We start from the raw sequence: 51,709 nt of genomic DNA on the forward strand, positions 1-51,709 counted from the left end.
ACAACAGAAAGTGTTATTCACATTAGAGCTGAGAAAAAATTCAAGCCTTGTGACCAATCATCTTGGTGCTGTGAACTTAGTGAGTCTGAGGGCAGTTTTAGGATCTCCCTAGCAACTACAGAAGAGTTTAGATTCCCTTTTATTATTATTATTATTACCACTATTTATTTGTTTATTTCTTTTACTATTATTTTTTATATTTTTTTATTTGTTGTAGATTTTTTATACAATTTAGGTTATCCTTTTTATCCAGTATGCCTTGTTTGCATGTTGACAGGTGTTATTGTTAGGTTTTCTATGCCTTGATATTATTTATTCAATAATAAAAAAATAATATTATTATTATAATTAAGAAATTAGAAAAAATGGCTCCTTGAAATAAGAATCAAACAAATCTAAAAATGATAACACAATAAATAAATAAACCTTTAAAACTGCAGTGGTCATGAAAGTGTTGGCTGTCTATGGTGTTATACGCGTGCACGTAGCCCCCTCTAGCGGTAAATAATGCTCGAGACGGACTTCCGCTATTGCTGACGCAAGATCCGGTTGTGCAGCAGCCATTTTGTCTGTTCGGGCAAGTCCACCCTGACGGTTACGAACTGCAGTTCCACCTTTGGAAACAATTTGAAATGTTGTTGTGGCATTTCTATTTCACGTTATCTACTACCTGAGCTCAGTATAAAATTTAATTAAGACATTTACAGGCCGGGGAGGGCCCTCCTCCTCCACAGAAGTCCTTATTCGGCGTGTAAAGCGCGGGTGATCTGAGACATGTCGTCTGAAGAAAGCTACTTGGCCATCATACGGTATCTGACGGATGAACGGGAGCCGTATGCGCCGGGTACGCCTGGGAACACTAAGAGGAAAATACGCAAAGCGGCCACCTGCTACGTGGTGAGAAACGGGACTTTGTTTTATCAGCGTCGACTGAAGGGCCAGAATGAGTTCACAGAGCTGGAGGTGGTGCTGCAGGACGGCCGGAGGAGGGAACTCATCAACGAGGCGCACATTATTATGGAAGGAGGGGAGCATCTGAACCAGCAGCTCACCTGGGAGAGAATCTCTCAGAAGTACTGGTGGAGAGGTGAGCGATGCTGCAGCCACAGCAGCGGGGTGGATGTGGTCACTGTGAGGAGGTTATGTCAGGCGGACAACCCGTGCAAACATGAGCTTGGACAAATATAAATGCGCCACCCGTCACAGTCATACACAGTTACTCTGTCTCTACGCTCTGTCTCCACCTGGTGGTTAGTTAAAGTGCTATGTTTTTTTAGTTTTTACCCGCTATTCCTTTAACGGTATTACCATAATATATATGATAACTAATTAACTGAATGTACGTGAACGTACCCATCAGGCTTTTCCACCAGCACACATTTCTACCTATAATTTTTTACACATTTTTTCTGTTTGTAACCGTTTGATCTTGATTCTGTCATCTTTTATTTCTTGGCTTAAGTGATTTCTTGTTTATCTTTTTTAAACTTTTATTTATTTTTTACATTTTATATATATATATATTTTATTATATTATATATTTTACCTCACCTTTTATCCTATGCGATTCTGCATATTTGATTGTGTTTTTACTGCGTGTTTTATTTTTTTACTTTTAAACTCATCGTCACTGGAAATGAGGGTAAACTCAGTGTCCTACCAGTATAAATTAAGATTGACTGATTGATTGATTGATTATTTATTTATTTAATTAAAAGTGCTTAACATTCACTGGTTGCAATGTCTCAAACGTCATTATTTTCACGTTTGTGTACGATGTGTCCGTTGTCGCCCTCAGGTATCCTGAAAAATGTCAAAGACCACATCAGAGAGTGTGCTCACTGTCAGAGCAGGCGCAGTGCTGATGACGGCTCTGGACCTCGACTGTTCTCACGGCCGGGGAAACGCAAGGCGACTGCCAGCGTGAATGATGAGGAGGATGAGGAAGAGGAGGAGGAAGAAGAGGGAGATGATAGTTTAGTCTTCACTGCCGATTCATCTTGTCAACTGAGATCCAAGTTGGCCAAGATGATGACCAAGCACGAGCTGGTCTTTGTATGTTTTACTGATTATTTGTTGTTTTTGTGTCAGTCCTGATAATATTGTCCTGTGATATCGTTTGCCTGGTAATTGAGTCTTTTGTTAATCAAATTTGTGTTTATGCTATTTTCAGGTGGACAGCAAGGGTGAGGTGAATCAGTTCCTGCCCAAACACAGCCAAACAATGTTGGACAAACTCAACCAGCAGCGCCTCAGCAATCAGTTCTGTGACATTACCTTGCTGATCGAAGGAGAGGAGTACCGTGCACACAAAGCTGTACTGGCAGCATGCAGTGAATACTTCAATGAGCTCTTTTTTGAGAAGGGGGCTGCCTCCACACATGAAGCTGTCGTCGACCTCTCCGGTGAGTTTGTTTTTGTTGTTTTCCGTTCAAAAAACATTTTTTCATAGTTGCTCAGTTTTAACCTTCATACTTTTCCCTCCAGGTTTCACCAAAGCCAGCTTCCTACCACTGCTGGATTTTGCCTACACTTCCATGCTAACGTTTAATTTCTGCATAATGGCAGATATTGCCAACCTAGCTCGCCATTTGCTGATGACAGAGGTGCTGCAGATATGTGAGTCTGTGCACAAGCAGGTGGAGGAACAGAAGCTGACAGTGTATCAAAGGGGAGACGTGCACACTGTGGTGTCGAGCCTACCGGCTGCTCAGGAGAACTTAAAGAATGAATCTGGTGCTTACGTGGTCACCATGGAGAGTGACGGCAGTGCGGTGGTCACGCAGAGTGGTGCCGCTGTAACAGGCGAGGCCTTAGCTTTTGTTGCAACTTCTGAAGAGGCCTACATCCAGCAGCCGGTGGAAGTTGTAGCTGAAGCTGTTGAGGGAGACAAAACGCATCATGAGGATGCCGGACAAAACGAAACAGTGACTTTGATCACTCACAGTGCACAGGCTGAGCCTGAAGAGACCGTCACTCTTCTCTCAGGCAGTGCAGAAGAAATGGAGGGGGAGACGATGACTGTGGTCACTCACAGCGGACAGGCTGGAGCCAGCGATAGTCTAGCTGTGGTGTCAGCCTGCCTGGCGATGGAGCAGCCACAGGTTACTGAAGCGGCGGCTTTTGTTATAAATGTGGACCCAGACAACATGACCCCCCCAGAGATTGTCAAACTGGAATCTGAAGTAAACGCTGCTTCAGAGGCATCGCCTCAGGAGAAGGTAGAGTCAGCACCTGTGCCCCAGAAACGTAAAAGGGGGCGTCCAGCCAAGGTGAAGAGGGAAGTGGAGGTGGAGGAGTTTGTGCAGCTTGAGGAGGAGGATCCCTCTGCTGATGAAAGCCACGGAGACAAGCTAGATATGTCAGATGACCCCAACAGAAGACGACTCAGGCAGCGCTCTATTGCTGAGGGTGGATATGCACGTTTACATATGGGGCTAGAGGATGAAGAGGAGGGGAAGAAAGGTTCAACCTCACCGCGTGCTGCCACCGCTAAGGTACGTCTTTACATTTTAATCAAGCACTTAGGGCTGCAGCTATCAAATCTTTTTGCAATTTAGTCCATCGATTGATCAAGTAATGGGATAAAAAGAAAAAAAATTTGCATAAAAATGTATTATTATTATAACATGCATGGGTGTGTGTTTGTGTTTGTTTGTGTTTGCCTGTGCATGTGGTCACATGTCGGTGAAGGGGACAGAGAGAGGCGAGGTGTGTGTATGTGTTTGTCTGGAAAACACTCGCAATTTACCATGACTAAGTTTACTATTTAAACAATTCAAAGTAGTGCATAAAATTCTACGTGAATTAGATATATATATATATATATATATTACCAGGAAGAGTGACTGGCTCTTTTCCTGTTTACCGTAACAACGAGCAACGTACAAAACCTCACAACATAGAGGCATTCACAAGGACAGCTACGCATTCTCTTCCTGTTTGTCCGTCACCGTGGCAACCACACTCCTTAAACCGGAACAGCGGCGCTAGGCGAAGTGGCGTTAATAACGGGCTGCTTTTGGCTCAGATGCCGAATCATCGATGTCGTGCTGTTGTGGTATAACAATTCTAGTTTGCAGTGGACATATTGCACCTTTTTGGCTTCCTTTTAAGTGTGAAATGATCCTCCGCCTTTTCCAGATGTAGTGGTGTGCATCCGCAAAAAGGGTCCGTGTGGAACAATGATCCCTGCACGGAACAGGCCGCATAACACGCAAGATAGGAATTAAAGGAATCACTTAGGCAGAGAATATGCCTCAATGCTTTTTTGTAATGGACTACTTTAGTTACTAGTAGTAATTGTTTCAGCCCTAGAAGCACTGTTAATCATTTTTTTTCTCCTATTGCATGTACTGTTAAGAGTGACACATTAGTGGATAAATTGAACATGAATGTGTTTTTAGGTGGCTCCGAAGCCAGGTAAGAGAGGAAGGCCCCCAAAGCAGCCAGTGGAGGCTCAGGTTGAAGGACAGTTTGCGTGTGAGTCGGGAGTAGATCCAGAGGCCAGCGCAGTGGAGAGCGTGACGACAGGAGAGCTCAGCACAGACGAGGCTGGGATGAAGGTGGCAGAGCCTGAGACTGGAACCGTGCAGGAACAAAAAGCAGCAGAGACCCCAGCAGAGAGTGCTGTCGATGGAGAGCACACATGCTCCGAGTGCGGCATGTCCTTCCAAAGACGCTACGCCCTAATAATGCACACATTAAAACACGAGAAAGCCCGTGGATACAAGTGCAGTGTAAGTATTAGTGTCCGATCAGCATGCCAAACTTAATTAAGGTAATGTTATATAGTGATAATTTTCTCATGAGTGTGTGTCTGTGTCCTTGCAGCTGTGTAATAAGGAGTTCCAGTACGCCGCCTCACTCCGCGCCCACCTGGCCCGACACAAGCAACAGAGCAGCCAGAGAGCACCCGTCCCCAAACCCTCAGTAGAGCAGAGTTCCGAGGGCAAGGCGGACAGTGATTTGGATGAGAAGAGTTTATCGCCACACACCAAAAGAGAATTTGTGTGCGACATCTGCGGGAAAACGTTACCGAAGCTCTACTCTCTGCGGATCCACATGCTGAATCACACAGGCGTGCGGCCTCACTCCTGCAAGGCCTGCGGCAAGACGTTCGCCCACAAACACAGCCTGAAGATGCACAGAGCGCTGCACGACGTCACCAAACAGTTCCAGTGTGAATACTGTAAGAAGTCTTTTGTGAGCAAACGGAGCATGGAGGAGCACACAAGCCTCCACACAGGTGAGTTCAGGCGATGCTTGTTCACCACCCTTAAAGGTCCAGTTCACCCAAATTGATCAAACAGTTTTTTTATTTGGTGTATAGCCATGCAGATGGTTTTTGTTTTATTAGTCCTCTTTATTTTAAGAAAGGAAGAAGAAGTAGAGCAACAACACTTACCTCAGATGAGCTTGTAGTACTGTGACAGAAATAATGAGAGAATAATTCAATATAGAATCAGATACTAGCAAACATGTTGCTAAACAAAATGGTCCAGTGGAGGCGGTCAAGTCGACTTTACCAGACATGGACTGGATGAGTGAATATTAAATCCACTTCAGACCAAAGATTAGAGACAAAACTGTTTAGAAAAAGTCATAGCAGGTGAACTCGCCCCAGCTGACGTGTCACCTGCTTGTCAAGTCACCAGCAACTTGTTTTAGAACTCAAAGCATGTCACCTATTTCAACAGCAAATTGGCTTGTACGAAAAAAAAACTAAGTTTAGGTTGGTCCTAAACTGTCAGCTGGTCGATTTTGGACGGATGCTACAGCTAGACAATAGATGAGGAGAGGGAGTGCCGTTATCAAGTACAAGACAGTGAGTCTGAGAAATGAAACCTATTTGCTGCTTCAAGTATCTGGAGCAAGTATCACACCATCACCGTCCTTATTCATATTTTAAGATGACTTCAATTACATCCAGCTCCTAAAAAGCCTGAGTAATGAGATTTTAGAACTGAAGTACAGAGAGCCGTTGCTATGGAGATGGTTCACTGTCTTGTTTCGCCACATTGGCGCTAACTGGTGCGTTCAAGCACGTTGCAGACCTTTGCATTGTAAGTAGTTGCAAGTTTCAATTGGTCGTGAATCTTTGGTCTGAATTGGGCTTTACACAGCAGGTAGCGTCATTCTTCAACTCACTCTTTTCTCAGATAAAACTGTAAAGTACACCAGATATCTGTGGCTGTTTTCATCATAAACCATGAAATACTTCAACAGGTGAATCAAAGTACCTATGCAACACGTGTGGAGCAACTTTCCATCGAGCCTCAGCCTTGAGCAAACACCTGAAGAAGCACCAGCCCAAGCCCGACTTCCGCCCTTTTGGTTGTGCTCAGTGAGTACCTGTTCATTTCTCTTTAATGACACATATTCCATGGCATCACTCGAGAGCATGGGGCCGTTCACACTGCTTTTATGTTGCGGATTTACTGTGCCTTTATTATGTCCCGCCCGGGGGACAGATCTGTCACGCCTTTGAGCCGGCAAAGGAGGTAGTAACATTGCAGAGCCGACATCTGTGTGTGTGAATGGGAAAGCCAACAGGACGTAACGACACACAGTAGTGAACATGACATCAGGCAGTTTGGTCAGATTGGTCAAGTGGTTGATTAATGGAGCAGACTAAATAAAAGTCATATTATGTAATAAAAAAAGTACTAAATAAAAGTCATAGTATGTAATTAAAAAAGAATAAATAAAAGGCATGCTATGTAATAAAAAGGGAATACATAAAAGTCATAGTATAGTATGTAATTATAAAGCACTAAATAAAAGTCTGGAAGTCTAGAAATTTGAGTCTGAAAAATTTTGAAATGGAAAATGTGTAGAACCCCTGTATTCAAAAGAAATATATAATTAATGAATTATATATTTTTAGCTTTTCGACAGGCTCTCCTCTGACCGATTTATGCATTTTTTGGACATACTATACTATGGCTTGGTATTCAGATGTCTAATATTGACTGAAAAGAGAAATCTGGAAATGAGGAGCTCTTTTCCAAAATGCTATAAATCCATTTTAATAGTTTTCAGGAAAATGACATTTTTTTACCTAGACCCTCACATTTGGTTAATATTCAATTTATCTTGTCAAAATGGTTTATTGGCTCAGTCTGAACATGTTGAACAGACGGACAAAACAAAAAACTCTCCCGCTTCAGAGCGCCGCCATGTTGGATCGCATAGAACGCTCACTGAATTCTGATTGGTCGAGAGGACGTATCGCATTTAGGCTAAAAATAGGTTCGGCGCTGGTCGCGGTTTGGAAAGGAACTGCAGACCATTTTAAACAAGGAAATATAGAGATTTGGCAGAAACACTGATGAAGCAGTGAAAAGGTTCTGTATACAGCAAAGTGGCATGACAAACTCATTTTTTTAAAATTTGGCTTTTATCTTTTTTTGGAAAAGAGCTCTTCAAATTGTAGTCTGAAAAAGTCTGGAATTTTGAAATGTGTAGGGACCCTGTATTTTATTTAAGTATAAATAACAAGTAGGTGTAAATTTGTGTTAATAAAGATGTAGACTAGGGAATTCTTGAGCAAATCTCAAGAAGATTTGGTCTGGGAACCACCCATTCGTTTTCTCGTATTTGAGGCGTGGTTTGTGATTGCCCAGAGACGATTATTGGGCGCTACGAGTGTCTATCAATGTGTCTGTAAGTAGCTCATAGCCAGTTGTATAAATGATTCCAGATGACATATGTAGAGCGACAGGCTAGAACACAAGCTTAGTGTCGCATAGACGCCGTCATCATCTCTCCGCCGCTCCCTGTTCTGTGACTGGTTCCCTCACTGAGGCGAAAATCGGATCCAAGGCATCCAGGCTGCTGAGCAGGGCGAATGGATGTACCCAAGCTAAACTGGGACAGCTTTATGCTACCTTTGCTTGGTCTGCATGGATGACCAAAAGGCTGGCGTTCCTTCATTTTGGCACTGTTACGGGATCTTTGTGAAGACACCTAATGTTTAAATGTGTAATTAATGTCTAAGTGACTTATTTCACCTGCAGCTGTGACAAGAGGTTCTATGAAGCAAAAGACCTCCAGCAGCACATGAACAAGCACATGGGCCTGAAGCCGTTCCAGTGCCAGGTGTGCGGGAAGTGCTACAGCTGGAAGAAGGACTGGTACTCTCACGTCAAGTCCCACAGTGTGGCCGAGCCCTATAAGTAAGTCTACCAGAACTGAAGTACACCCTGTGTTTTTGTTGGCACGGTGCCCGGGACATCCCAGTTTTATTTGTGTCCTCAGGTGTAATGTGTGTGGGAAGGAGTTCTTTGAGAAGGCTCTGTTCAGGAGGCACGTGACCAAAGCCACCCATGGGAAGAAAGGCAGAGTAAAGCAGAACCTGGAGAGGGAGTGCGAGCAGTGTGGAAGAAAGTTCACCCAGCTTCGAGAGTACAGGCGCCACATCAACAACCATCAGGGTAAGGCCCCCAGCGTGACAGGAAGAGTCTCAATCCAGGTGTGGGACTGTCAGTGGAAGCTTCTTTACATGATTCCTTTTGGTGAGTTTTCTCCCTACCCCTCTCTTCTAGGAGTGAAGCCATTTGAGTGTCTGACTTGTGGCGTCGCCTGGGCTGACGCCCGTTCCCTCAAGCGTCACGTCCGGACGCACACTGGAGAACGGCCGTACGTGTGCCCCATGTGCCAGGAGGCCCACATAGACGCACGCACTCTACGTAAACACATGAGCAAGTATCATGGCGACAACCTGCCCGGGAAGATCATGCTGGAGAAGGACACCCTCCAGTTCCACAACCAGGGCACCCAGGTTGAGCACGCTGTCAGCATCCTGGCGTCCGAGCTGCCCCCCGAGCTCCGGCCGGCCCAGCAGCCCCCCTCAGAGCAGATAGAGACGGTGCTGATCACAGAGGAGACGGTGGAGGCCGTGCAGGCCGTGCAGGCCGTGACCGACGGCTCTGTAGCGACGCTCTCAGACCAGGGCATCATGCAGGTGGTGAACTACGTCCTGGCACAGCAGGCCCTCACAGACCCCAAGCTGGAGGAAGCACCCGAAGTGATTCAGACCATGGAGGTGGAGGTGGCTCACATGGCCGAGGTCGAGTAAATTTGTGCCAGAAACCAGGCTTTCTACACAGACTGATCACATTAGTTCTCACAGTCTGTATAAAATGTTACAGAATGTAAAAATATTTTTTTTTATATTTTTCTGTGAATGTAAATACCACAAGTGAACCATGAGCGGCATATTCCCTGTCTATTCAGCCCATAGCTGTTTGTGTGATGAGTTGTGTTGCACACATTCACCTTTATGTTCTATGTAAATAACCAGAAACACAGTAACAAGATGAACCGATGGATTACAAATATGATTTTTGGCACTCAGGAGAAATAAAGGTAGAAATGAAGAACAACTACATGTATGATGTCATAATGTGAAGAGATGAGTTATTGCTTTTGTGTTTTAGTAAGCCATAACAAAGACATAGTATAGTATGTCATATAAATGTCCCAGTATGTCATACATACATAGTCTACTATGTCATAAAGTCATTGTTATGGAAAAACATGTTTACTCTCTGTGTCACAACAGAACAGTAGGTCCGGACTTTTCAGAGTATTCAGAGCAACAGCTCAACTCTGTCTCCCTGTTGTGACTGGAGAACAGTTGCACTGATATTACTCCTTCAAGGACAGGAGGAGTCAGACTAAACACAATCCACATACAGGGCGTCCCGCTGAACTCAACACACCAACAAGAGAGGGTGAACTCCGCCTGCTCAGACTGCCGAACTTAGACGTGTTTAATGTCCCGGGACCGAGATGGCAGGGATGAATGCAACGTGACTTAGGTAAGCATAACTTATGTTTAGTCTCCAATAATTATAATAATAATATAATATTCCTGATCTGCGTCCTGCATGACTTTAAGTAGTGCTTCAGGAAGACAGGAACCTTGAGATTCGGGATGGTACTACACAACGCTGCACTGCGGGCGACTTTACGGCTTAATCCCACTTCTCCTCCATCAAGTGTCAGTTTCAGCGTAAGGCATCGAGTCACCTGGACTTTTCACTTGTGATAGTGTAATGTGTCATACAGAAGTCATACTAGTATGTCATGAAAATTAAAAAAAAAAAAGGTCACAGTATTGTATGCCAAAAATAAATTCATAAGGCATGTTGTACTATGTCAGAACTAAGCTCTAAAAATGTCACAGTATAGTATGTCATTTAAAGTCCTTTAAAAAAGTCCTACTGCAGTATGTCATTTAAAATGTCATATTATAGTATATCATATAAAAGTCAGAGGAGATTGCCATAAAAATGTGAGAACTGAACCTTAGACTAAACTAACTAAAATATATATATTGCTGAAACTCTCAGTAAATGATGATGTGGTGAACAGAATTTGAATTGAACACATTTCAACTCCACATTAATTCAAATGAAAATGTGGGTTCTGTGGAAGGCAAAGCTCTCGATCTACCGGTCAATCTTGGTTCCTACCCTCACCTGTGGTCATGAAAGCTGGGTCATGACCGAAAGAACGAGGTTGCGGGTACAAGCGGCCGAAATGGGTTTTCTCAGGAGGGTGGCTGGAGTCTACCTTAGAGATAGGGTGAGAAGTTCAGCCATCCGTGAGGAACTCGGAGTAGAGCCACTGCTCCTTAGCGTTGAAAGGAGCCAGTTGAGGTGGTTCAGGATCATCTGGTAAGGATGAACCCTGGGCGCCTCCCTAGAGAGGTGTTCCAGGCACGTCCAGCTGGGAGGGGGCCCTCTGGGGAAGACCCGCGACCCGACCCCGGATAAGCGGATGAAGATGAGATGAGATGAGATGAGATGAGATGTGGGTTCTTTACTCCCCCTTGTGTCAGCTTGAAGGAAGAGCAGATAAAACACTGGCTACTGTCAGTCACAGGTACATGCCATTATGTTCACAGAAACATATCCATTAAAAGTGCTTTAAAGGTTTGTAATGGCAGCAGGTTGAAATTTGCTCAAAGTCAACATTTAGGTGGTTTCAATGTGGAGTGTAGTACTTTCTATACATTTCCAGACTTCTCTGTCTGCCTGTCTGAAGAAGTCATTGCTTAATTTCTTGAAAAGAGTCATAGAAAAGTGTGTCAAAAGTATGCGCCCCCAAAAGTCACAGTATAGTATGTTGCAAAAGTAAAAAAAAATAAATGCTTAAATCAGTCGTAGGATAGCCTGTCTAAAGCAGCCATGGTAGAATGTCTTGATGTTCCTACACTTTTCCAGACTCAAATTTCCAGACTACTCTGAGGAGTTTTGGGCCAATATTAAACATCTGAATACCAATTGTTAGATGCTTATGTAAACAAATGCTTTTGAAATCAAACTTTTAACACGTATGTTCGATTCTGACTGGCCTTTTTACATGTACGTATTGTAGCTCATATAAGTGAATGAACTCCAAACCGAGACATGTTCAACGCACAGCATTTTATTCAAGCTGAATGTTTAAAGAGTTCATTACTGTGAACCTGCAGCACCTGCAGCACCTACAGACAGGAACAGCACGGATGGACCTACAAAACTACAAAACACAAGTCTGTGCTTCATTGGCTTTAGATGGACTAAACACACTGTAAATAAATAACATAATGTTAAACTAAATGTAGACGACACATAAGGAACAATGTCAGTAAATGACAATCGCAGTAGCCATGGTAACCTGACACCATTCTACAGCCAGCTTGATTAGTTTCGTATCATCAACAGGTCGGCTACGTTTTGATTTGTATACATTGATATATTTTATTCTATAAAGGGTGATAATAGTCTTAATAATACTCTTTTCCCTTTTCCCATACTTATCCAGAACTGGGAATTACTTAAATTAAATGCCATACTTTTCCATACTGTGTAGGAACCCTGTAGATATATTGAGTTCCTTTATTCAACCAACTTTTAATGAAGTCACACTTCAAATAATTGGACACAAAGGAGTGTAAACATGCAATACAGCAAGTATGGATATTTATTTCAGATTTATAACAAAATACCCTCGGTATATTGCAACATATTTACAGTACATTGTACAAAAACATGAAAATGCAGATGGTCTCTGCTGTGTTATAATGCTGGCTACTTGAGACAAGGCTGATCATGGGCAATGGGCAGGTGTAGGCTACACACACACACACACATACACACACACACACACAGACTGCATCTCCTTTGAGTTAATACAAACATTGTTCTTACTGGTAAGGCTAATATTCACATCAGTATGCTTTGTTCCATGATGACGATCATGCATTTTCTTTAGGAGGACTTTCAAAAAAAGAAATCTATACAAATATATATACATGTCAATCAGGTTTTGGCCAGATAGCAAATGAAATAAACCTCTACCAAAACATGGTTCATGAATAAAAGTAAAAAAAGGTGTGCTAGCGCTCCACTGCAGAGCAAACACCTGCTCTTTAATGCAATCACAACCACTTTTGCACTACAGCAAAACAAGAACAAACACAAAGGGACATCAGTCATAGTATTTTAAACACTGGGTCAAGAGCATTAGGCCTATATATGGCTACAACAAATGAATGACCATCTGTCACTTAAACACATACTTCACAAACTGACTTAAAAATGTAATGAGTTGGTCTCACAACAGACGTAAAAAAGCAAAATATAGAAGGTACAGCAGAAAAACAAATTGCCCATCAATTGACATAATACTTCTGACAGGAAACATTTGAAATGTATACAATCAATGCTGACTTCTGCCACAAATGAAAACCAGTGTACTTGACTAACTTGGAAAAAACTTAAAAGTCTATTACAAATTAAAATACATTTTTGCAGAAATAGAAGCCCTAATAAGCCCTCTAATGCCAGTTTTGTTTCCAGTCATGCTCTAACATGGGAATGAATCTTGGACATTTTAAAAAAACTCAAAGCAATTTTGAAATCCTCAGCATTTCTTAAGTGCTCTCAAGAAATTAGAACATAATAAAATGCACCTTTGCTCAACACCGTTTATTTCTCCTCTGCGATAACGAGAACCAGAACAATAATGAAAATAAGTGCACTTCTATTTGAATATGAATTTTGTTCTCAGCAGTATGTGCACGGATACCAGCTTTCCAAAAGAAATGTTCCAACAGCAGGCGTGAAATGAGAAATGGGAACATCGAGAGCAAGACGGGGGGTCGTCTTACTCTCCCTCCTCCTTGATGCGCTGCTGTTTGTTGCGGCGAGAATCCAGGTCGAAGGAGAAGTCAGACCACTCGTCGCGCGGCGGGAAGGAGATGGTCTGGCGCAGGGTGAAGCGTACGGCGTCAATGACGCGCTCGCCTCGGGCCTCGGAGGAGCCCATGCTGACAGTGGAGGCCCCGCTGGTGGTGCGCACTATGTGGGGAGGTGGGGAAAAATCCATGGCCTGTCGATGCTCCATGATGCCCTTCCAGATGATGTGCTGGAACTCAGCAGGGATCTTCAGCCTGGACAGGTCCTAATGGTCATTACACAGGGGAGCGTTAGTATTCGCAGGGGGAGGGGGAGCCACTCTTCTCTCTAACCCATCATATGACTGGTGTTGGATAGGCAAGGGCTCACCTCCATGTTATAGTTCTCAATCTGGTAGATGTTGGTTAGGCCTTGTGCTGTGAAGTAGTCCAGGCAGCCTGCGCAGCCCAACCGTATAAGGAAGCTGTGGGAGGAAGAGAGGAGAGGAGCTTTAGGAGCTGGAACAATCAAACTGCTGCTGCTCACAGAGTTCATTTTACCAATGTACTGACTCTGGATGTAAGACTTTACAAGGCAGTGCTTGTTCACTGGGTTTATCAAAGTTTCACACTCAAGTTATGTAAGAAAGTTTTGGCCCAAAGGGGGGAGAGAGAGGGGACCCAAGTTTAACCCAGGCCGCTGTGGTGGTATATGTTGAGCTACAGGTGGGCCCCATTATGTTGGAAAATTAACCCAAAAATTAGACCAATTGTATGACTTTTTAGATTAAAATGGTTACTGGCAGCAACCTTATTCTGATTTAACACATGAACATGCACAATTTCAGATGTTTATGTGAAATTTCAGGCCTGCATGGTTATCGTTAAAGATTATATGTATATATGTGATGTTTGTCTGTGTAAACAGAAGAATATTGTGAAAGCATAGAACTGCAAATTCTACATATTTCTAAATGTACAGGACAGCCATAAATACGCCATTAAAAATATGTTTGGAGAAGGGCTGAAGAGACTTTTTCTCTCCAGCATTTGAACACTAATGTGCAGGTCGAGGCAGAAGGAGATGGGCCTTTGCACTCAGGGCTCCTGGACTCTGGAACAACCTCTCAGTAGAGATCATGTTCTTTTAGTTCCAATGATATATGCGTAGCTAACTTTATTTTAATCTCATTCATATTTTACAGCACTATACATTTCTTGGTGTTATGTCTCTTCATTAGTTGTTTTGTGCTACCTAATTTCTTATGATGATGGATTTCAAAATGAATTGAGGGAAAAAAGAATATGTAGATGTGTCCACTGTGGTTTGATGAGGTACCTGGAGATGCTGCTGTCCATTGGGTATGGAGGAGGGGGAGTACAGTGGGAGGAAGGCACCAGGGGTAGCTGTTGCTGCAGTGCGTGTGTGGGGCTCAGTGAACTCATGTCGTTCATGGGGATGTGAGTGCCCATCATAGGAGTCACTGCAGAGACAAAAGGAGCTACTGTGAGCTTTGTGGTTTTTTTTTACTGCTCTGGGTTTTAGAGATTATGTAATGTCAACTGAAACACATGGCAAGGGTGGGGTGGGGGCGAGGGGGGCATGCAGAGGTTACTCTCAACATGACACATAATGCATCATAACAGGTCCTGCGGGAGAGTCTCACAGGGATCACATTCTTTTTGAGGAGGAAGCTTTCTATCAGGGGGTGGGGGTTGAGGTGGGGGGGACTGAGAGGTGTTCAGGTCCCCTCCTGCCTGCCCGGACATGCAGTCTTTATAAGTATACAATAAGCCCTGGAGCAACGGGACGAGGTAGAGGGGGGTGGGGGGCAAGGCCTGAGATAGACAGGAAGAGAAACAAAGGGGCACACTTACTGTCAGTCAGGCCTCCAGTCATGCTGGATGGGGTGAGTGTGTTACGCTGCTGGGGGTTGATGAGCTGGCTGACAGAGGGCAGCTTGTTGACTTTTCCGTGAGTTGGGGAGCAGGAGCCGTAGGAGGGCTGAGACGGCATTGAAGTCCTGGGTCGAGAGAGAGGAGGGTATAGGCCGTTACAATCATCGAGGGTTGGTCTGGAAACAACAATCATTATTTTGATTAACATAACAGATAATTGCATTTGATTATATAACTGACATTAAATTGGGTCCATACAGAGGGTTTCCTCCGATTAAATGGGGACCAAACCTACAAGGGCCCGCATAGTTTTTTATGCTCAGGTAGAAACCACGGAAGCAGTTCTGGGCCCAAACTTTTGGGCCAGAAACCTGAACTTCCACCGATTTTTTTTTATCTACGCATGTGAGCTGAATAGATATCTAGAAGATGGCGGTCATACACACAATGGTACACAGCTCATACATTGTTCATAACATTACACAGACTAAAAGCCTGAACACGGCGGCCCAATAGGGTACGGGCAGAGAATTAAAGCTCTAGTACTGACCACATACTTCGACGACAAAAAAGTAGAGCAGTAAAAGAAAAGGACAGGGTTCAAGCAAAAAAAGAGAAGCTATTTATTATGTTCTGACAGACAAAAGTGCAGCAGCCACAAAAATAACAAAACAATCTGTTTCAAACAGAATGGTCACGGAGGCAAACGTTCACATCTGCTCTGTACATCACAGATCTGCAGCTCTCCCTATTAAAATACATTTTATTGAGGAAAGTTCAAAACAAACACGCAAACAAAACTGTCCCGCAGTGACTTTATAAAACATGACCAGCATTAGCAAAAAAGTTCTCTCAATAATAAAGTCTCTCCCCCCCAATACCCCACAAGATATTGATGTTGTGAGTCCAGCTCTCATGGCGATGCAGATGTAAAACGATAAGCTCTGTAGGTCAAGTAAGATAGAAAACAGACGTTTAAGCTTGGTTCCTGTCCAACTTCAACCATCATAAAAGGTTGAATGGGACGAACGTTTTACAAACAGACTATGCAACAGAAAACATTAAACAGGGGTGGCCTAAATAAAGTGTCATCAAAAAAGGCAGCCCTACAAAATATACTTTTCTCGGACACAAAGAGTGCATGCAAATCAGTTACACATGATATTCTATGAGTTTCAGTGGCCACTTCAGTTTTGTCCAGCATGTAGGGCTACAGCCTACATGTCACACTGACAATAATGGCCGAATAAAATGAAGAGATAAAAACACAAAGTTTCAGTGTCACATCCTCAGTGCGGAAGGTAGAAAGAAATCAAATTTGTAGAACTGTTGATAAAAAAAGGAGACAGAGAGGAGGTCCGTGTAGCTCAGAAGGGAGGAGGAGGAGGAGGAGGAGGAGGAGGAGAAGGAGGAATGTGGGGTAGTTTCAGGAGGAGCTGCAGCGTCGCCTCTGCTCTCCTGCCGGGTCCATGAGCTGGCTACCAAGACGGGCTTTTATCAGACTGCAGGGAGGAACCAGAAAAAGAGAGAGAGCAGAAATAAGTGCTCACTGGCAGGAGGAGGAGAGAGGAGTGACCCCAGAATGAAATAGGTAAAGTGATGAAGGATAAACACAAAGAAGTGCACAAAGATTGTGTGACAGAGAGCTGAACTTAAAGGGGAACACCACCTAAGAATTCCAACGTGTTATTTCCACAGCTGATGAAAGTTTGATCAATATTGATATATTAAAGTGTGGAGCTGCTCCACTGACAGGGAATTGGACCGATTTTGTTTGTCCTTTCTTTTTAATACCCAAATAAGCGTCATTCCATTGTAATGTTGTCAATCTTGTTCACACGCTGTATATTCTGTGACATCTATAACATGACATTGTCTATGTAGCCGCTCCACACTTTACACTGGATGACATCACAACTTTGAGCTTTAGCACTCCAGTTTTGGGATTTGGGAGAGAGTTGTTCATGTTAACTTAAATTTTTGGTCCGTCTCAGACCATAGGAATAACAAGTATGACTTTTGAAAATGGGCATAGTTCCCCTTTAAGACAACAGGAATGTTCTGCATTAATAACTTTGTCCAGAAGATGGCACTCTACAAACACAGATCGCAGCAGGTCAGTATTGGTATGTGCAGGCTCCTATTATTTAGTGGAAGTTAAAAAAAAAAAAAGGCCTGACACATTTGCTGTTGACAGAACCTTTTATTTAAAGGCTGTAAGAGAAACACTGCAGGAGTTGTAAATTACAGAAGAAAGTAACATGCGACGTTGACCATGAGGAGTTTAACAACAAACACAGAAAAACATGCAAATTTCCCTCCTGGTTAACAATTTTGTAAGTATCAGTGGAAGCAATGGCATATATGTGAAGATTACAGAGGGATTTGTTAATGGAAAGAGTGATAGATCATTTTATGATCATTTACTTAGAAAGGAAGCGGGCTGCAGGTGGTACCCTGATGTATGACGTCTTTAGAGTGAGACAAAATAAACACAAAACATTATTTTCTATTTTTTTACATAAATAATATGGATAATTTCTTATGTGTATTACGTGAATGTGCAGATCTATGAAAGGTGAATTCTATGTAACCCATATTCTGTTATATTTTGATACGCTTGTGTTAGTTACGATGGTTATTTTCAATGATATTATTTCATTTTGAATGATTTTTATACGTATTTTCATGTTGAATTGTTCAGATGCATAAGACCTTATAAAAAACAATTTTAAAGGAAACCATGCTAAAATATTTTGTGATGTAAAAGGGAATGTGAGATATAACCAAATAAAAAATAAGTTACAATAACAACAACAAAAAATGCACGATAACCAAAGAAAGAAGGGCGAACATACTAATCTTATACAGAGAAATATTCCCTTTTATTATTCAGACTTAAAAAACATCTAAAATGATTTGGTTAAATGTCTCTTCATTATATTATGGTTAATAGACTTTACCAATATTTTTTATTTAACGCCTGACAGCAACAGGTAAGCAGCAACCAAGCAGCAAACACAAGCACTATCTCACTGTGAGGCTGTCTGCCAGTCTCTTAATGGGAAACCATAACATAAGCAGTAATTATCATCATAGGGCTGTCAAACTATCATTTTCACCCATCTCCTCTTTTCCATAGCTTATAGTGAAATGGGCGTGGACGAGGGAAAAGTGTGTGTGAACATGTGCGTCTGAGACGGTTTTAATTATGCTCAAATGAATAGATGAGGCCTAGGCACGGATTTTGTTGTGCAAACCTGGCAGAGCACCCAAAGGCGTTACCGCCAATCTTTGGAAGCTTCTCCTTCACAAAGCATAGCCAGGTACATTTGTCACGATTCATCAGCTTTGGCTCATATCCAATGAGAGCGCAGAGGAGAAAACACAACAGCTCTACTCGATGCAAGGTTCCCCCTCAAAGTTTCCAGCACTGGATGAATTCTAGGTGAGAACACTGAATGACATCCATTTTGGAGCAATTATTATCAGCTGCAATGCTTCAGTGGCAGCAATAAATAGAATCATGAACTCTCGTGCATAGTCAGCGCTGTCCACTATTTCAGCAACATGTCAGCCATGTTAAGTCCGTCAAATGACCGCAGTCTATTCAAGACAAAAAGGATTTCATAAAAAACGCACAAGGAAACTGGAATTCGAGGGTGAACCTTGCAGTAATGTAGGTCTGTGTTTCATAATGTGCCTGAGAACAAATGAGCATGACTTTATTATGGATCTGAGCAAGTACTCACTGTTTCTGAAGGAGATTCTGTTGTTGCTGCCTGTACGACTCAATTGTGTGTTGAGGTAAATACTGCATGAGTTCCAGAGACTCTTTGATTTTTACCAAAATCTCATAAATTTCACGGCCTTTGATCTATAAGAAACAAGAAAGGTGGTCAGTGAGCAGCTTAGACACACTCAGAACAACGTTTTAAAGCAGTTCCCTGAAACACTTACAGGCAAACAAAAAACCTCCTCATCTGTAGATCTTCTCTTCTTGATGGTGGACATCTGAATGCCGTGGGAAACTTGGCGGAAGGCTGAAAAGAGGAGAGTAAAGTGTGAGTACTACTGGCCATGTGCTACACAGTTAGCCTAAGCCAAGCCAGAACAGGAGGGGAAACAAGCGAGAGAGAAAGAATGTGGAGAGTTTGGCAGCCTTCACGGAGCGCTGGAGTGTTAGTGAGTGCAGCAGTTGGGGGTCCTTCACACTGGCAGCATGTCAGGTAAGACCAAAGCACGACAGCCCATCACCAGCCCCAGCCCTACTTACGGCGCTTCGTACCCTCACTGCTCTTTGTGGCATCCGTTACATGCTGCTTGCGGATGCTGTCCTCGTCTGCCTTTCGGTCTCTGCCCGGGCAGGCGCAGATCCTGGCCTCGAAGCACCGGCGGCCTAATACCTGACCGCTGGGAGAAGACAGGGACACACAGCAGGTAAGACACAATCCACCGCTTACTGGAGGCATGACAGGCAATCACCGGGGACAAGGCGATAGTGTGTCTTACTCTCTGGTTTCCAGAGTGACAATGATGAGAATAGGGCGTCTGTTCATTCCACCCACACAGCTCGAGTTGCACATGAAGTTGTACAATATTGTGGTAAATTCTGTCCCCACCTGAGAGAGAAGAACAACACAGAGGGTGAGCGCCATCACTGGGTGACACAGAAAAAAACAGAAACAGAGACAAAAAAAATGTTTGTACGTTAGACGAGGCAGCTATACAATATTTAAGGTTTGCGAGTCTCTACTCTACTAGTCTTCTCCCAGTACTGAAAGACAAACATGCACATTTAAGTGTATGTAAATGAAGTGTTTAGAGCGTTCATTTTAGTTTGTCTTCCACTTTTTAGGTATTTTTTTACATTTAAAATAAATGTGTGATTTCAACCAAGGACATCCAAAATCCTTTATTTTCCCCAGCCAGATTTTGCTGATACAATTCACAAGAAGACAAAAAGGAAATTTAATTTAAAACAGCACAATGGGCCACTATTTAATATTTAGCCTACATAAAATACAAAAATAATAATGTAAACATTATTTAAACATCCTGGTTACTGGATAGCTTAAACCAGATTACATCACCCTGAACCTTCCTGATGGCTGTCAAAGTTTTTGGCTTAAAGGATGATACTAGATTTGTAACAACGACGAACACTGCAATGTGTTTTTTTTAATCATATAGCACCCACATGGGTTTAAAACACCAACAAATAAATTAAAACAGTGGCAAACGGGACTATTTCAATCTGAGGACTGCATTAAGATGAGTGGTAGTGTTAAAGGGACAGCAGTTGCTGTGTGTCAGGACTGAGTGGCTGGACATGCGAGGCTGAGCTCTGAGGAGTCTGTCACTGCTCTATCTGGCAGAGTCAGGCTGAGGTGGTGAGGTATCTCTGACAGGGCATTCAGCTGGCCTCGCATCACGATGATAGACAGCTCACCTGGGGAGGTTCGTAAGGAACTAATACGCTCTGTCTTCCAGTGATGGAGTCCTCCACATACTGGGCGTGGTTGTTTCCCTCCACGCGGATCAGGTGGCTCGGAGGAGCAATCTGACCTGGAAGCGACATGAGTTGTGTCATTAAATGCAACAGCAAACAATGATTAGTGATTTAGTGATTAATGATTAGATTAGAGTAAAACTTGAGCCACGTTGTGTTTTTTTAATAAATCAAAATGCACTGACCGTCATTGAACTCGCGGCTAAGCTCGTGGTTCGGGCAGCGTTTCACCACTTCTGTCACATGTTCGGCTTTCTTGTAAACAGGCATGGCTCTGATCACAGCACCCTGTGGTGGGTTGGTCAGGACTTTGATCTGAATGGGACATGTCTTGGCAATTTGGCAGTATAACTTCTTTAGGTCTGTTGAGTACTGGAAAAGAGAAAATTCAAGACAAAAGGGAAAATATTACATACAACTATCAGGACAAATTGATAAAGACAACCACATTTACTAGGAAAAGCTTATAAACAAATTTGAAAAAAAAAAATGTTTGCCTAAATTTTAAAAGCGCAGATCAATCTTTGTAACACCTGTTGTCTGGACTGTGCACTTCTGGTTTCCCCTGAAGCAAAAAGGGTTAAAGACAAGACTGTGATTATGACCTACTTAAATAAACACACACAAAAGTTTTGGTGCTACGAGTGTGTATTGAGCAGCCTCAAAGATGTCTCAGGGAGAGCCTCTGGGACTTCCGCGGAGCGCCATAAAATGGACCCCTCCAGCAGCAATTAAACTGGGCCTGGCTTTCATCTTCAAGGGAGGAGTATTCTGCTAAAGCAACTGATGGCCACTTATCATACAGAACAGGGCTTCTGAAGTTAACAGGACGCGAGGTAGAGTGCAGAGTTCCTTGTGGGGGTTGGAATAAAATGACTCAGTTTTACTTCTGAGTACAGGACTGAAGGAGTGCAATCGCAGATTAATCTATGACTGCTGCCAAAATGTGATGCTTGCTCACAATCTAGTTTTGTAAGCCAGAGTCATAAATAATGGATGTAAGTTGATCCCTTGCACTGTTAGCATTGATAACCAGTAAGCCATCAGAAAGACTGAATTATTACTAATAGGGAGAACCCAACTGTGTAAACAAAACCATTCAAATCACTGCTGTGTAAGCAGAGCCGTAAACCCTCGATGGGTTGCAGGAGAGATTGGAAGGGGGAATTTTCCTGCCAGGTATATTTCTGAGTGAAGAAAAGTGAACATTGTGAAAACTGCTTGGGGCTGTGTTCGAGAACAATGCAACATTAAATTCCACCTCGAGTAAGATTGCGTCCAAAGAAAAGCAGCTCGTCCCAGTACCTGTCTGTGCTGACTTTAAATATTACACAAGCTTGGCACGGACATTTTCTTCTCTTCTCCCCAGGCACAACCTTTCCTTTCATCAGGACAAACCCAAAACAGTGCCTTCCCATATTCCCGCTCACAAACTAAACACATTACTGCTGTGCATTTCACCCAGAGACGGGATCCACTAATAAAGAAGAGTTAATAATAACTAAAATTCTCAGCCATGCTCCTTTCCTCAAGTGACCTCATTATAAACTGTACAGGATGAACTTACACAGCACTAGTGCTGCTAATATTTACTGCAGGAAAGTAAAAAAAACACATTAAAGGTCCCATATTGTTGCCATTGCCATGTCTTCAAGTCCAAATACTGTACTTTAAATACTATAAACACTGTGACGGTATCAAAATGTTCACTCCACAGAGAAATGCACACAGCCTGTATTCAGAAACTGTGTCTTTAAACGAGCCGCCAGGACTTCTGTATGGTTGTGATGCCACAACTATACTTTATATATACCGTAGGTGCTGCTACAGTGACGTTACAGTCATTCCCCGGCTACAATGTTGGTGCAGAAACGCTGAGAGTGCAGATGTGAAAGACCTCGAAATGCTGACCAATCAAAGCACACTGGGCTTTTTCCAGGACAGAAAGTTTGAGAAAAATAATATGTTTTGTGAACATTAAATCATGTAAACATGTTCAAGTAGAAACCTAAAATACAAGTATGAACCTGAAATTAGCAGAATAAGGAACCTTTAAAGCAGACAGTAAGGTTGTAAAAATAAAATCAGTATCAAGTGTTCAAGCTCTGGGACATGTACATCAACACAATGACTGAACAGAGTCTTCCGTAAAATCAAAGTAGCTTTCCAAAAAAAGGGAGAGAAAGATGAATGGTTGCAGTTGTCCCCTCGCTCCTAACCTGATACCCCCCGTACGCCTCTGTCACTCAGCCTAATGAGGTGGAGAAGCCAAGCGGGGAGACGGGGGGTGGGGGGCACAGTAAAGAGAAAGAGCAAGCAGAAGATTATGAGGCAAAGAGAAAGAAAGATGTGCAGTGTAAAGGGTCAGCACATAGTGTTTAGAATGATCACACGGTACTGGTTTTGTGTAGCTGAACAACTCAGAGCACTAAGATCTAATCAGAATCAATCAATCTAGTTAGTTTAGATCATATCCTAACTGTCTCAAACACACACACACACACACACACACACACACACACACACACACACACACACACCCACACACCCACACACACACACACACACACACACACACACACACACACACACACACACACACACACACACACACACAAACACCCCAGAGAACCATCCCAGCCCTGAAGGTACAAACTTTGAGAACACAACTATGTGCTGCTGCTGTGTTTGCTCAGCAGTGAGAGCAGGAGGTGCTGCTGATTGCTGAAAGCAGCGCTAAAGCGGCTAAAGCTAACAGCGTTCAGGGTGGAGGACAGCCAGTTGACTGATGGGATTCAGTGGCTCACACAGGGTGCGGTGCTCAGGTGTTAACATGTAATTATGAGCCTTTCATTGGTCACAATGTGAATTGCACAGCCAAGGAACACACAGCACACAATACAGAGCTGCTTAATCACAATCATTTGAAAGCAAACTTTTCTCTTTGTTTGCAAGAAGCCCACATGACACATTGCTTTCAACTGGCACATGTGGCAGAAAGGCGGAAAACAACACTGAATGACCTGAAGTGCCTGTATGTACAAACACAGCCGAGTCTGTCTGCTGCTGAACTGTGCAGGGCAAAAAATGAGCTTGTAAGCTGGTGTAATAATGAAAATCTGTTCTTATAATAATGCAACATACAATTTGTTCTGATGCTTGTACAGTACATCATGTGTGCAATTACTTTCTAACACACAAACACACACTTCCCGTGCAGCACAGGTTGAGGCAGGCCCACAGCTGTAGCGTTCTTTTCTCCCTGACAGGCGCTGCGGGCGCATGCAGAAGTCAAGTCCTGACAAACATCAGGCCTTAAACAAGCACAGTTTGGCGCCTCTGGTCTTGTCTTCTTCATACCTGACATGTCATGTCATGCCCAAAGCTACTCCAAAACCTGTTTAATTCAACAATAATGCAAAGGAGTTTTTACTCTCCTCTTTTCCTTGAAACAGAAGTAAAACACCTGCTTCTTCAAGGAGAATTAATACAATTGTAAAGTGTTATATTAGTAGTAATTACATGGTAGTTAAAACTACCTTTCTCTATATTTCAGTCTACAAAAAAAAAGATTGTTATGTTGTAGTCATCGGCACCACTCTTGACCACACAGTCTGAGTGATGACACCTGTTCCAAGGCAAACCTGTACACCGACATGTGCTATCATGTTCATGTGGCCAGGGCTGAAAGATTCAAATATGCATCTGTCATTTGGGTTTAGCCAATCGACAACTTGGCTTTAACAGTGATCTAAATGACCAGAACTAACCCAAAATAAAAGCCAACAGTTGCAGAGAAAATGAGCCTATTTCTCCCTTTATTCTTATTCATTCTCAACATATCCTTCAAGGAAGTGTTAAAGCTACCAACATTTTTGTGTTATTCTAAAGTTCAGTCATCACACTACGATTTCTGTGTTGAGAGCTCCCACAAACTCAGTAAGTATTTGATCAAATAAATGCTCCTGATGATAGACTAATATCTTTTTATTTTTATTTATACCACTGCAGCATGATCCTGTTTTTTGTTGCGGTAAGTCATTGCTGCAGGTATCTGTATGGGGTTGTTTGTTAGAATCTTGTAATGTAAACTGTAAGAGAATGGGCTTTTCCACGACGATTATGAAGAAATCCCATAGCCCATATCATAAAAAAACCTTTTCAACTCTGCCTTGTAAAAAAATTTCCCCTCCACCCATCTATAGCTTCTAGGGCTTGTCTCCCTGTGATGGGCGAGTCGTGACAAGCTTCTTGACACAAACAAGTCTCAGCCCCATCTCGTGAGGCGTGGGACGAGCCCGCAGATGTTCCAGGGGCAAGCTGTGTCTTGCTGCCTTTCGCTAGAACACTCTTCTCTTTGAGCATTCAAGGGCTCTCCTCCTCCTCCGGCGCAATGTGAGATGCAACCATCAAGCTTAGCTCTCTCAAAAAGACAGAGCCCACTCCAAGAGCATAGGGTTCAGGAAAGAGGCACACAGTATTTACACAAGTATTATCTACAGGCCCTCAATCCATTACTGTAATCCCTCTAGCTCTAGAGCGCACTAGTGATAGCCCAAACCATGACATTCCTCTCCTTTGACTACTATGTATGGTGGCAGTTAATACACATGGCAAACACAACCAATCTTCATCCTCACAATAGTTGCATCAGTAGCCAACAATGGCTGCCTCATTTGCGACACTCCATTAGTTTAGCAAAGCAAAGAAGATAAAACATCTGCAACCCGTGTATTCATTTGACCTGGCCAAATGTTACTAACTGATTAAGGAAGGAGCACCATGGAGACGGCAGGAGTGCCAGCAAGGAAACCGTGTGGGAGCAGTTCTGGGAAATGTTGACGTGTGTGTGTCACAGTCATCCTAGACAGGAAGAGGTTAAGGTGTGGGTTAGGGATTAGGTGTGTCTCCATAAGAACAGTCATCAAAAAGCACAGTACACAGTCCACTAAGTCCTGTGGAAGATCCCGTAGGCCTTCAAAAGGGGGCATTAGCAGATCTATGCACAGAGCAAAGCTGTGGTGGTGACATCTTTGGTGGCTCTCTGCCGTCAGTCCAGCAGTAGAGCCATTGGGTTGAGATTATGGGAGCTTTGTGAAAGACCTCCACAGATCAGGGGAAAAAGCCTCCTCCGTGATGGGAATCAACACTATAATCACATTTCTTTTTAGAATTAAGTTGACTGCTGCTGTAGACCACGGGGGCAATGACCATCTATATGAGCCATTATGGAAAATAAGCAGCAGCACAACAAAATAATGTTCAGTGAGGCAAAATTGTGCCAAATACTCTTTTGAAGGATTAAGCAACTGCAGTTTGCAGTTACGTAAGACGTCTTTACTGAATGATACACTGACGTTTAACCTGGCCACTAAATGAGAAAACAACTCTGAGACAGTATTAATATGTTGTTTCACTATTTTTAGATGAACAATGGGGAAATTGAAACCAGTAAATATATGGTCGGAAGTATGAGATCACCAAGAGACCCTTTCTGTAGCTCATCCATTAACACAGCGGGCTGCTTTTATAACATTTTCTATTTTTTAGACATGAATGAACTGATTTCCATAATCATGCAAAGATAATTAACTTCAGCTGGATTGTTTAATACTTATTACATTAATGTTGGACACAGGTCCGGAAAGTGCCACTTTATTCATCACAGGTTTTTATTTTATTTTATTTGCTATATTTGATCTCATAGTTGATTTTCATTTTCAAAGATATACTCAACAGATGCATGCATGAACGTATGCTGTATATGTACATGTAAATATTTGTCTTTGTGGCTATGTATGTGCATATATGGATCAGTATGTACTAAAAGTTTTTTTGTATTTATTCTATTTTACTTTTTATTTTATACTCATTTTTCTGTTTAAATCACCGAATGTATAAAGTACAAAAATGATAATAATTATTGGAAATATATGGAAACAGATAGGGCATTTTGAGGATGAACTGAAATCATTGCTATGAAAATACAAAAAAATACAAAAAAGTACCCCAAAAAAATCCTTTCGTTTTCAGGTAATTGTCACTTAAATGAGTAAATAAAAGTAAAAGTAAATAAAGTTTAGGTGTCGGGGAAACATATACACTTTACTCAGTAAGGTGATAATAAGTAATGATCCACTACTTTTCCATGTTAAGTCAGACCAATCAAACCAGTGTTGCGTCATTTGTTTTGACTGTGGGACACAGTCTGTTGCACTACATGTGTCTCTGATGGGGATGTGTCCTAAACCAGTGTGGCTCAGGCTATGGGGCGTGCCTCTCACAAACCACACTCTTTACCTCTTCACAGTTGCACATCAGACAAACACTTTTGTTTTTGGACTGTGAAAATGAGAGGGATGAGTGAGGCAGTGTGGGAATTGGGTAAATGTCACAATCCCACACTCGGCAAGGCCCTGGAATAAGGTGAGATCGCCCAGCACTCCCTGAGTTCAGACTGGTTACTTGGAAGGCACCGAGTATAATATTCACTGTGTTAAGCTTAGCAGGTTTTTCAACCGTCCCTTTGGACAAATCTGACAGAGACGACTTGTGTGGACTTTTAGTTATCAACCATACACTAATCATGGACATCTTTAATGACAATTTCCATTTTAAATGTCTCCGTTGGCTATTTACAAATACTTATTGTATTGGGGGTCCATTATGTAATCTGCAACACATCACATCAGAAGAAGCGAACCACGTGACAACTTCATCCTTGGTCAGGGATCTTCCAAAACATGTCACACACACAAATACAAAACTTTCACTGAGAGTGACATATCTGTCACTTATGATTGTCCGCTAGGGTGCATTAATACACTGCACTTGTGGGGCTGCTACAGTGTCTGCAGTGCACACAGCAGTGCAGATTAAACACATAAACAACAGAGCAGGTGGGGCTCTGATGCAACAGCTGTCCCTCAGTCCTGTCATGTATAATGACAGAGCAGGAGAAGCTGGTTTGGTAGGTTTACGGAGCATGACATGGTGACATCTAGCTGCACGGGGCATCACCACACCTGGACCAACTGTTAAACCTCTATCATAAACAAAGTGCCAGAGAACTTAACCCAAGCTGTGAGTAAACAGTTTGAACATGACAAGAACGCGGCCATCTGGAGATCAGTGAAGGAATATTTGAGGAATATAGAGGAGCAACATCCATCCACATTATCTATGTATATGTCTACAATTACATAGTTTAATTTCGAAAAAAAAAAAATAAATAAAATAAATAAATATATATATATATATATATATATATTTTATATATTTATATATAATTGTATATATTATAAATATATTGTATATAAATTATTGAATATTTGAAAATGTCTCTTATAGAGCCTTTGTAGTGGGATCATGCTCATCAGCTTTTTGTTTTTCATCAAATGCCATGTAATGTCTGAGCCCTTAGCCTGGGGTTTAGTCATGATTTTAAGCTATACGTCTCAAGTGGCATTCTTCCTTGCCAGATGTAGTTGTGCAAATGCCTCGGGCATAGATTATCAGATAAGGAGTTCATGGTTAGACCTCTACCTGACAAATCACTGCCTCATATGATGACCTGTTCTGATTGCGGCTGATGCATAAATGTGTCTCTCTCTTGGGTCTATATTTATCATGCCTGATTAATTGATTATTAGGACATCATCTTGGGCTTTAAGGAACACTGATTGACATTTTTCACAATTTTCCGACATTTTAGGAAACAAACAACTTATCACTGAATTCAGAAAATAATCCACAATGAAAACAATTGTTAGTTGCAGCAGTACAACAGCAAAAGTGATACTTTTAAAAGGTCAACTCATAGAATATTGTGATTAACAACTTACCTGGGTCTGTGTGAAATGGTCCTATAGGACCGGGACAGTGTGCCAATAGATAAGGCTCATGAGAAATGTTGTAAAATGATTTTCTTTATTAATCTTGGTTAAAGGAACAGTAATAGCAGTAATTATTTGCTATCTTGCTGAGAGTTAGATGAGAAAACAATGCCACAAAACAACCACAAAACCTAAGTGTAAAAACAACTCTCGCTGGCTGCCTGGCAACTGCTACCAAAAATACACAGTCATTTTCACACAATTGGTTTTGTAAAGCTTGAACAAACAAGATATAACATGTTAATTAATGACCCTTTGAGCTGCTGGTAGGTGGATTTTTTTTCCCTTTGGTAAATGCCAGGCCATCCTCCTTTTACCAGTCTGTTATTATTATTAATACAACTATTAATACTACTATTTAATGAACGGATATGTGAATAGTTATTGATCTTATCATCTCTCAGCAAGAAAGCAAATTAGTGTATTTCCCAAAATGATGATCTAGTCCTTTAAGAAGTTACTATCCAGTACAGTAGATATAAGGGGTGTAAGAGTATGTGCAGAAAACCCCGGAACAAGCTTTTCAGGAAGACCAGTTAAAAATAACCTCAAGTATTACAAAGATTAGCTAGGAGTGCAGATAAACTTTGGCTCTCCATATATTGTACAATATAAGATTTTCTTGCTGGACCATGACCTACAATCACACTACCTAAGACTGCACACACTACTCTGATCAAGTGTCTTACCGTCCAGGTGGCAGACTTTGCTGTACTAGACTGCTGGAAAGACACATCAAAGGTGTGGGTTCCGGCGTAATCTGTGTTGGATGGGATGGCTGGTGAGGGAGAAAGGGCATCAAAGGTGGAGCTGGGCTGGGCGTAGGGTGACGGGGCTGTCACGTTGTTCTGTGCATGGTCGTTGTTGTAGGGACTGGTAGAGGTTGAGCCCCCGTTCTGAATGTTCTGATCCATGCTGTTCAGGAGCCCCAGGTTTGTATACTGTGACTGGAGAAAAAATGGAGGGGATGGGGGAGAGGGGGGCAACAACAAAGGAATGTCTTCAGTCATTATAGGAGAATCTTGAACATATCAAGTCTGTCATGTTGTTAGATTGATCCACATAGACAATGAGAACAAAATCTCACTAGAGTTAGCTTTCATTAAGCGGTGTTGTAGTTTTAAATGACACCAAGATATAGTCAGTAAATAACTACATAATACCACTTACTTTCAGATAAAACAAATGATTGACCTTAAAAAAGAAGCATGCTCAAGGATTTTAGAGAATGAATTTACCACAGAGTGCGTGAAACTAATCACAGAATACTGCATGTCAAGTGACAAGAGGTGGTGAAGGCTCACAACCCTTGAGGAAATCATGCTACAGGAAGTGGAGATCTTGTTTCTGAGGTAAAACAGGGTAACATAAACCATCTTTCCTTGTGTTGTGTTTATGGTCTGGCTCCTTCCTGAACCAACATGTTAACACTCCTGAGATCAGAAATGTCAATATGGTAGAAATGCTAAATCCGATTTTATAATTCGGTCACTCAATTTTCCAGCTTGCTTTAAAATTAATTTTAATGTGTTACAAACTGTACTACATGGCCAGCACCATTCCATTTTCCACAGCCACAACTATTCAGACGTGAGGAATGGAAAAAAAACTGCCTTTAAAACAGGATGGAGGATACATCTGGGTTGTAGCCAGCTCCTTTCTGCTTGCTGTGCTTGCTCTGCTTGCCATTCACCCCATTCCTTTCCATTTATAAATGGCACATTCCTGGACGAGGTGCCATGGCTCTCACTACTCTTTAGACAGCCATTAATCTCTCCAGGGCCTCTTGTTTATTTCAAGCACGGCCGACCACAGCTGTCCGGCTCACACCCATTGCACTGCCAGGTGTTAGTGGCCAGATGACCAACAACACACAGACTAGGTAGGTTATTTAATCAGGGTAGTGAATTATGAAGCAATGTTGCTGCTTACATAGAGATTCACACACACAGGCACAGACAGACTCACACCATCAGACAGACACACCTGAGAGAGGTCATTCGAGTCAATCTCAGCATACTTGTGCAACAGGGCCACAGGGTAGCAAGCTGTTTGGATGAGGGTCACAGTGTGTGCTGCGCAAGGCTGCTTAACCCCTCGGAAACAATGACACCAGGGCTTATAAGAGCTTGTCTGGAGAACAATTATGCTGGGCATGCAGGTGTTAGGAGACAAGTGTTTTGTGAATGGAACCCACACACACACACACACGCAGGGAGAGGCTCCCCCAAACACACACTTCCTTACAATAAGCTAATTACACACATGTATATAAAGGTTTAAAGTCAGTGGACTGAAGAGTCGCTGTGCCTCTGATCTCAGAGAAGGAAATGTGTATGGTTCAAATTGCTGTGACTAAAAATAACAGAAGCTTTTCAGTTTCTCAAGAATTCTTATTTATTTATTTCAACCCGCATGAATGAAAGAAAAAAAAAGTCAAATTTTTTCATGGGAACTAACAGATTTCTTGTTTGGACAGTGTTTTCCCGTATTTAAGGAGTCAGAGATCATGATACCAGAGTGATTCTTTTGAACTGTGGCGCAATTCACAGCAGTGGCACTAAAGCGTTGAGCTGTTCAGAGATGACACAGCCTCCCCCAGTACCTGATGCTGGCAGCTGCAAAGGTGGAGGTGACAGGCACCAATTATCAATGTCAAATTATTATCCTAAAGAAAAGGCTGATGCTGGCCAGAGACCAAACATAGATAAAAGCAGGGACATAAAGCAAAATACCTGACATAGAATACTTTACATTAAATACAGGGCCTTGGGCAATTCATCTAATGGTCTAGATGAATATAAGGATCAAAGATGAGGAAAGAGGATAACGCCATAATTGAGCGGATAGTGAGGCCCAGAAGTAGATTCTCTCCCAAACTCATCATGTTTTAATGTTTAATTGACTGGAAGTGGGATATCAGCCTTTAAAAAAAGCTGTGTGAGAGAGTTTCAGGCCTTCTCTTCGGTTCCTTTCATCAGATCTTATTCCACTATAATACAGCAACCATTTAATAACCACTTTAGCTGCTCTTAAAAATTCCTTCTGTTTATAGCCGACACTGTGTTTAGGCCTTTGGGATGTCAGGCTGCTAAGCAGGAACACGGTAAATCAGCAGTCTTGACATCCACAACAGCCTTTAATAAAGTTTTTAAAGCTTGTGCAGTCTGTTTGGGGCCTTCGAGCTTCTTTGTCTGAGATAAATGCTGGGGTAAGCATTTCAAACCAACAGGAAAAGGAGACTGTTGACCTTCAAAGTGATGGCCTGTTCATGTTGGAATCTGAATTATCCAGAACACATATCAGAGATATTTCAAATACTCATGGCAGCATCAATTTAAAAGTTACTACTAATGCCAACCTATTGGGTATGACATACTGACACATTCAAGTTATTTCTTGTGTTATAGTTATTGCTGGGCCAATGATCAAAGCAACGATCATGTCTTACTTTGGACATCTTAACGGCAGGCACAAGCAATATTATTCAAGTATAAGTTGACTAAAGGTAAATCATGATCCCTGCAGCTTGTGGGGTGTTCGTGTGAAGATTCTCGGCACCCCTGTCAAAACTGTCTGTCAATTCAGAGATCATGACTGGTGTCTGATTAATATGTTAGTTTGATTATTTTATGATCGTTGTGAATGCTGTGCAAGTCTCCAGATCACCATCACATAAATGGAGAATTGTCTTTACATTTGAAAGTGGCAACAGATAAAATACCATAACTAAACTAAACATAGAATACATTAGTAGTGACAAAGTGTGAGTACTGATAAAGTCAGACCTTGGAAGACCAGTAGATGACAGGAACCTGAGCAGACTTGGCCTGAGGGGGGAATAGTTCCCATTCCAGGCTCTCTGGTGACCTGCTCCATGTACTGTGGGCCAGCATATAAGAGCATCTCGGGACTGTGATGAGTGACCACAGGGGAGGGAGGCATTAAAGGCTCAACAGAGTTGGGGGTTGAGGTGAGGCTGGGTGGGGGTCTATCTACACCTTATACCTGCTGGGGTGGGCAGAGTAGGTGATTGTATCTACATCAACACACCATTAAAGCAATTACGATCCTGGACTAAACAGCATCGCCTGGCCAACCACATTCTAATGGCCGCAGCGGCTCCCTGGAGACTGGGGCCGAGGGAACCTGATACCTCACGAACTGGAGGGATTGAGCTGGACACCACTTAAAGACCCCCTGCTCAACAACTTAAAAGACAGTGACCTGACACACCTGCTATCTGCAACCTGCAATCTGAGAATCTATCACCGCTGTCTTGCTCTGCTGTTTGGATGCAGGATTTAGGTGGTAAAAACACAACAAGCACGACACAATAGCTCTGAAACTAAAGCACGTATTTCACATAGACAAGACTTGCTGACAAACATGCTAAATTAGTGTAAGCCTGCCAGGGCCAGTTTAACGGCTTGCTATTGTAACATGATGGTTAAATTGAATTCAGGAAAAAACAAAAGCTGGCAGTAACTTCTTTTTATCTTTCATTTACTTTAAAACATCCTGTGAGTGTGTACTAACTATGTCTGCAAACACACATCCATCAATCACAACGCTTACACCTTCCAAGTGAAAAATGAAAACTCTGGTTGTTTTTTAACTAAGAAATGTAATGCAGATCGACTGATTAAAACCTTTCTCGCCATGTATGTTTTGTTTAGTCTGTGAAAGAACAGTAGAACATTTACTGTAAACGTCAGACATCTTGGAGAAAGACACTCGGTTCCCAAAGAAGCAAATGAAAACTCCCTGTTCCCATGAGTATCCTTCTCAAAACTTTTAATCAAATAAAAAAAGCACAAAATAATATCAGAATAGTTTCATTAAAATAACCCACAATATAATGTTTTCTAATTTCTTTATATTTTCTTGAGCTTTTCCATAAAAGGAACAGAAACGTCTCATTGCAGAAAATCAACATACTCCTAAGCCTTTTCGAAGTCAAATTTTGCTCATTTGACAAAAAAAAATGACATGGACTACATCAATGCCCAGCCAGATAGCAGCCATTTCACAAGAAGGACATACAGTATTCAAAGAGATTCTCCAGGTGTTTACATTCCCCTACTCTCTGGACTACCACACACACAGATGTGCGCGCAAACACACACTCACTGTTAAATGCAAAACCATCTTCCCCCGCGTTACGTCCATGGTAATTGTTACTTGGTTAAAAAAGGCTATTATATTTTCTTTTACTTAATTAGCATTAATTGCCTGGGTTACCCCAAGAAGTATCCAGTAACACATAATACACATGAACTGAAGATTCTGGATCATTCAGAACACTGACGCACAATTCAAGTCCCAAATTACAGTGCCTTTAACTCTTGATGTGGTATTTTCATTAGTCCCATGGAGCTCTAGGGAACCAACTAAAGGAATGGGCCGATGGCTGAAGCCCCATTACAGTTCCTCCACTGGTCTTACCTCACTGTAAGATGTGGTGGACCCCGTCTCCAGGTACAACATGTTGGCGCTGAGATTGAGCAGAGCTGCTGCTGTTTGCTCCACTGGCTCCAGGATTCCACAAATCTCTTTTCCTCACTCTAAAGGAGTGATATGGACTACAGATGCAAAGTGGACACGCAGAAGCTTCTATAGGAATCTATGGGAAGGTCATATATACCGGGAAGAGAGGGGAGGGGTCTAAGGAGCTACCTCTCGAACACCTGAGTCCACACCCATCTCCAGAAGAAGCACCGTCTCCTTAGCTGTCCTTTGAAGCTGTGCAGGCCTCCTCCAAGTTATTAGTTGAGCAGCGAGTTACTATTTCGTCTTGGTAGCAGTGCTAAATATCAACCTTAAAACCTACCAGTCATCATCTGCTTGCAATTTATTTTTTTTGGGGCATTTTCCTTACTTTCCCTAACAGCACAAAACATGGCAATCCAGATAAAGTAACAAAAAATACGGCAAGAACTTCAAACTTCAAATAATTTTCAACAAATTGACAAATTCTATCAATGTGGATGATAACAAGAAAGCCTAAATACATACACAGAAAAATCCGTTCTGCAGCAAGCCCCAGAGTGAGGAGTGGAGTCTGGGGCTGAGAGAGTTTATCTACAGTTGCTAGTTAGCATAAGAATTGCTCCCAACTGCATCCCCTAAGCAATCCCAGTGCAGAGCCCCCCAGAAAAACAATGTGACTCCTGTAGATTGCTTGTATCTATCAGAGATGACTGATGTAGATCTGTTTTGGAAACATGCATTGTGTCTAGATACTGTAATGGTGGTTGCACTGACCAGTTGATGCTATTGTACCTTACAGCAGACATGTTTTTGAAATAGTTGGAAGTAAAATGGTTGGTGCTATTAAACCTCACAGATGCCACAGAGCCATTTGTTAACAAACAAAACAATTGTATCTGTAGGTTTGTATGGTCATCATTTGAAAGAGAAAGTAGATCAGAATGTTTTGCATTTACTGTAAGAGAAATATGGAGTGGAGTCATGCTGCAGATGTAAACATGAGTCTAGAGTCCAAGCTGCACTGGTAGATGACACGGGAGGAGACAGGTCACTGGGGCACAAATCACTTCTATTAGAGCCAGGGGGCAAAAACTCTGTGTTTAGCCCCCACTCTGTGGTCCGAATAATGTGAAAGCTGTCTGAAAACTTAAGCACAACTATGACCTGAAGTCAGTGTCTCCAATCAGCAGCCACACCCTGGTCAGGCCCCGGGGCTATGAGCCTACAGGTCAGTCTGTCACAAAGGCAAATCAACACTTTAAAGAGCCCAATTCAATGGCCTCCCAAGGTATACAGGCTTCAGTGAAGACGAAGACCTAGCCAAACCTTTTGAGCGTGATAATTAGCTCAGCTAAACAAACTTCTAATTATGTTAAAACAACATTGGCATTTGAAAGGAAGTTAGAGTACTCGCTTTAAGGGTGAGGCTGTAGTAAAATATAGAACGGTGGCTGTATTCGAGCAGGATAGGACATACTTTGTACATTTTAATGCAATTAACTGTGTGGGCTTGTAAATCAACATACAGCTTTACCTTTTTAACGACATGATGTTCTTACATACCTAAACAGAAAGGACAACAACAGACTATTAATGAAACCACTCTCTAAAATGATGCTTGTACGTAGCACAAAAATCATTCTCTGTCTTTAAAGTGTGGATTATAATTTATGGACTTTTACAAACAGTTCACTGATAACATACTGGCTGCCCATCCTAACTCTATACTCAGACAGTACAGTCCCAGCTCTATTAACCGCATCACCTCAGATGCTACAGTGGTGAGAAACTAAGGAGAGAGTCGGCCCAAAGACGATCTGCAGATCCAGGGGCTCAGACTAAAGAGGCTTTACTAAAGTTTTTTCCTTTACAGAGTCTCTTCTTTAAGTCACATAGATTAGATTAGTATCAAGTGTCAGGCTACAGTGGTTGGGAAGGCACAGACACCTGCCCTGAAAACAGTTCAAGCTCCCATCCACACTGGACTCGGGAAGTCAGGGGAGAGAGCGAGAGAGAGAGAGAGAGAGAGAGAGAGAGAGAGAGAGAGAGAGAGAGAGAGAGAGAGAGAGAGAGAGAGAGAGAGAGAGAGAAGAGAGAGAGCATCACTTTGGTGACAATACACTGTCATCACATCTGGAAATGCTGCTGTTTAAAGAAAATAAGCTTAAGCTGCTTTTGGTCAGGCCAACTACGACCATACACAAAAAACACTTTATTCGCTGTTAATTTATTAGTAATTTATAAGTAATTGGTATGTGGCTTGTGATCAAGTTCTAATTTTCGACTCTGCGCTGAGTCATTATTCAGGGTTGTGTGTAGCAACATTGTCAAAAGTATCAATACTTTTCAAATCTTTTCAATACCGATTGTTTCAAAACGATATAGAATGACAGATAGATGTCAGATGAATATTCACATCTGACATCTATGATCTGATGATCAAAAGCACCGACAGGATCTACAATTAGATTTTCAACCCACGGCTGCACAGATGAAACGGCAGGGAAGAAAATCAGTGTTCAGTGACTTTTTCTGTACAACCACTGTGTGTGTTAATAAAATGGCTATTTTGTTTACCGAGAACTTTTTTCTTTTAGCTGGTATCAAAAGAAGTAATGGGTATCAATTTTTTTATACTAGTTATAGTTAAAAAATGATGATATCGGGACAACCTTAGTTTGTAGAGATGTTTCAATACCATTTTCTACTTCCCAATACAGTGTACCAGTCTGATACCAGTGTATTAAAAACCTACATATTATTATTTTTTAACAGCTGTATATTACTGACCCTCTATGGGTGTGATATGATTGCAATTATTGCTGTCTGGCTCCTTTCAGACATACAGAGAATGAATGTCATAGAACTTTCTTTAATTAACTAGTTTGACAGTAACTTATAACAATAAAAGAACATACAGAAGAAAACCTACGTTGAAGCAGTTTTTTTCTGGGGCTAAATGACATGGTATCAGATCGGTGCATAGACGCATACTCGCTGATACCAATACCAGCATTTTAGGCAGTATTGGAGGCATTTGCGATACTGGTATTAAAACTGGAACATATCTAGTTGTTGGTGACCGATCAGCACAGTGTAGTTGTTACAGTATATACACCTAAGTAAGTATTAGGACCATTGTCTTCTCAAAGTGCTGCAACAATCTACTGGATTTCAATTTAACTTGACAAAAAATCCAACAGATGTTTTTAGTTTTTTACTCGTGTTGCTACTGCTGTACTACGAAGCTGATCGAAGAATTCCGTTCCACAATATTATGGAAAAATAAAACTTAGTCAATAAATCCACTGAAAATACACTAATTTACTAGTTATTGAAATAACTGGATGATTAATTTTCATACATTCATTGTTGTCAATGAGTTGAATTACTCACTGACCACTGAGATTTGATTTTTTCAGGAACTATGGGAACTTACTCTGCTCTTCAATCACAAAAACAAACTTCTAGATATGGTTTGTGGTCCACTGGTTCTGTCTTCAAAAAGTTCAACAGCAGACATTTCCAATGGGCAAAGAACTATCAGGCTGGAGACTGAAGCACTGAATATGGCTGACTGGTCAAAAAATAGCCAACAAATGTATACAACAATATTCTTCACGGCAGGAAAGCAGTTAGGAAGTTGAGAAGTTTGTTGAATGCGGATGTTTGAATGACTGCTGCAAAGATGTGCTGCGTTCTAAAAATATATAGCTTAAAAAAAGAGAGAGAAACTAAATGCAGCTCTTTGTTGTCTAATACATTGTTGCATGTAAAATAAAATAATTTAAAAACTTTTTACCTGCTTTTGTTTGAATTTGTCTAATGGCCACAGTTCTTCGAGGGCAGTAAGAATGTAACCAGTAAAGCAAATCAACAGAAATGTTTATTCTAACCAACGCGTTTCCCATCATGGAGCATTGTTTTTTAGTTTGTCAATTTATTATTCATTTCTCATCTCAAAGAAACCCACTTTTCTCTAATTTTGCTGTTTAAGTGATTCCCTGCATCCTGCTCATCAAATATTCAACATCCATTTAAGTCAACAACTGGCTCTTTGAACAAATGTACTATTTTATAACCTAACTGAGACTTTCTTTCTCCCCTGAATCCACCTATATTAAAAAAGAGAAAACGTTTTGGATAATTGGTGCTTTACAAAAGACATTTATGGGATTACTGCTAGAGGATTTATTCACACACACTCTCTCAGGGTGTGACCTACAGGTTTTCCAGTTGAACCTGGCATGATATAATGCTGCTGTATAAAAGTAGAGTTAAGCCCGGTTTAAGACGTAAGAAAGACGTAAGAGAAAAAACAAGAGATAAGGTTAATAGGGGCTCATGCTATAGCATCCCCTGATCCACAGTCATACGAGGTCTGACTCAACAGTTATTTAAGTGGACCCTGGCAAGCTCTTGTTCATTGCTAGTACGCCTCAAAAACACGTCTTAATGTGCTGGAGGCAAACTGGTGGAGCATGACCAAATACAAAAAGAACTTATCATGTTTGGGTATTTATGCAAAGGCTTACTGTGGATTAAAAAGAGCAAAATCATAATTAATAATCCAAGTTAAGGCTAAAGTTGTGCTTCTTACTGAACTTTAAAACATTTGTAGTTCTAGTTTAAGAGGTAAAGCTACCTAAAATATCTGTTTAGACAAATAAAGAGCAAGGTGGACTGTTAACATACTTTTTTTCAGGTAAAGTGGATGTAATGACTCATAAAGCTCTGAAAATGACAAAGAATGTGTGTGCTGACATGGTAACGGAAATGATTGCACCACATTTGGCAGATTCTTTTCAGACGACAGCATTAAAATAAGACTGAAAGTCTGTCAAACTTGGGGAACAGTAAATGAGGCTGATCAGCTGCTTAGACATTGGACTAGGGGGGCATCACACAAAAGACACACGAGGTGTGGTAAAAAAAGTACCAATCCAAACACAAACATGTAATTAGATCTCAGAGAAGCTGTGTGTTGATTGAGCTACTCTGCTGTAAAGTTGTTTAAACTCTATCTTGTGTCTGAAAAGGAACTCTGTTCCTCTGCTCAACACTGCGTCTTCCACGCACAGCTGATCAGAGCTTTATCTGGGTGTAAAATCAGCTGTTTGGGGTAGGATATAGCGTTTCTCCTGCCACTATTTCTGCTACATTCCTTCATGTTATTCTACCCTCTGCTTGCTCCTCTCCTCCCCCCTTGTTGCCACCCCCCACCTTTACATAGAGAAGACACATACTGATAGATGAGAGCTGGGACCTCTGCAAGAGAGGCAGGTGCTGCGTTAAATTGTTGCCCTGCAGCTACAGAAAAAAATCCTGAAGAAAAAGGAATTTCAGATTAAACATAAACCCTACACAATACAAATAAGTCCCCCAGGGCACTAAACAGTGAGCTGCATTCTAATGACTCATGAAAGAGGCACACCTCCACATGGGTAGAAGAAGAAGGGGGGTAGGGTAAGGATGGTTTTGCCCACCATCTCTTTTCATCAAAACAGACACTAACAATCAGGGCTTGGTAATTGGCAAGCAGCCATGGCAGAGAGCCTTTAGCCCCACACGGATGCTGCCCAAGTTGCTGGCGTGCCAATCACAGCACCACGCCCCTCTTTGGTGTAGAGGAAAGTGGGTGGTGGGGGTGGGGACATTAATCACCAGTTCAAGAGAGCACAGGCCCCCTTGGGGGATGTGCAGGGTAACATTACAATTTTTATTTGCTATTTTTTTCCACCCTGGCTGGACAACAGCATTCCTATACTGGGAGGGGAACATGTCATGCACATCATCTCTCAGTAGCAAAGAAAAGTCCTTCACTACAGGTCAAACAGAAGGGAGTTCTTACAGTACATCATTTAAACAAAACAAAACACAACATAAACTAATCATCTAATACCACAATGCGTTACTGGACTGCACTGCACTTTGAAGAGAATGTGCTGTTCCAAAGCAAGCTAACAACCCCATGCTTCAGCTCATTTTGATTAAAAATACCAAACCAACAAACACAAGAAACTCAAATGTCACTTTAAAACACGTTATCAGGCGCAAGACTGTTCTAATCAGGGTTCCTACAGCTTAACATCAAGACTTTTTAAGACTCTTTTAATGCCACCTGGAATGAAATTTAACACCAGTTCACGATAAACAAAAATAAATGGGTGTACATCTGCTCTGCGTATCCCAGGCCGCAAGCACACGACTGTTGTGTTAGTTCCGCTATCGTGATCTGTGCAATATTACGGAGAGAGGTCTTTCGGGGAAATATTTTAAAAAACTAAAATGTTACCAACTATTCTGAGATTTGAGACTAATAACAATGTCTGAAAAAATGGTAAAATCCCATTTTTTCCATGTATTCCCATTTTGAAGACCTGAGAGTTTGATTTAAAACAGTTTTAGAGCAATGAATTCAAAGCCTTTTAAGACATTTTAAGGATCCACAGGGACCCTGTAAATGCACATTCTACCATCAACAGACTGAGATCTACCAGTCTCAGAGGGGCCACCCAGGTCAAGCACAACTGGGACTGAATGAGATCATATCATCACCTAACAGACGACATCTCAGACAGAAACAGATAAACCAGCCGGATCCACTGCCTGTTAAACTGCTCTGCACCACATTTTCACAACTGCCCCAGGGAAATTCCAATATTAATATGAAAATTGAAGGTACATTTTGTATTGTATAACCTATGGCATTTACCACTGGAAGTCCCATTAACTCATAATGAAAGTAATCTCTGATGGTATATTTATTAATCAGCCACAACTAAGTGCACAAATAACTTAAACATGAAAACATTTTACGGAGATAATGCTATTTTTGGGTGAATCATTTAGAGGGAACATAGGGAGCCTGCAAACTGTAGGGCTCCAATATAAATAATTTATCAAGCTAAGGACTTTTAGATTGATAAATCATTTCTATTGGAGCCTAACAGTGTGCAGACCTTTTTTGTTCCCTGCAGTTTTTCCTGGATGTGCACACACTTGGTCCCATCATTTGGAGACTTCATATTAGCATATTATTGCTTGGTCTCAAAAGTTATTATGTATATATATATTAACCATCTATACTGTTTCTGTGAACAGTACAGACTCAGCACTAAATTTTATGGAAATTGATATTATCAGTGGCAGAAAGGTTGCTCAAACCTTATTATTCCACAAACAAAATAGGCAATGCTCAGTTACTGCGTAGCTACTGTTACAATGCAGCAGCTAATGGCAATCTAAATAGACGAACAAACATCGAAAAATTAAAGTTTTAGGGGAATGTATATAGTAATGTTTACTGATTGTATAGCACATTACATGTTGAAGTGAATGGGGTAATATAATAATGAAAAGCAAGTGATGACATTTTGAATATTGTTCATTTTACATATTCCTTATCACTGGTCATGGTGGGATTGATGCAGCAGAAATTGCTAGAGAAAAACAAAAGTAAAACAGGTGTTTTGCTCGAACACCAAACCTACGTACTTACAGTAAGTGTCTCATCTGGCTCATGCATGGTTATGCAGTCCATACTGATCTGGATAGTATTTCCTGCAGACCCATCATTTGGACTGTCTTTGAAGTTCAGCTCAATGGGCTGGACTGAATGAATGGCAGATCTGAAACAAAAAAGACAGATGGTATAGAACATGTTCTAAGTCACTTAAGTCTGTTGTTGTGTATGTTTTTTGCATTTACAGCACACTGTTGTTGTTATTCATTGTATTCACTCACTGGTCCAGCATATCAAAGAGTTGGTTGAATACATCTTGGCTGAAGAAGTCAGTAGTCTGCGCTGACTGATTCTGGGACATGGCGGTGAGGAATGAGCTCTCTCTCCAGGACAAACGAGACGAAGGGTCCCTGAGTCTGCAAAGAGACAGAATCAACCACAATCACATTCATTTTACTACTCATATTCCAAATAAGCAACTTTACTATTGCCATTTTTGAAAAAGGCACAACTATTCTATCTATGTATTGTTAAAAAGTTGTTATGTCAGCAAACATTGAGCAGAAATGTTGATGTGCAGGGCTGAGATATGGCCACCCAGCCAGTGGAGGGGGAGGAGTCCTGCTGGCAGCCATTCATGAAGAGCACTTCCATTGTGAAGAAGTCAGCCTGCATAATACTGAATATTTGTACTACACATAATGGTGATTATGCACCATTCAGACAGAGGCACTTTGACCTGCTCCTCTGAAACATTACACCTGCTTCAGAGCTCAGCCTGCCATTGTTCCTGCTGAAGTGGCGCACGCTGCAGTCTGAGACAGGCGGAATTCCCCCCACAGTCTATATGATAGCACTGCTGCAACTTCTGGTATGTGTACAGCTGGACGGGCTTGGGGGTGAGGAGGGGGGAGGAGACGTGGGGCCATAATCTGAAGCTGGCACTAATTTTGGTTTTGGAAATCCCCAACACTGCATGATGAATGATATTAATACTTGACTTACAAACACAGGCATATCTAATGAAGCAAATCATTTAAGCTATGCAGGAGGTACACATGAGGGAGTGTTGCATCTCGATAAAGATATAAAACTATTTTTAATGAGATGTAGGAGATTGATCATACAGATCAATCAGTGTGTTTTGCAAATTGGAATATAAGCGTTTGCAATATCAACACTAGATGCTTTAACTGCTTGAGAGGAGCAATGATGTAAACATGAGGCAAAATGTACTTTTTTGTCAAATGCTCAGAGTTGACCAGCCACTTGCATTTTATATTTGGCTAGTGGATGCTGCTAATTGTACTCCCTGGATGGACAGCTACTACACTGTATTTACATGCTGTGTACCTTGTCAATCAAACATGAATACCAAATAATGAATATACTTATTTGTGACAATTAAAAGGAAAAATAAGCACAATATTTTGACAGGCTAAAAACACTCAGAAATAAATCAATGAGCAGGGTAAAGCATATGTTTATGTCAGTCAGAGTTTACTGTTAGCTAAGTCATGACAGGATATATGAATCAAATTGATTGGATGTGTCCATGTCGGCTAACTAAGCTACCGGTTATTAATGATGGAAGCTAGCAAGCTAGCAGTAACGTAATTAATAACATACGTATGTTCAATAATAGCGAACACTCAGTCGCTTTGTAACCATTATGAAAAACAATTATATCCGCCATGTTGCTTTTACGTCGTCCCTGAGAAAGACGTAACGTGAGCTAGCTTGTTGACTTTAGCCTATTTAGCAATTTCATTATGATGCTAAGGAAAACAACTTTAGGTCATTTTTAGCTCCGTTTCGCTATGCTAAGCTATTGTTTTGGATACATGTTTGACATTGTATCTCTCCAGCACAATTAGCTGTACCTGCTGGAGATGATTTAACCAAATGTTAACGTTACAAATATTATAATTACAAACTTCTGGCTGTTCAACCGTTTTACCGTCAGTGTCTCGACCTGGATGCACCTGTTGCCTTTACGGCCCTTGTGTGGTGTCATGGCAACCAGAGTCACGCAGGATAAGATGATTTCTATATTTTGTAAAATCTCATAAATATGTTTAATGAAAATTATGCAGCACCCTTCATCGATCAAACAAAGAAAATATAGCCTCTGTGTGTTCTATATTAGTGAGTTATTGCAACTTAATTATAATGTCTTTGACTTATATCTCATTATTATATATTATCGACTGTTTTAATGTTACTTTCTAAGGATTGATTGCAGTCACTGGAAAAAAACAACAACAAAACTCTGTGGATGAATAAAAAAATAACAAAGTAGAGTGCAGGTGGAGCAGGTGTGGTGTCATCTCTGTTTATGGATAAGGGAGGATTAAGGTGTGGTCCTTATGACCTCTACCTCACTTAAGCTTCCTTTGATTCAGGCTTTAACTTTCCTTTAAAATAGGCTATTTGGCAGAACTCGTTCAACTGTCGTCTCATTAACTTGTCCAAAAGAGCCTTGCTTCACAGCAGTGACTGTTTACCAGTTAGAGTCCAGAATATAATCACAAAGGTCGTGCATCAGGTTCAACATGTAGCCGTGTAAATATTATTATAATAAAACTGGAGCCTACACCTACTGATGTCATGTTCTTCTACACCTAAGTGTTCAATCCAGAGTTAGTGATGTGTGCATGATTTCTCTGCAGCTACATGTGTGCATGGTCCTGCAAACTCTTACTATTATGTTATTTTTGATAAATATATTGGTAAATATATAAGTGTTCAAAAACGCATTGGCATCCAATCAAGACTAAGGCCATTAAACAATAAGGAAAACATAAAAGTGGAAAATCTTAATTTATAAAATTCCGATTATAGTCGGCTAGATGAGAAAAATAAGTTCATTATTGAACATACGGACAGAATTTGTGAAATTCTGGTTTAGTTTTAAAAAAAATCTATGTCTAATCTCTATAAACTCTTTTTTTACAATGATATTTAGAGTTGTTTTAAAAGACTGTTCAGATAGACGGATTTGTCCCTATTCTGACTGTTGTTCGTCTGCTTTTGGGTGTCTGGTTACTCAGAGAGTTTTTCAGTTAGCCTGAGGCGAAGGCTGTTCAGCATCCACTTAAAGACAGTGCAGCGCCTCCAGACGAGACTGGGGCAGAGGTCAGCACTAAACAGGGATGGCCATTGTCTCTTGGCAGGTTGGGCACACCGGCCGATGAAAATGCAATCAAAACAAACAGCCCAGCCGATCGGGGCCCTTCTCCAGTGTCCTTATTAATCACTTGTTCAAAGGCCTAAGACCTTCTCCCCCTCATCTGTCAGCCGTGGCTGGAAGAGGGACATGACTGCAAAACAATAGAAAGCCCCAAAGTTTCTCCTCTTCTTATCCCCTTACTTTTATAGAAGTGAAACAGTCTGAAGTCAAATCCTTTGGGGCGAAAGGACAGGCACAAATTCCTCTAAGGTTTGGAATGCAAAGAAAACAAGAGAGGAGGAGAAATGTAGTGGGCCACATAGATATTTTTATACTTGGAAGCTGAATGAAATCTAAAAAGCAACTCTCTAGAAAAATGAATACTAACTTCCTGGCTCAAAATTAAAGCACCGCCGGGGGCAGGTGTTACTTGAAAGAATCATATAATACATGAAGTTATCATGGTCCAATAAATGAATTATTGTAAGGTCAGAATCTGAACTTTCTGGTCAATCAAAGCACAAAACTTGAGGCATAATGACAACTACAAGGACACTGTGGTGTTAAAAGTGCCAAAGAGCACGTTTCTGCACATTAATGCAGGTAAGGATAAGATGCAAGAAAAAAAACATTCATGATATATTATACAAGTGATTAATATTATATGGACACACAGTGATATGACATTGTTGCAGATGGAAAATCAATCAAGGTTTTTCTGTGTAGACTTTTTAAAATATAATTTTAACTAAAGGAAATAGTCTGATCATGACTGAACTCTGTAATTATTAATGATTAGACAAGCGCAATGTAGTAAAGTGACCTGATCTGCAAAACCTTCAGTGTTAATTTAACAGTATGCAATTTTTTACTTGATTATATATATATATATATATATATATATATATATATATGATATGTTATCCACCTTCAATAATATCAAAAAGAACATTTTTAGATTTAAAAAATAATTTAGACTTCATTTAGACACTCATTTTTAACCTACTGTGTGTCGGTGTGTGTTCAGTGACCTTTTTTCTGAACATTGATAATAAAAGAAAGAAAGAAAAAATCCCCTTTTGTGTGCTTTTTAAAACATTTATCTAAATTGTACTCGAGTACCTTACTGATGTACTGTATGTTAATAGATAGATCTCGATTCACAGCCTGTCGGTGTCAAAATGATTATATATTGATAATTGTTAAATTGCTCTTATTGCTTATTTATTAGGTTGATCAAAAACCACAGTATTTTGTTATGTGCATTTTAACAGTAGTATGCCATGCCTGTCATGCAGTATATCATGTTAATTTAATTGTTAGAACATACAATCATTGGGCTTCCTTTTTTCTGTTTTCTTCTGTTTGATGTTCTAATGTATTTAATAATTACTTTATTGATTTAGTTGTCATTGTTTTTTTGGGGAGATGCCTCTATAAACCCATTTGGATCTTTTAAAAATCCCGCAATATATATGTTATCTGCGTCTTGATGTCTGTGCTAATAAATCAACTAAATGACTCTTAATTAAATGCATAATCTCAGATGTCATGGAAGCTTAATAATATTCTGGCATTGTGTTATTATCACAGCTATGGTATTGACTTTTATGGGTCAAGATATAGACGATTGAATATTGTGCGGCTTCTAATAAAATGGCATTATTCAGTCGTTTATCATTCTGATTTAAAAACATCTGCGAAACATCTGACATCTTTTGAATAACAGCACACACTATAAAGTATCTTTGGTAAGGATCAGAAGAAGACCAAGCAACCGCGTTGTCATGTAATCCGTCTGCCACTTTGGCCCTAATGGTCCTTTACACATGCATTGTTGACATAAGTATGGCACACTTATAAATATATATTCAGGACAGAGCAGCAGCTGAGGATCCAGGCAGACACGACTGTTTTCAGGTCGCTTTGGTCCTCCAGACAGTATCAGTCTGACTGGAAGTCCAGATCAGACAAAGAGCCAATGAGTTTCAATAAGTCAGAACTTCCCATATATGTGCCACATGTTAAATCTGCGCAATATGTTAAGATGCTGCTTCAGGATTTAATAAAGACTGTAAAGTCACTTGGCCTCGGATACAGGGTAATATTCAGGAAAACTAATTCTGTAACTCATCAGTTTATACAGCTTGTATGTACTTACCGATGAAAGGGAAACTCTGGGTAATACTGCACAGCTGTGAAGGGTGAATTCATGATGACTTCACTTTGCTGAAATCTTCAAAGTGACCAGCTTGTCATAAAGGCACATGAATCAACAGCTGTGCATTAGCTACAAAAATATATACAATTAATGAAAAAATAAATAAATACAAATAAATAAAAGGGCTGTATTAAAGTGCCGGAGGGTACAGTGCAGAGTGGAGAACGTTTGAGAGATGAATTTGAATTTAGGTATTTTTTCTTCCGCTAGCCTACAAATAGGAGGGGCTTGTGTCAGCTCTCTGACCAATCCCCAGCTACTGTTGTACAAGATATCACTCTCAGTTGCTAGGATATAGATATCAAGCAACTACATTTGACCCTGCAGCTCCCCGCCCAACAGACACAGCTAGCAGTTATCCTGAAAAGCTCACCCCTACCCTACCCCTCTCCTCAATGTGTCCCTCTGGACACTTCTTCCCCAGTGGTTTTGTGGGTTGGGGGTATGTCTGTTTCATCACACTTCTTACCAAGGCCTAGGAGGCTGTGAGCATGCTCAATATTGCCACAAAAACATGCTGAAAAGCAGAGATTATTCAGTAAAGGCACAAAGATTTAGTAAGTGAAACTATAAAAAATCACCCTAATATTTAATAATGAGGAAGTGAAACAGTCTCTTTGGACTCAGATGTCTAATGAGATACTGGTGTTATAAGATTGAGACACAAAACCAAAAAAATTGCCATTTGAAAACCCTTCATGGTAGTAGCCAACATAAAGGCTTATTTGAGCACACACACATATTTTGCTGCATCCTAGCACATACTTCCAACTCAATATCAGACTCTCCTTCTCACCCAACTAGTATGACACTGTAAACCTAGAGGTCTGTGCGGTTTTCAGAGATGAACAGCAGATGAATCAGCAGGCTAAAATAAAAGGTATAGGGTCACAGCGGGGGGAATGATAATAAATAGATGTGGTGTATCCAGGGAACACAAACCTCTAAGCTGCTCTCTTGTACTTTTAATAAACACATAGTCTTCTGTCTTCCTTCTGACTGCCTGCTCTGCACCTAATGACACTGATGCAACAGACTTGGGCCAACCTGATGACGTGACACTCACGTCACCCAGCTGTTATTTTAAAGATACTCATACACAGATTTCCTTGTTATTTAAAGTTTTTATCAAAGCTGTGGATCTGAATTGTCAAGGACACCTGTACAATTAAACGAGATATTAAAATATAATATATATAATAATAATATATATAATAGATATATTAAAAAAGACTTTACAGCCATGCTAGCACCATATATTACTCTTACAGTGGTGTCCACCTCTAGTGGCTGCAGAAATGATCACAGAAGCAAAGGAGGAAGGCCGCATAGGGAGGAGGTTGGATGGATGGGTCAAACAAACACTGGACTTTCAGCCAGCAGACCTCTGTTTGTGTCCCGTGTGAAACCTAAGTAAGCGTTGACTTAACTTATGTATCAACGTTAAGATACAGTATGTAACGTATGTGACCTTCCTTCGTACATTACTGAAGTGAGGCTACGGAACAAACTTATTTTACCTCAAACTGTGCCTTTTCCTAAACCTTACCAAGTAGTTTTGTTTCCTAAACCTAATCAATATGTGAACGTTGCACAACGTTAAAACTGTGAGTGTCACATCTAGGTATGAGCATGTGCTGATCTACTGGCAACAGTGGCAATGGCAGTAATTAGGAAACGCACCTTTGAGTCGTATTAAAGAGTAGAAACAAACAATCTGTCGACGTGTGGGTCGCATGACTTGTTAGTTTGTTGTTGGTTTGGGTGTTAGCATGCTATCTTGAGCTCATTAGCACTAAACTCAAAATATATTAAGCTAAAGTACTGGACAAATGGACATGTTGACCTGATAATTGACCTGACCATAAGTGTTAAGGATCACCAAGGTGATCATCAATAATAATTCATTTGCAATTAAACTTGCAATAAAAACAAGGTGACCTAAGAATACCACACCGGATTTAGATGTATACTGCCTAGAAATACATAAAATACACTTGATTTGTTAATTAGCAAAATTAGCCCATAATATGTCACTATGTGACAACCATGTGAACCACTGAATCCCAAGTGTCACTGCACTATGACATTGTAAATATCATTGTTGTAAATCAGTTTGCTCTTTTAAACAAAGTTTCCCAGTTGGAAAATTAACTTTAACCTCTGCTCACATACTCACAACTACAGTAAAATCTCACTTAAGCCCTATTTGGATGGGATTAGCTTAATGTGTGCACGTTGGGTAAAATAGTTTGACATCAGGATATCTGTAATATAAACGGCTTATTCACACAGGATTCAGAAAGAAGTATTCTACCAGATGTGGAAGGGGTTATTCAAAACTTAAGGACAAAATCCATAATCAGTGGATATCAACATGTGTTTTACAGAGGGTCGTATTTGGACGGGATTAGTTTTACCTGAGGGATTTTTCCGTACTGTTTTGCAGAAGGTGAAAATTGATGTCATTTTTGCTGACATTCTCCGGAATAATTACTGACATGGCCCATTCGGACAGGACTAAAACCTCTGGTAAAAATGACCTTACCCCACGTCCCCACATTAAACTAATCCCGTCCGAATAGGGCTTTAGAGACATTCAGGGTGATTATTATCTTATTAAACAAATTCCCTCCAATAAACCTTTTACACTGTAGCTTTGACCATGTCCACCTCTCAGCATTACAAGGACAAACTGACCTCAAGATGTCATTAAATCTGATATTTAGAGCGACATCTGAAACCCTTACATCATTAATTACTCTAAGGCTTAAGCTTTGGGAACCAGTCACCAAATCCCTATTACTTCATTTGAGATGTATGTGTGTTTATGAGCTGGCAGCTACGTCAGTGACAGCTCTGATACTGTCATCAGTAGGAGTGTATGTCTAATGTGCTTATTATTCTTCTAAGGCTCTGGTTTGTGAGCGCTAAGCTCGCTTTAATCTACAATATCTGCAGTCAAAACCATAGATGGCAACCGGCCTGTGTGACTGTAGGCTACAGTCCAATATCTGCCTAATTCATTTTGGTGTGTTCATTGTCCTGAAGGCATTATGAGGCCCCATTCACACAGCCTTATTAATGTCTAGAGTTTACATACGGGATGCCAAAGAGCAGTTGGTGGAGCAGCTGATGAAGTAGTCCCGACGTTTGCTGCACTATGGTGAGATGTATTATCAGTGTCAGTCACATACACCACACTGTGGCCAATCACTTACACAGTGAGGGGGTTATGCGGGCATACTTGTGTGCGTCTGTGTGTATATTCCAGTTGGTGACTAATGTAGGGGAAATCCAGATGAGTCAAAACTGCCAGTGTCCAGTGCAGTGTCTGAGAGGTGATAATTTACAGCCTATGCACTAAACTGCCCAGCAACATGGCATTGTTCATAACATCCCTATAGTGAAACCTCTATTTTAACTATACAATATGTTAGGGGAAGCTCAAGGAGCCATTAAGTGGAAGGACCAAGGACACGAATCCACTGTTTGTATAAAAACGACCAAATGGGATTTGAAAATCTTCCCGTAAGTATGTAAATTCAGTTCAGAGCATGGAATATTTTCCACCTCCTTACTTTCATAATGGCGCGAAAGATAGAGTAGCATGAGATTTCCCTGTGACCAGTAAAACCTGTATTTCTGTGCACTGAATCACTTTTTACGGTAATATTCAGACTCCCAGACAATTACAGATGCTTTCCCACGGTCTGAGTCAACTTTGTTTTTTGAGTCTTTTGTCACAGTGACTTTTGCACCTGATATCAGGCTGTTGTCACGTTGGGAAAATCAATCTTGCCTGCAGCGATAAAAGGCAGTGAGCCAGAATTGAATAATGCATGCAGTGTAACTAACTTCAGCTGAACCAGATTTGTTTGTTCGATGTTTATAGACTACACGGGTATGAGAAATACAATGCTATGGTGGAACTGGTGAATCACAAAAGGTAATTGCATTTTTTAAAAAGATTTTAAAAAAAGAAATACAAAAATAATTGTTACAGCAGCTTGTGTATTCATTCTTGCTTGACACTAACTTTTTTGATCACCAGCCACTGGGGCTCGTGGTTTTCAAAAGTTACTAGCCACTCAACATTCTCACTATCCACAAATTTGTATATATAGTATATTAAGAAAACAATACCCTATATAAAGAGCAGCTGCCTATCCACATCAAAAACAATGGTGCAGGGATGTAGAAGATTAATTAGAGAGATTAATTTAACTTTACTGAAACAAACCTGGCGAGATTAATACTGTCTGTTTAAATACAGCATTTATTAACAACATCATTTATCTATAACAACAATAAACACGGAAGTCTAATGCAATTCATATACATACAATTCATAAAACATTGAACATTTAAATATTTTTGATTTAAAACCTTAGTAATGACTCTATATACAGGATATCTAAGCAGCACTCACGTACAGATGCATCTCAAAACATTAGACCATCATGACATTCCCCCCATATATTAGATGAGTTACTGAAATGTTGTGTTCCTTTACAGTTTTTTTCCTCACCTAAGAAAACACAATCTGTCCAGTACTTTATTTTTTATTAGGGCATCATACGTTAGACACTCTCTACCTGCCTTCCACTCGTGGTTGAAGACTCTTTTATTTTTCCACCACATATCGATAGTTGCTAATCACCTCTGAGTCTACTTCTCTAGTTGTAGCTGTGTTTCTCAACTTAACTGTTTTTTTTTTTTTTTGTCCATCCACGGAAGTGCCGTCCGTCACGAGTGCTCACAGGAGTTGTAGTGTCATTTTATCACTTTGCCAAGAGTTTATTAATTCGGATGACCTTTGAGAAGACTATAATTAAATTCAACCAGCCAAAGTGGCAAGTAGGAGCAAACTGTGTG

At 40.9% G+C, this 51,709-nt stretch overlaps 2 protein-coding genes across 6 annotated transcripts; one reads left to right on the forward strand and one right to left on the reverse strand.

Moving 5' to 3' along the window:
* The first annotated feature begins 613 nt into the window (after positions 1–613).
* zbtb11 (zinc finger and BTB domain containing 11) lies at positions 614–9,389 on the forward strand. The gene is made up of 10 exons (XM_083940664.1): positions 614–1,087; positions 1,799–2,055; positions 2,174–2,405; positions 2,488–3,497; positions 4,407–4,739; positions 4,834–5,248; positions 6,229–6,346; positions 8,022–8,180; positions 8,263–8,438; positions 8,550–9,389. Exons 1-10 carry the CDS (start codon positions 775–777, stop codon positions 9,080–9,082), a joined length of 3,546 nt encoding a protein of 1,181 aa, XP_083796790.1. The 5' UTR covers positions 614–774; the 3' UTR covers positions 9,083–9,389.
* A 2,563-nt stretch (positions 9,390–11,952) lies between these two features.
* tp63 (tumor protein p63) lies at positions 11,953–46,839 on the reverse strand. Of its 5 annotated transcripts, XM_083940671.1 has the most exons (14): positions 46,772–46,839; positions 41,720–41,854; positions 41,475–41,604; positions 29,170–29,427; positions 20,771–20,957; positions 20,526–20,641; positions 19,586–19,695; positions 19,362–19,486; positions 19,034–19,116; positions 18,826–18,950; positions 15,053–15,249; positions 14,514–14,658; positions 13,566–13,659; positions 11,953–13,461 (listed from the first exon to the last, which is right to left on the reverse strand). In XM_083940671.1, exons 1-14 carry the CDS (start codon positions 46,822–46,824, stop codon positions 13,165–13,167), a joined length of 2,055 nt encoding a protein of 684 aa, XP_083796797.1. In that variant the 5' UTR covers positions 46,825–46,839; the 3' UTR covers positions 11,953–13,164. The 5 variants fall into 5 exon arrangements, with proteins under 5 accessions (XP_083796797.1, XP_083796794.1, XP_083796793.1 ...); XM_083940668.1 differs by lacking the exons at positions 41,475–41,604; positions 41,720–41,854; positions 46,772–46,839 and adding an exon at positions 33,929–34,105 and having other exon boundaries at positions 15,053–15,198; XM_083940667.1 differs by lacking the exons at positions 41,475–41,604; positions 41,720–41,854; positions 46,772–46,839 and adding an exon at positions 33,929–34,105.
* Positions 46,840–51,709: the final 4,870 nt, after the last annotated feature.

This window comes from Echiichthys vipera (assembly GCF_963691815.1).
Source record: "Echiichthys vipera genome assembly, chromosome: 3".
NCBI lineage: Eukaryota > Metazoa > Chordata > Actinopteri > Perciformes > Trachinidae > Echiichthys > Echiichthys vipera.

Bases quoted from the DNA above. Each gene is read 5' to 3' on its own strand.
- tp63 (XM_083940671.1), bottom strand. From the start codon at position 46,824: ATGAATTCACCCTTCACAGCTGTGCAGTATTACCCAGAGTTTCCCTTT. The intron at 20,642-20,770 runs GTCAGTGCATTT...TGTCGCTTCCAG, and splicing joins TAGCCGCGAGTTCAATGACG to GTCAGATTGCTCCTCCGAGC. The intron at 19,117-19,361 runs GTACGAAGCGCC...TCCTCTTTTCAG, and splicing joins TGCCACAAAGAGCAGTGAGG to CCTTCCGCCAAGTTTCCCAC.
- zbtb11 (XM_083940664.1), top strand. From the start codon at position 775: ATGTCGTCTGAAGAAAGCTACTTGGCCATCATACGGTATCTGACGGAT. The intron at 3,498-4,406 runs GTACGTCTTTAC...ATGTGTTTTTAG, and splicing joins CGCGTGCTGCCACCGCTAAG to GTGGCTCCGAAGCCAGGTAA. The intron at 5,249-6,228 runs GTGAGTTCAGGC...ATACTTCAACAG, and splicing joins GCACACAAGCCTCCACACAG to GTGAATCAAAGTACCTATGC.